Source organism: Macrotis lagotis, chromosome 8 (assembly GCF_037893015.1).
Source record: "Macrotis lagotis isolate mMagLag1 chromosome 8, bilby.v1.9.chrom.fasta, whole genome shotgun sequence".
Taxonomy (NCBI): domain Eukaryota; kingdom Metazoa; phylum Chordata; class Mammalia; order Peramelemorphia; family Peramelidae; genus Macrotis; species Macrotis lagotis.
In genome coordinates this window covers 141,947,305-142,019,393 of record NC_133665.1, presented here as the reverse complement: position 1 = coordinate 142,019,393, position 72,089 = coordinate 141,947,305, and the positions used below count along the sequence as shown (strand labels likewise).

Below are 72,089 nucleotides of genomic sequence, written 5' to 3'. Positions count from 1 at the left end.
GAAGAGAAAGAAGAAGAGAGGAAAGGAGGGAGGACACTGTGCTAAGCATTCTTTATAAATATTATACCATTTGTTCATCACAACAACCCTGGAAGGAAAATGCTATTATTATTATTTCATTTTCAGTTGACAAAACTGAGGCAGGCAGAGGTTAAATCACTTTCCCAGGGACCTACAATTACTAAGTGTTTGAAGCTGTATGTGGACTCAGTTTTTCCTGACTCCAGTCTAGCACTCTATTCATTTGAGCTGCTTGCTCTCAGAAGCAAAAATCATACTTTTTATTTTTAAGTGTGACTCTAGCTACAGATATACTATCTATTCTCCCTAATTCTACCAATACTTTCATTCCACCAACCAAAATCGTCAAAGTTCCTAGGCATGGCTCTGATTAAGAAACGCAGCTATTTTGGGAACATCCTCAGCCTTGAGGCTAATATCAGGAAGAAAAAAACATCTTTCCACAGCCCATCTCTAAAGGTCCTAGTCACTGAAAGACTTCTTGGCTGGGAGTTCCATGAGGCTACTCACAGGGATCATTCTTGCATTCTTTGAAGCTTATGGTCATTTTCATACTAGACCACAGTGCTGGGTGACAAGCATTCATGATTTCATTTTCTCAAGGAGGTTTGGTCAAATGACATTCCCCACATGTCTCTTGCAGAGAGGAAACCTTGGGAGGAAAGGGGATAAGGCCAGTTTCACATTGAGAGCAAAATATTTATTTTTTCCTTTAGAATTGTCTGTTTTCTCAGCTCTGGGGATGTTTCTAAAAATGTTCCAGACTGAGACAAGCAATAACATCCAATCAGGAATTTTACCTAGAAAACACACACACACACACACACACACAGAGAGAGAGAGAGAGAGAGAGAGAGAGAGAGAGTCAGAGACAAAGCTAGAGATAGAGATAGAGAAGAAGAGGGAGACAGAGGTAGAGGAGAGAAAATCTACATTAATCAAAAACAGAAGTTAGTCTGATTTTGAATCAGTCAGTAAGATACCTTGCAAAGCTCAAGCCAAGTCCTGACTCCCTTCCCCAAAGCCACACCTCTCTCCAGCCCTATAAACCATAACACAATATATTCATTGAGAAGGCAGAATAAATGTAGATTTCACTACTAATCTATTAATAAAACTATTAATTTGATCCCATCATTCTGAAAAACAGTTGGGAACTTTGTGAGAAAAGTCACAAAGTTATTCATTCCCTCAGACCCTGGGAAACTGCTCCAAGGTATATATATATATATATATATATATACATATATATATATATATATATGTATATATATATATATATATACACACACATATATATACATATACATATATATATACATATATATGTACACATATATATGTATATATATACATATATATATCCCAAAGAGGTCAAAGAAATGAAAAGGACCTATATATCCCAAAATGTTTATCAGTCTTTTTTGTAATAACAAAAAAAAACTGAAAGGAAGGTGGCTGCCCAATGACCTGATATGGCATAATAAATATGAATGAACTCAAATATTATCACATAATAAGAAACAATAGAATGAATTCAGAGGATCTTGGAAAGACTTATATGAACTCCAGAATGAAGAAAGTAAAATGAAGAAAAATTGCACATGCACAGTAGTGACCATTATAATAAGAAGACACTGCCTCACTTTCTGAGAACCTGGATCAATGTATTGGTTAATCTGGTATCCAGAAGCCTCTTGGTGATACCTCTCTCCTCTTGGTAGAGAGCTAGTCATCTTTAGGTTCAAAATAAGACACATTATGTCAGACATGGTCAGTGTGTTGGATTGTTGGAGGGAGGGAAATAGTGACCATGTTAAAAAGGAAGGTTTAAAATACCAGTTTTAAAATTTGTAGGTTAGGTAAAGAAGAAAAGACAGATCTGTGGCTTTAGGTTTAGGAACTAGACCTCTGAGTTCTTTAGGATGGAGCACTTTCCTATTATGTTTACTGTAACCAAGGGTCTTGGAAAGTCACCTCAGATTCCCTAGCTAGAGTCTGTCGGAAGTAGAACTTCAGACTCGCCCTCTGAGTCAACTCCAGTTTTGCCTTGAAATCATGTCAAGTCATTGAATTGGTCAGAATTCTGAAGTCTTTCACAGTGGTATAAGACCTCACATTCTATTGGAGGAAGCCAATGTGTAAAAGGGAAGCTGGTAAGGGAGGGTTTGGGGATTAGGAAAGCTGGCTGAGAAGGGAAGTGGAGCAAAAGCTCGCCAATCAGAGCCCCTTGTGATTGAATGAGTCCTCCTATCCTTCCCTGAAATGAACTTTAATAGTCAACCAAAGGAACAAGACAGTTAATCCTACCTCAACTGTGATTTAAATTCATGTAACAGGAGAACTCTTCTATGATATTTTAAATGGGGGGGGGGATGTGAGTAGTTCCATTCACCCTTGCCTTCCTATACACGGTGCCTAACTTTCTATCCAAAATAATATTACCTTAAAGCTTTAATCTGCTGAGAACAACATCTGTTGCTCTGAGTTCATTTGAACTCAGCCTGCGATCAATTAAAAAATTAAAAACTGTCGCAGGGCATTACTGAAAAAAAGGGAAAGTCAAGAGGGGTTCCCATTTTGAGCCATTCTCATAGACAGGCAGAATAGATAGTAGCTCAAGGATATGATTTGTTCGATGCTCTCTTCACCCTAAAGACTAACCAGCACCAATTTAAAAAAAAGAAAAGAAAAAAAGTTGAGTAAAATTCCATCACTAAAGAGTCATTCTTTGGGGATGACTATGCCCTTTTAGAAAATCCAAGGTCCTCAATAAGGTTGAGATGTCACATTGAGTCCCTCAAATTTCAGTATAAATGAATTTATCAGTAGTGATAACAAGAAATATATCATTTTTAATATGGCGGGGAAAGACCTATATTCTTTTTTTAACAATTGTATTAAGAACCCAGTCTATACACATGCAACTTATGTATCTATCTAAGATTTATAGATGCTATGATGGAAAGAACATTCTCCTAAGGAAAGTTCATGAACCAAGACCCAGAGACCCAGCAACTTGGTTTAATCCAAATAGGAATTATAAGGCAGAACTGAGGTTCAAGCTCAAGCCCTTTGGATTCCAAGGAAATATTTTTCCTTCTCTAGACATCTTAACCTTTTCTTTCCCCTTTACAAGTATAGTTGCCTAGATGTTCTAAATCCAAGTCAGCCTCCCTGACTAGCCACCAGCACTCACCCCACCTTGCCACACTCCACCAGTGTTCTGGACATCATCTCTTGCAAATGTGCCCTTCTCTCCACTTATACAGCCATAACCCTAGCCCAAGCCCCCATCACCTCTGACCCAGACTACTGGAAAGGACTCCTTTTGTTCTTCCTAACAACATGTCTCCAAGTAGGTAGTGTCAATTACCCTTGGATCATGCTAGTGAATTGATCTTTGTGATTCTATGTTACCCCCTTCCTTTTTTAGTCTTTACTTTACCCTGATAACAAATGTGAACAATAAGGCTAAGGGAGGAAGTAAGCTGCAGAGAATGAAAGAGATCTGGATTTGGAGCCAGAGGTTCTGGGCTTGAATCTTAACCCTTGAGATCCTATAAAAATCCCCTTTCAGTCATCCTGAATTCTGGCTTCTAACACTTTAATACTCTCCCAAGCCTTTGAGGTATTTACAATACCATACAATCTAAAGGTAGAAAGGATGCCAAAGGTCATCTTGTCCAATTCTTTCATTTTATTGATAATGGAAGCTGAGGATTATTCTGGGTGACACAGAGAGAGAGCAATAGAGTTGCCATCTAAACCTTGACATTTTCTTCAAATCTGCCAGGCACTCCTTACATCATTTTATTCAGGTACTACATCTGAACTCTCATCATTATCTATCCCAATGAATTGGGCATCCACAGTGTGTCAAATGGGTTAGGCAGCCATCACAGATGACTTGGCTTGAGTTTGAAGACCCAGAAAAAGATTTAAAAATCAGCCAACCCTCATCTGGTTTGGCTCCCCTAGCATATTTTGTTCCACTAGCAATCCAAACTTTCTGATGTCCTTTGAGTCAAAAGTAGAACAGGTGAGACTATGGGAAGCTCTCCAGATGTAGTCACTCAGTAGATAGGAGTTCACATTTCCCCAGTGTCTCTATTATCATAGCACAGATTGATTGTATCAGCTTGTATTGGCATGAAAGGAATTTGGCATCTGTTCTTCTACTGTCACCTTAGTCTTTCACTAAATCAAGGAATTCAATCATCTCAGAATAGAAGGAAATGTAGAGATTATTTGGTCCAACCCTCCTCATTTTTCAGATAAGGAAACAGTTTCAGAGAGATTAATGAACTTGCCCCATTTCATTCAGCAAATTATAATGGAGGAGATGGAACTAGAATCCAAGTTTCCTGACTCACCAACCAGTGCTCTTTGAACAACATTCTCTTTCCCCAGTTTGTTAAAACTTCACAATTATCCAAGTGTCTTCACAAGTGTTATCTAATGGGATATCTGTCACTATGACTGTGAAATATGTCATTATCCCCATTTTAAAGATAAGACTCACTGAGGTGAAGAGAATATCTCAGGTTCATGTTTGGCAAGTGGCAGACTTGTCTAGAACATGAAGCTTCTGACTCTGGTCAATGATTCTAGCAGGAAGTGGATAATGGGAAAATAAGAGGAAAGAATGAATGTGAGAGTTCTTTAGTTCCTTTTAAATATGCTAAATACATCTGGCTCTGAGGTTAGAAAGCAGTAAATGAAACCAAATTTCAAAATTAGAAATGGCAATGTTGAAAGAAAGAAAGAAAGAAAGAAAGAAAGAAAGAAAGAAAGAAAGAAAGAAAGAAAGAAAGAAAGGAAGGAAGGAAGGAAGGAAGGAAGGAAGGAAGGAAGGAAGGAAGGAAGGAAGGAAGGAAGGAAGGAAGGAAGGAAGAAGGAGGGAGGAAGGGAAGGAGTGAATAAACTGGAAAATGGCAACATTAGAAAAGAGACCTCAAGCAGTTGGGAGAGGAAAGCAGGAAAGAATAAAGGGAAGAAAGGAGGGAAGGAAGAAGGGAATGTCAGGGAGGAGGAAGGAAGGAAAGGGAGGGAAAGAAGGAAAGAGAGAGAGAGAGAGAGAGAGAGAGAGAGAGAGAGAGAGAGAGAGAGAGAGAGAGAGAGAGAGAAGGAAGACCTTCTAGTCTCTTCTCTAAACAATTCTTCACAATTCTGCTGGATTAATCTTTCTATGAGACCTAGGTTTCACCATGTCACTTCTGATAAAAAAAAAATCAATCTTTGCTTGAATCCTTATATTATCTATCTCCAAATAACCTTTCTAGACACTTCACATTTCTTCTTTCTACATATTCTGCTTCAGCTGAAGTGCCAGTTTCTTGTTCCCCAAGCTCAGTCTTTTCCTAGATTGCTCCTCATATTTAGAATGCACTCCTGACTCACCTCCTTTTTTTAGAATTCTTGGCTTCCTTTAAGTATATGTCAGGTGTCCATTCCTATTATATGAAACTTTTCCAAATTCCTTTAGCTGTCAGTAATAAAATAAGCATTCATATCATATCTATATCTACAAATGACATCTTTTTATTCTTCCCTGGAAACACTGCAAAATCTCAGAAGAAGGAAAGATCCTTGAGGACAAGAATTTTTTTCCCATTTGACTTTTAACCCCACTTTCTGTAAGTGCATTTGCAAAGAATAGTTGCTCATTAATTGCTTGTTGGATTGAATTGAATCTAATACAAGCTTCTCATTTTACAGGGGAAACTGAGACCCAGAAGGGAAGTGACTTGTCCAGAGTCATATGGCTTAAAAGGAGTAGAGGCAAGACTCAAATCCAGAACTTTTGATTTCAACTTCATTGTTCTCTTCTCTACAAAATATTGTCATTCATCTTTCATTTTAAAAGAAGACCAATAACATCATGGGATGTCTTGGCATGTGCATGAATTGAATTAAAGTGAGGCAGAGGGGAGGCTAGGTGGTGCAGTGGATAGAGTACTGGCCTTGGAGTCAGGAGTACCTGAGTTCAAATCCAGCCTCAGACAATAATTACCTAGCCATGTGGCCTTGGGCAAGCCACTTAACCCCACTGCCTTGAAAAAACTAAAAATAAAAAAAATAAAAAATAAAGTGAGGCGGAGTTGCAGACAGCCAAACTCTCTCTTCCAGAGTCATCAAAGTCCAATGGCAAGACAAAAATCCTATGGACTTGCAATGACCTGGGATATCCCTTCCCTCATGAAAGCCTAGCTAAATTTTCTGAGGGCCATGCCTGGTCAGCTAGTGGTAACCTTGGAATCTTAGATGTCTGACCAAGCTCTAAGGACTCCATATTTCCTATTTCACCTGCCTTCATGACACAAAATTGTTTTCATTGGTCCATTCCACTGGGGGAAGTCCTCACAGACTTGAGGTAGATATCTCCCTAATTCACCTATATTGAGTCCTGTTGGTTACCCTCAACCTGATTTAGCCCATCTGCTGAGAGAGTTTACCAGGGTACCTATTTTCTTTAAAATATAAGGTATTAACAAACTATAAGACCATTGATAGATTAGAACTGGAAAGTACCTTAGAAATCATCTTATGCAATCCCTTCATTTCACAGATCAGAAAACTGAAGATCAGAGAGTAGCTGACTTGCCCAAGGTCAGACAGGTGGTACATGGCAAGGTAAGGTTTGAGCCTAGGTCCAGTGACTCCAAGTTCAATGCTCCTTTCATGTTAGTAGGCTGGAGTGGGGGGTGAGGCAGGAGGGAACTCTGATCTTGAGATTTTAGTTCAAAACAAAGTCCCAAACCCCAGGCCCATGATGATGGCAAAATTAGGGAGTATGTGGTTCTCCAGATGTGCCTCAGCAGGACCCTGGACTGAGTCTGGAAGTCCCAGCATGAGAAGTATCTGACTGTATCTAATGACTTCACTTTGTTCTCATTCCAGCATCTGTGGACTGCAGTTTAAACTCATTGCCAGAGTGTCCTGAAGAGGTCTATTTGATCTAATGGATGAAAGACACCCCACACTGGGCTGGGGATAATTCTCAGCCCTGGTACAACTGTTTTCACTTAAGATATTTTGAAGCAGGCCGATGGACTGTTTGCTAACATCAGATCATCCCCTCCTGTTTAAACCTTCTTCTAGTCACTTTAGACTCTGCTTCCTCTCCAGCTGAACCATATCACATTCTAGAGCCAGAGGATAGGAAATTCTTAAAACAAAAACAAATCCAAAGAATTTCAGTCCTGGAGGGATGCTGGGAGTAGTTAGGTAATGGTTATATTCTTCATTGACCATGATACAAGATGGTCAAAGAAGTAGCTCCCTATGGGGTGACTACCCTATCCTCTCCCTACAAAAGCATCTCCTTGGCAATTCTTGAAAAGTGCAGGGGGCAGCTGTGGATAGGTGGTACAGTGGATAGAGCACCAGCCCTGGAGACAGGAGTACCTGAGTTCAAATCTGGCCTCAGACACTTAATAATTACTTAGCTGTGTGGCCTTGGGCAAGCCACTTAACCCCATTACCTTGCAAAAACCTAAAAAAAGTACAGATAGAGGCAGTGTGGTATGATGGAAAGCCCAATAAATTTAGATTCAAATCCTATTCTGTTGCTTCCTGTGTTTGTAGTCACTTTCCCCTTTCTCAGTCTCATCTGAGAAGCAGTATGATTCTAGATCCCTCCCAACTCAAGGATCTATGATCCATCATGACAAACCCCTCTCTTCAGGTTGAGAAAGATTCTCAATTTGAGTCCTCTTTCTAAATGTAATCTGTAGTTCCCTAGAAATGGGACATATTTCATCCATTACCATCGAAGCTTTCTTTGCTCTATAGGAAGGGTCCCAAGAATGTGAGGAAACTGGCAACAGGGGGTAAGGGACACTGAGTGGACAAGATAAACTCCTTCCCTTTTTTGCTGATGAGCAACTCTTCCTGATACCATATTATAATTGCAGTTTACCAGAATTGGAAGCAAATTTAAATTGACACTATTAAAACTAGGAGAGACCTTTGAACATAGATTATTCAAAACATAGAATGCTAAAGTCCAAAGTGACCTTAGAACAATATATTAAAACTGGAAGGGGCCTTAGGTTAGGAAATGTCAGTCCTGGAAAAATATTTAAAACATGAGAAGATTCTAAGAACAAACAGCAATATCAAGTTAAATTTAGGATGTAATTTTATTAATAAGAGCCTTGTCGTTCAGTCAATTTACTTGTACCTGACTCTCCATGATCCCATTTTAGGATGTTGTGGTTTGCCATTTCCTTGTCCAGCTCATCTTACAGTTAAGGAAACTGAGGCAAATTGGATGAAGTGACTTGCCTACTGTCACATAGCTGAGATCAGATATGAGCCCAGGTCTTCCTGATTCAAAGTCTGGAGTTCAACCCATTGTACTACCTAACTGTCTGATAAGAACCTTAGCATGCCTCTAATTCAAATATTCTTATTAGCAATGAGGAAACTGGAGTCCAGAGAGATTAGCACAATTATGACAAAGACAGCTAGTGTTAGATGCAAGGCAAAACACATGCCTTTCGATTCTCAGGTTACTCCTCCTTTCACGACTCCCATGAAAGTCTAGCAGAATTTTTCCAGGACCCTGCCTGGTCAGCCAGTGGTAACTGTTATAGGCAAGTTCAAGTCCGACTGGAATCCAGAGAAAGCTGATGGCTTAGTCTATTATGTTATAGACAAATCATATTGATCCCAGTTAATACAACAGGAACTCATTCAATTCACAAACTTTTAAGTCACATGTAGAGTACCATGCTAGACCCCGCAGGTGATTCAAAGTTTAGGTAATAAACAATTCCTACCTTCAAAAAACCTATAGTCCAGTAGATTATAACCAGAAGGCCTATATAAAAATCCCAGTTCTGCCACCTTATTCCTTACATATCCATGGGGAAGTTATTTAATCTCTCTAGGACTCAGTTTTCTCATGTATAAAATTCAGAAGTTGGGATAGATAGCTTCTAACTGAGACTCAGAGGACATGGTAGTGAGAAGCATCATCCAAACTTAAGCCTACATGTTTTGACTCCAACTTCAATTTTTTTCTGCCATTCTATGCTTGAACCTTCTGTAGATATGTTCCTGCCCCCCTGAGAAGACAGCCTCTTTCCCTAACTCCATCACTTTTCTCAGAGTGAATCTCTCCATCACCATAGGCATCAAGAACACTGTAAATCATCATCATTGCTATCCTGGCCTCTAAACTCTTTTCCAGTTCTCAGTGATTTTACCTTGATCTTGGTTCAATCTAATTTATTCCACAGACACCTGAAGAATAAGAGACAAAGTAGTCATTGCCACTATGCATAAAAATGCTCATTGTCACCATTTTACATGGCTTTCTACTGTTCAAAATATTTTAAAATTATAATTTAGCTGAGCCTTTTCCAACTCCAAGGTGATTTGGAGGTCATCTGGTCCAACGCACTCATTTTAGAGAAAAGTAAACTGAGGTCCTGAGAAGTGACTTGCTCAGCATCACACATCTAAATAAGGGTAGCTCTGAGCCTGGAACTCATGTTTTTTGTTTCTTCTTTTCACCAAACCATACTTAATATCCCAGAGTTCTGAAAGAAGAAGGTTCCCCCTTGGTAGTCAAATGCTATTGATGCTACTCTAAGCTCATGGCTCTTCCCACTACTTTTGAACAGTGTGATTCCAAGCACCAGGCAAAGTTTGGTTCTATGAAGTGGAGGAATAAGAAAGCATTGATATTTATACAGATTCTCAGAGGATGTTTAAAATCATTTCATTAATTAAGCCTCAGCACCCCCAAGAGGTTGGCGAATCTTGGCTTCTTAAAAATAAAATAACCTGAGGAATTTGCTGCTCAAAGAAATTAGCATGTGATGACTATAATGACTCAGATAAAGCTTGAGGATATCAATGATGCTCTTTCATGGGTGCAACCCAGAAATTTTAGGCACTAGGATTGAACCTTTACAAAATTTTAGAGTTGGATGGGATCCAAGAGGTCATCCAGTCCTGCTCCAGCATTTTTTTTTTGCAAGGTAATTGGGTTAAGTGGCTTGCCTAAGGCCACACAGCTAGGTAATTATTAAGTATCTGAGTCTGGATTTGAACTCAGGTACTCCTGACTCCAGGGCAGGTGCTCTATCCACTATGCCACCTAGCCGCCCCTGCTCCAGCATTTTGCAGAGAAGGAAACTGAGTTTAAGAGAGGGTAAGTGATTTCTATAAGATCACACAAGTAATGAATAGTAGAGCCTAGACTTGAACCTAGGTTTTCTGACTCCAAACTCAGGTACTTTTTGAGTATATTAGGCTTTGAATTCTCTTCAGACTTGCCTTAGTTTGTTACTGGCTCCCTGAGAAGGCTGCCTCTCCCTCATTCCTTCATTTCTCTTTCACTGAACCTTACAACCACCATCTCAGTTATTATCATTATTACCTGAATTACTTCCTCCTTCTCCACCTCCTCCTCCTATTACAACAGCAGCTACTACAATTACAATACGACTACTTTTCCCTATTTCTATTCTTCTTGTCCTCCCTCTTCTTTCATTTTCCTTTCTCCTCATACTTCCTCTCACTCTCATTCTTGTTCTTCTTATCATTATTATTTATATATTAGATATCCATACAAAGGTTTTACTCCTATTCTGAGTAAAATACTCATCTCAGGTCAATGGTCTAACACTTAGAAGCCTCTGGAGTCTATTTCTGGAAGATCTATAATCTCGTTCACTTTTGTAACTGGATCCTATCTTGATGTTGTGTAAAGGAATAGATTAATTATCATTGTCTAGCTATGTAAGCATAGACAAGCCGCCATACCTCTCATGCTCTTAGTTTCTGGAAAAATAATATATGATAGTTATCGTAAAAATGAAATTAGATGATGTTTATGAACTAAACTAAAACTAAGCATTCAATTTCCCCTGTACCTATTGATTTGTCCATTTGAAGAATTCTAATGAAGGAATCATTTTTATTATTGACATGATTATGGTTAATATTACTGTTATTATCTAGTTCTCATCTTTCCAATGGGTTCAGATAGAAATGGTTCACAAATAAGGCACTGTCCCGCCTTTATTTTTTATTATTTAATGTTCTTCAAAAAATTGAGCAGGTAAAGAAAATATCTATTTCTTATTTGTAATTGATTATTTGAATCTTCTATAAACTTCTATAAAGCTTCTAAAAGCATTCTCTCGATAATTATTGTAGAAAAACCAAACAATAAGTATGAAGCTTTCTTCCGATTCCAAGGTGGTTTGTATTTCTTCCACTAAGTCTCTATCTTGATGGTCTTCCCTTCCATTTACCTGGGAGGCTGAGTATTCTGTGGAGTGGTTGTTAAGTCATTTTCCCATCTCCCATCATGTCTGACTCTCCATGACCCTATTTGGGGTTTTCTTGATAGAGTTCTATATAGTAGTAGCTATTAAAATCTTTAGTCTTGAGATTTACTGGCCAGTGCTTTTCTAGAAAGTTGTGAGCAACAGTTAAGTCTATAATGATATTCTAGCCACAGAAAGTTTATATGTGGAATTTAGAGAATATTTTGAGGATTGTGTTTGTAGTACTGGGATTTGGCATCCATTAGTTTTTAAAGAATAATGAGTTTCTGGTGCATAATTCTAGTCATTTGATTGAGTCTTTCTTTTTATCTGAAAATTACTAGATCTTTGCTACATGGAATGATAAGCTCACGATTTTCACTTCTTCATTGCAGAATCTGAATCAATCAGTAAGTCTGGTTTCTTTAAGGATAGGGACAATGACCTAATCCTCAGATGCTATCAGAAAGTTTTCCATTTCTCTAAAGAAATCTGTATGTCTTTGTCATTTTTCCAACACTTCTTTGTTACTCTACTGTTGTTTGATTTCATGCAAATGTCTTCCATGTAATGGCTACCTATGGTTCCACTCTTGGTTCTTGGCCTTTTGATGAAGCTCTGTCTTAGATCACTTTCAGATATATTTAACAAGCCAAGTAGCATATAGCTATTGTCAACCTTTGCTACTTTTGTAAAGAGAGTTATGCTTGTTCCAGAAGTGTTTTAGTACATTTCAGACTTGTTTATCATGTCTAGCATGTTAGATTTCCAAGGACATTTATGAATAATTTCCATCTTTTTTTGGTGCAAGTGTTATTCTTTCATTATATAACAGCCTTGGAGGGGCAAGTCCTATGTTCATTAATATTTTTGTTTGAGAGCCTTGTATATCCATCATTGTCCATTTTATCATGTCAAAAGTCTGTGTTATTTATGATATGGCATAGAATTTAATTGTCAAATGGATTCTTTGATTTATACTTTGACTTTAGGATGCCAATCAGACTCTTAACATATGCAGTTACCAATTATTCTGATAGCCTTATGCTCACTTAGAGAACACCGAGGTATTTGTAAAAGCCATCTTCAATCTGACTTCTTGATTGAAGTATAAAACTCATCTGAGCTATTCCCTGACACTCATTAATAATTTCATACTCATTGAGTTCAAACATCATTTTGATGTCACTGGACAAAACTTTCACAATATGAGGTTTTAAAATTAAATGCATTTTTCATTGGGGTTATATAAATTTATGTCATCTGTTTCCATTGTTATTAATGAGATAATAATAATACAGGAGTGATGATAATAGATTTAAGTTTAGGTAGAACCATAGTGAGTTTAAAGTTTCTCCCCAGAAGATGCCATATTCTATATTAATTGTTCACAATATTAATGTGAAAGGAGATGTGTTTTTTTTTTTAAAAGAGTGACTAGTTTTCCATGTGGTCATCCAATACTCTGTTGTTCTTATTATGTTTTGGCCTACTTCATATATCTGTAGTACATGACTAGGTCATAAGCATAAAACTAAATCAAAGGTTGTCTGACAATAAAAAAAACAACATTCATGTTACAATGCTTTCTGGTGGCATGTACAAAGATCCTTGAGTTAATTGTGAGTGTTTCTGTATAACCCTGTGACTTTCCAGCACATACTTTTTGCTCTTCAATATTGTTCCTGTAAGTGTTTTTGAATTTTTTTGAACAATATTAGGTGAGAATTCTTCATTTGAAGAGTAAAAAATATTTAAAAGATCTAAATTTGAAGGAGTCACTGTTATTCTCATCTTTTGGCAATAAAGGTGTGATATTTTTTATTTTCAATTTTCAATTTCAATTTTTATTTTTCCACATCCTTGTCCAAGAAGCTGTCTCTCTCTCCTCTAATTTCTTTTGTTTGCTTATTGAGCCTCTAAAGTGTAATTTTATTAAAATTGAATCATTAATTTTTGAAATCATTAATTTAATGATTTTTAAAATCAGGGCCTTTTCTTCTTTTATATTTGCATCTCTAATACCTATCACAGTGCTTGGTACATGGGAGTTGTTTCAATAAATGCTTCAGCAAGGTCTTTTTTGGTCTGATTTTGGAATAATAGTGAGAGATCAAAGGGAAAAAAAGATGAATCTACTAGGAATACTCCTAAAAACAGGCTTCAGGAAGAAAATGAGAAAAAGTTTGTATAACTATAATGGGGCAGCTAGGTGGCACAGTGAATAGAGTACTGGCCTTGGAGTCAAGAGTACCTGGGTTCAAATCCAGTCTCAGGCACTAATAATTACCTAGCTGAGTGGCCTTGGGCAAGCCACTTAACCCCATTGCCTTGAAAAATCTTAAAAACAGTTTTCACCAAAATCATGCCTAAATTTGCCTTTTCCCCAAATTCCATCCCTTTGCTCTGCGTTCTTTTTTCAGAGTCTCACAACAACATTGTAAGGACAAATAACTTGAAAAGAATTATGAACTCTAATCAAAACAATGGCCATCCATGATTCCAAAGGATCAGTGAAGATAAACAAATCCTATCTATTTTTTCAAAAAAGAGGTGATGGACTCAGTGCAAATTTGAGACATAATTTTTTTAGACATAGTCACTGTAGGAATTTATTTTACTTCATTATGCATATTTGTTATAAAATATTTCTTTTTTTTTCAATTAAGTGGGCAGGTGGGGAGGAGAAAAAAATAGTTGGATTATTAAATTTTTTAAAAAAATAAAATAAAATAAGAAAAAATAGTCTCATGTAGGTTGTATAATCTGTCCAGGTTACCCCAAAGGAATGAAGAAAAACAGAAATCAGGACTGATTTTTTAAACCCTAAGATCCAATGGGTAATACTGATATAAGTAAAAGGTATCCTGACCTTTATTGGGAGATCAGAAGGAAGCAAAATGGACTAAACCACCATGAATGGGTGGAAGCAGAAAATAGAGAGTAATTGAAATTACTCAAGAACGGTGTTGTATTCTTAAACAATCTGTCAAGACCCTCTGGGTATAAGATGAAACTGTGAGACCTAGATGCAAAAGTGCAGAAGATTGGAAAGTAATGGAGGAATTCTACCACAGCTCCACAGCAACTGGGAAGAGATGAAGACGGAGAAGGCAAAGCACTTAAAACATCTGGTGGGAGCAAAAGACAGTAGTAGCAGAATGATAGAGAAGTGGAAGGAACCAGAATCTGAAGGAGAGCTACCAGTGAATGAATAAATGAATGAACAAAATATATTAAGGGCTTAATATGTGCAAAACACCATGAAACAGCAATTGCTTAATTAGTAAGCATTTATTGAAACAACTATCATGTACCAAGCACTGCGATAGGTATTAGAGATGCAAATACAAAAGAGGAAAAGGCCCTGATTTCAAAAATCTTGGACAAGAGCTCTAATGTAAAGGAGAAAACCCCCAGTTTTCTTCACTCTGGGATCCCACCCAGGGTAATACTGAAAGTTACAAGTCTATGCTAGACTCAGGAGGAAAAAGTACTACTGGGAGTCTCTTATCCCTTCTGAACTCAAAGATAAGGCAACTCCTTTCTGTACTGTTGTCAAAGGGAGGTGGTGGCTACTTTTATTAAAGTGCTAGAAGCTCAATTTGAGCATAAGAAACCAAAAAAAATGAGAGGGCCCCAAAATACTCCTTGACTCTTCATATAAGACAATATTCTCTGAAATATGAGTCATTTATACTTTCTTAATAATATTTTTATTCTGCTTCTTTCAAGCAAGTGATTGTTAGAAAAACCTACAATTATTAGCCATCATATGTAAAAACCATATATCTTTCCATTGTCCTTTGAGTTACCTATAATTTTGATCATTCTAAAACTAGTCCTATTGATAACGAATAATCTGTTTCAAATCATCTTAAATGAGGTACTATACAAAAGTCTATTTCAAAAATTAAGAAGTACGGATTTGGGAGAGCAATTTTGACATGAATAGTGAAAGTGATTTAGAAACAGTGAACAAAGTATGGGATAAAGAATTGCTTCTCTGGATAGCAAAAGATAGAAGATGGGGACTTGAGGGTCATCACTTAGACACCTCTTAATAAACATCTTTATAAAGGATCTGAGGGATGAGGGGAGAGAAGAAGATGGCATAATGTATTCTCCAAGTGACACCAAAGCCTCTAAGTAGCAAAAGGTCAAGCTGATAGAAATAAAATACAGGAAGAAGTTATGAATATCTTCAAATGGTCAAAAAGATATCAGGTCAGTTTTAGAGTGAATAAGGACAACAACCATTTTGGATAAAAAATCCATTCTTCCTGGGATGCTAAATAGCTATGAATCACAGAACACCTCAGTCTTTAAAGAATCACAGAATCAGAGAATTTCAGAGTTAAAAGGGACCACTGTGGCCATCTAATTGGGGAGCAACTAGAGTGGAAAGAGTGCTGGAATCTAGGATCAGAAGACAGTCCAAATCCAGTCTCAGATACTAGTCATGTGACCTTTCTCGAGTCAATTAAATTTGATATGTTTCAGTTTCTTCCATTTTAAAATAGAGATGATAATAATAGCACCTCTCTCCCAAGGTTGTTGTGAGGATCAAACGAGAGGATCTCATTTGTGCTTAGCACAATGTCTGGTTCTATAAACGCTAGCTATTATTCTTAACTTATGTAGTTTAAACCCATACCCCCAAACACTCCGATATAATATACTTGTCAAGTGGCCAGCTAGGTGGCTAAGTGGATAGAGTGTTGCTCTTGGAAGCTGAAAGACCTCTTCAGACACGTACTAGTTGGGCAAGTCACTTAACCTGTTCACTTCAGTTTCCTCATCTGTAAAATAATCTGGAGGGCAATCCACTCCATCATATTTGCCAAGAAAACCCCAAAGAGCTGAATATAACTGAAAATAAACTAAACAACAATTGGTCACCACTGCTTCAAGACCTCCTTGGCGGGGGAACTCACTATTTCCCCCCAAAAAGTTCATAATTCTAATAGTTAGGAAGTTTCTCCTGACAACCAGCCCAAGTTTATCTCTTCATAAATTCTTTCTATTGTTCCTCGTTCTTCTCTGAGACAAAATAGAGCAAGTCTTTTCATGACAACCCTTCAATACTTGAAAACATCTATCATGTCCTTCATTGAGTCTTCCCTTCTTTGAGGAAGGGAACTATCCCTATTTCTTTCAGCTGATTCTAATGAGGCACAGACACAAAGCCCTCCACCAATGAGGTTACTCTCTTTTATGTTGTCAATGCTCTTCCTAAATAAGACATCCAGCTCCGAATGGAGTGTTAAAGATGTGATCTGAACATGGCAGAATGCAACAGGAATATAACTTCCTTATTTCTGGAGGCTGTGCCTCTCTTAATGAAACCCAAACTTGGCTTAGATTTTTGAACAGATCACATCCCCCATCTGATTCATATTGAGCTTGTGGCGGATGAAAGTTCCCAATTTTTTTCAGACATACTTCTATTTAACTGTGCCTTATAGTTGGGAATTGATATTCTGTAGACCTAATTGTACGACCTGATGCTTATTCCTATTGAATTTTATCTTATTAGATTCAGTTCAATACTCCAGCCTTTTGAGATCTTTTTTTTAGATTCTATCCTTGCCACTCAACGTGCAAACTAGACCTCAGTTTTGAGTCATCTGACAATTTGATAAACTTACCATCTATGTCTTTATCCAAGGTACTAATAAAACTGTTAAATAACATAAGGCAAAACTGGAGATCTCTTCATGAAGTGACATTGAGCCATCAATGACTACGCTATTAGTGAATTTTTAGATTCATCTCATATTATCTAGTCCACATTTCTCTATCTGTTACACAAGAATAATATTAAATTGTCAAATCTTGCAAATACTTTGCAAGAAACCTAGGTAAACTAGATCTATAATATTTCCCTGACCTATCAGACTAATAAACATCTCAAAAAAAGTAAATCAGTTTAGTCTGGAATGATATGTCCTTAAGGATTCTCTGCTAGATCCTTACAAGAATCACTTCTTTTTCTAGATAATTACCAATTATTTTGTTAATGAGACATTCTGGAATTTCTTGGAAAAATTAAACTCAATGGCCTATACTTTGCAGATTTCCTTTCTCTGTCTCTCCACTTTCTCTCATAGGGATTGTTTCCCTCTGTTCTTTCAGAACTGCCTTCCTGAGAGCTTCCCATTCTTCTTGGCCTGATTTCTCCCTAAAAAGTTTTAGTTTGTGGGATTCTAAGTAGCCTTGCTCTGAACCCTATGAAATCTGATCTCCCAAAATCTAGAATGTGTTTTAGGCTCTGCTCTACCTCTCTCTCACAATCTCTGGAAAGAAGTGGTCACACGTGCCACCTCCCCCCACCCCTACCATCAAGATTCCTACCACTTCTACCTCAAAAGTCAAATTCTTCTAGTGAGAATTAAACCCAGAATAGAATTTCTCCTTTGTTGCTTTTGCTTTTTATAGGAAGAAAATTATTGTTATTTTATTAGAATGACAGGAAGAGAAAATGGAAGGGAGGAATAGAGGAAAGTAGAAAAGGAGATAGGGAAGAAAAGAGAGATAAAGGAGAGAGACAGATACCCAGAGAGAGAAGGGGGGGGGGGGGACAGAGACAGACAGACAGAGGAAGAGAGACAGAGAGAGTGAGAAAGAGGGAGGGAGGGAGGGAGGAAGAAGAGGGAACCACCAGGAGAAAAGGAAAATGAAGAGGGAGAAGGAAGATAATAAGGAAAGATGGAAAGGATAGAAGGGATCAGGGAAAAAAGGAGAAAGGACAAGAAGATGGGGAGAAAGATAAAGCAAAGGTAGAAGAAGAATGAGGGAAAGAGATGGAGAAAAGAGAGAGAAGACAAAAAAAAGAAAAAGTGGGATGGGGAAAGGGAAGAGAAAATGTTTTATTTGGGTTTCATTATCCATAGCTGAATGTCTTCTCTCCTATTGCTTTATTATCTGACTTTTCCAGGGCCAGTCTTGTCTTGACCACAATTTCATTGAGACATTTTACTCCTGAAAACAGAACAATCTCTACCCTGCACCGCCCCCCCATAATGCTTGATGAAACCTTTCGAATTATAGTAGAGTACACGGATTGAGAGTGTAAGCTAGTCAGGGAGAAGTGCCCTAGTTCCCACTTCCCACTAAAATCTCTCCAGATCACTGACCCACCAGTTCAGTGAGTGGTTCACCTACCCAGTCCGGGCCTGAGCCCATTTCTTCCTGAGAGAAAAACTAAGACTTTCAATTATGAAAGAACCTGGTCTCAACCTATTATTATAGTCTCATTATATCATTCCCTTTCCTGCATTCTTTTGGCCTGCCCAACCAAATTGTCCTTCCTCCTGTTCCTTGCACATCTATCTCCTTGTCTTTGTATTCCTAATCATCTTCGCTGTGTGAAATCCCCCCCAAAAAATTAATAAAATCCCTCTCTCCCTTCAGGACCCAGCTCAGCCAGCACCTTCCATATGAAGACTTCCTGATTCCAACTGTCATTGTCCTCTCTCCTTCCCTAACTACCTTATATTTATTTATTCTGTACTTATTAGTATTTATTTCATATATTGATATATGTATGTATAAGTATATATTCTTATGTTCATATACACATAACTATATTTTATGTCCTATATATTATGCTACTCTCATATATAGTCTTGTATATTATAAATACCTATATTCATATATAATATATAAATGCCTATATATAATATATATACCTATATTATATATAAATACCTAATTTCATATAATATATAAATACCTATATTCATATATAATATATATAAATACCTATATAATTATAAATACTTATATTCATATACAATATAATATAAATATATACTTATATTCTATAATAGTTATTTAGGTATATATAAGTATATACTCATACAGAATACAAACCAGTACACATATGTAAAGAAGATATTAAGTATTATGACCATACATGCCAAAGGTCTGTGAATTATCTATGCTCACATATAAACATGTTGCTTCTTCCCATGGAATGTGAACTCCTTGATAGATGGGATGATGAGAAAAGAATTCAAAGAGATTTTAAGATGATCCAGTATAGCTCCCTCACTTTACAGTATGGAGAAACTGAGACTCAGAGAGATGAAACCATTTGTCCAAGCTCATAAAAGATTCTGTAGGCCTTTGGAGGATGGGAACTACCTGCTAATGCACTCATACATCTTACTGCCTCTGATCTGATCAGTGCTCTTGATGGCAGAGGTCAGAGCTAAATGACTTTGTCCCAGAGCTCCTTAAAAGATGAGTTAGCAGCTGGAATATCATGGAAAAAGTCTTAACTTCTGAGTTGGCTCCGGAGAAGCTCCCTGGGTGATTCTGGGCAAATCAGAGGACCAGGACCATTCATTTCCTCACCTGTTTCTGCCTTGCCTACCTCACCATAATGTCTGAAGATCTATAATATGATAATCAATATAGAAGAAGTTTGAAAGCTGGCAGGTTTAAATATAATGAAGTTTATATATTCTTCCCTAAAAGAGCAGAAATGGGAGAAATGATGGGCATGGTGAAGAACCTGGAGATTTTGCCATATGAAATTTAACCATATTGGAAATTACTTGAGGGTGTTTACCCTAGAGAAAAGAAATAGACTTAGAGGAGAAATGCTTCAAGTGTTTGATGAGATGTCACCTGGAAAGGGGATTATATACAGATGACTGGGCATCAGGAAGAGCTGAGTTCATAAGCAGCCTCAGTCACTTGCCTCAGTTTCTGCCTCTGTAAAATGGGGGTAATAATAGCCAACTACCTTCCAGGATTGTTGCAAAGATCAAATAAGATATTTGTAAAGCACTTTGGAAACCTTAAAATGCTATCTAAACACTATCTATTCTTATACTTTTTTTAAAATTTGGCATTTAAGGAGGGAACTAGGAGTGATGGTTGGAGGTTGGAAATGAACTATGTAAGCATCATAGGATCCTACACCTCTTCCTCCAACAGTCCCAGCCTGAAAACCAACCCTTCCATATTCAAAGCTCATCAATAGGAGACTGAAAATCAAGTCCATCAGAATTACAGGGTGTTTTTCACCCAATGGTCTCATGCCCATCACTCAGTAAAGGAGGATGGAGCTCATCATGCTAATGATTCCCTGATTCCCTGCTTCCCAATCACCCAAAGTTCACCAGATTCTCTTTTTCCCAATAGTAGTGGACCAGATCTATCCAGGACCCTGACCTCCCATGAGCAGGTAGTAAATAACCAACTTCAGTCCTTCTGGTAAGACAGAAGGCCCTAATCTTAGCATCTGCCAGGATACTTTATTCTCAAAATCTCTCTTCCATGAAAACACCTTCCTTGCAGCGGAAGCTTCCTGCATGTGTTGCCTCCTCCAAATTAGAAAATGTATGGCCAGCACTAAGAACAGTGTTTGATTCACAGTGAGAACTTTAACAAGCACTTTTTCATTTCATTCCCCAGAGCTTGAAGAGACCTCAGAGACTATCTAGCTTGCCTTAATTTTGCAAATGTGAAAACTGAGGCTCAAGGAAAATTTTCCTAGCAATTAAAACTGTCTAAAACTAAGATTCAAGCCAATTCAACATTTATGAAACTATTATGATGTGTCACTGTGCTATGCAAAAGAAGTTAAAAACTAAAGAAAAAGAAAATAGCATTCCTGCTCTCAAGAAATTTGTAGAGGGAGATTCATTTATGTAACTAATAAAGACAAAAAAGAAATTATAAAGTTAATTAGGAAAAGTAGAAATGATTAAAACCTGGGAGGGGGGGAATAACAAGTTTCCTTCAAGTGAAAGCTAGGAGGGGACAGCTCAAATCCAGCTTCAGACACTTATAAATTGTGTGAGCTTGGGCAAGTCACTTCACCCTGCTTGTCTCACATCCAGGACCATTTCCAGTCATCCTGATTCATATCTAGCCACTGGACCCTGATGGCTTAGGAAGAGGAAGTGAGGCTGGTGATCCAATTTATGTGCTTGTCATGGCATTACTTCCCTGATGTCATGGTCTTCTTTGAAAATGAAGACTAAACATCAGGATGGGACAATTAAGTGGTACAGTGGATAGAGCAATGACCCTAGAGTCAGGAGGACCTGAGTTCAAATCCAGTTTCAATGATTTGATACTTATTAGCTGTGTAACTTTGGGCAAGTCACTTTACTCCATTGCCTTGCAAAACAAAAAAAAAATGTGAAATCCATTTGCATTTGTTGCAGAATTGATAGAGAGAATTTCCTTCCAGGTCTGGGCCAGGCCAGATGGAGCTCTGAAGTATATTTATTCATGAGAGAGCACACGTGCATTCATAAATCAACATAAGGTGGTTTCGAATGATAAGAGATCATCTGGTGCATCAAGAGGTGCATCCTCAACCCTGTCCAGACATTTTATAGGTGAGCAGATATGAGGCTGGGTTGGTAAATCTTTGCTCTGACATTTTGTAACTAATGCAGGCAGCACAGGCATTAGCCCTGAGTTCCAGGACCAGTTCTATTAGTGTAACTTTATGTGAGACCCTTTACATCTGGAACTCATCCTCCTCTGGGTTGGATGCTCTTCTTGTGCTTATATTCTATAAGGTATCCCATCCCCTCTCATTGTTCTAGGGTTCAGAGCTCAGGTCATCCCCAGGGCAGCCAGCGTGGCACCAGTCTTGGGCTCAGTACAAGGAACAGGGATGGAGCCCCTTGAATGCAGGTCCTTGACAACAACCAGCAAGTATTTCTTCTTAATCTGCCCTCATTCAGCTAAGGGGAAAGCATTATCATGGACTCCCAGCTCCAGATGCCACTAGGTGATCTAGATGAAGGACTACTCAGAGAAGGAAAGAGGGGAGGGCTACCCACATCCAGCTCCCCAATCCAGTATAATTTAGGTTCTAATTTTCTTAAATGTCATATCAGCAATCAAGATCGGTGTGTGGTTGCTGCCCCTCCCCCAGAGTCTGCTGTCCCCTTCCCCCTCCATCGCTCCCCTTCCTTGGGCACATGCTGACATGTCTGTCAGGTCTCCTCTCTAACAATTCAGAAGCTCCAGAGATTACATTCCAATCAATTTTTTAATGCTTAAGATAGACAAATACTAAACAGTCCTCAGTGTCAAAACTAGAGGGTCTTGGGCAAACCCTGGGATGATGGGATACAGGGGTGCATTAATTCCTTCCCAGAGAAAAGGAAGGCTTTTTCATCTATAAAACTGAACTAGCCTCTGACCCTTTACCACTGATACTGATCTTTATATAATTATTTGAGATTCACCAACCCATTTGCTCAGGATGATAGGTAAGGGTGACTTACAAGTCTAAGGAACTGGGTGCTAATCCCAGCCCTACTTCTTGGAACTTGGGGGTCCTTGGATTACTTCTGACACTCAATTTCTTCACCTATAAGATGTCTGGACAGGGTTGATGATGCACATGGGACCAGATAACCTCTTATCATTCTAAACCACTTCATGTTGATTTATGAATTCATGAATAAATCTCTCATGAATAAATATCACCTTCTTGAAGACAAGGACCTACCTTTAGTATTGGCACCACTTCTGTCATGGGTAATAAATGCTTGTTCAATGATTGATCCAATGACCAATATTCCAATCATAATAATAACTCACATTTACATAGCATTTTGAAATTTACAAAACCGTTTCACCCTAAAGACCTGAATGGCAAATTGTACAAATAATTTCTCTAATAGATGAAGAAACTGAGGCTCCTGGTGGTAAACATCATCTTTTTCCACTGCAGAGCACATGGTTTGAAACCTAAGTCTTCTACCAGTGTGACTCCCCCTAGGTAACGTACTTCTCTCTGGACCACACTATCCTCATCTATAAAAGAAAGGATAAGGACTGGAATACCTTCCAAGTGTCTCTTGAAGCTTTATTCTGTGAAACCAATATAAAGCCTAAGAAGCAAAGACAAAAAAAGTTTTTGTAGAATTTGCCAATTGATCAGATCCTTGAAGAAGGAAACTAGGAATTCTAAAAGGCAGCAGTGAGGAGGGGCATGCCAGGGAGATAGACAAGTCATACAGGTACAGGCTATGGTGCATTAAGACTGAAAAAAGTAGAAAGAAGTAGATGGTCAATGAATTTTAAATGCCCAGCAGGAACTGGATGCAAACTCAAAACCCACTTCTACCCCAGTCTTTTACATTTACACGAGGAATACTTGTTCAAAGAAAAACAAATAGAATTAGATTGTCAGATTTTGCATTAGATTATAAACTTCTTGAGGGCAGGGATTATCTTTTGCCTCTTTTTGAAACCCTGGTGCTTAGATCAATGCCACTGATAAGAGAATCTAATACTTGTGACCTTCTTCTAAAATCCTCCAAAATACACTGGAAGCAAACCTGGGTTCTCTAAGATTATGCTGATGAGTCTTTTCAAGTGGAGAAAGCAGGCCATGTGCATCTGCTGTTCAAGGACAAGCCAGATAGAGTTCAGAGAAGTCCATTGTCAGACTGGCCCATAGGGCTGATGAGTTTTCAGTCAAAGCAACTCCCATAGGGAGACTATAATTTGAGTTGGAAAAGAGAGGACCCATATTAAGAAAATAATGGATTCCTGTAGGATTTAAGTGCATCCATGCCTCATTCTTTGGAATTAGAGCCTTTTTGGATCCTTGATTCATCAGGATCTTTAAGAACCCTGTTGCAATATAGAAAGGACACTCAATTGACAGGTGAGGAAATAAAAACCCATATCATTGATCTACAACTGAAAGGACCCTCAGAGGCCAACTAGCCCAACTTCCTCATTACAGAATTGAAAACTGAGACCAAGATGGTAGCTCCAGAACCAGAAGATGCCTCAGACACCAACTGGTCCAATCATTCTCATCTTATAGCTAAGGAAACTGAGGCTCTGGTTTCCTGACTTGCCCAAATTCATGCAGGTAGTCAGTAGCAGGGGCAGAATTTGAACCTAGGTCCTGCTCTTCATTTCAGAATTAAAGAACATTCCATTGTAATACGTTACTTCCTCAGGGCAGACAAAAGATCTCAATCAAAGTCACACAGAGGAATAGTTGGCAAGGTCACTACTCACTTTCTCAATTATGCTTCACCATATCTCTTCCACTATGGTAGTCATGGGTGAATGCCACTAATGCACAAAGTAATGCAGATCCAAATTTCAGAAAAATCAGCAGAACCTGAATTCTATTATCCATAATAAAGTTCCTGTAAGAGCCTTGAAGACAGAGCTATTGAGTTTTCATCTTTATATTCCCAGTGTCTAGCCAAGGGTTTGGCACAGATGTTCAATAATTGGGTTTTTTTTTTTGGATTATTGAGCTAAATCTCTCTTTCCCACTGTGAGAAGTAAGAATCATTGTACAGAAAAATTGGGGGATGATTGCAGAGGACATTTTTTTCTCCTATTTCATTTACTTTAGGATTTTTGTCATACCTTTCCATTCCCTCTGTCTCCACTTCTCTGGGGATTTCTGCAGTCCTTTCACAACTGAAATCTGCCTAGGGTTCCAGTTTTGATTTTGTCCAGATTCATTGACCCTTGGATGATTTCTCATTTGCAAAAAAAAATAGGATTAAAAATATCTGAGCTACTTCCTTCACAGGGTTAAAGAGGAGACAGACAGAGGCAGAAGCAGAGAGAGAGAGAGAGAGAGAGAGAGAGAGAGAGAGAGAGAGAGAGAGAGAGAGGAGTGTTGTGCTGGAATCTGCTGAAACAAGGAGAGTAATCTTTGGCAAAGCATGGAGAATGGAGATGGATTATGTGTGAGAAGCAACTAGAAGACATACTGACTGAACCATAGATCTCATGGAGGCAAGAGCATATGAAGAGACCACAAAGGCAGGCCGGGATCAGGCTGTGGAGAGCTTTAAGTGTCCCACAGTGAAATTTATATCTGGCCTACAAGGTCCATTGAGTTTAAAGTGTGGGGGGAAGTGACACGATCAGACCTGTGCTTCAGAAGAATCACGGGTCAGCTGTATGGAAACAGGATTGGAGAGAGACTCGACATAGGCAGTATGATGTAATGCATCTCCCCTCCACAAACACATCTTAAGGGAAAGAATATAATATAAAATAAGTGAATTTTTTTTTAAAAAAAGGGGGAAATATCTCTTCCAAAAGCCAAGGTCTAGGTCAATGACAAGACTGCATTCAATCCTTAGGCAGGTGGCTATGAACACAATCTCCTTCCACCCCCACAATTCACAAAATCCTATAGATTGTTAAATTAGAAATGTTCTTGGAGATTACGTAATCCAAACTACAAAAGGATCCTTGCCAGATTCTTCTCTAATATATCCTTAAGAAATGCTCTTTCAGGCTTACATTAAATGTTTAACTCCTGGTCCAAGTATATTTAAACATTTGTATTTACATTAAGAATACTGACTCTAGTTGAAATAATGAGCAAGCTGAGGTTAAATGACATGGAACCTAATGGCCTTGCTACCTATCTTACTGATGAACCATTAGGATTATAGGATGTTCCCATCCACTCTACAACTGAATTTTATGTGTTGTCTCTTTCAATTAGAGTGTGGGGTTTTTGAGGGCAGAAACTATCTCAATTTTTCTATTTGTATTCCCAGAGCTTAGCATGGCATTTAGCAGGTACGTACTAACCACTTAATGAATGTTATTTTACTCATTTGTATATTTTTTCTATACTATATAAATTTCATTTCTCACCTTGATCTTGAACTTTGGTATTTCTCTGACTTTTCCACTCTGCCCTTCCCTAGAGTACCTTCTCCACTCCCCCCCCCATTTTGTAGCTTCCTTTTGAATGTGGTCACCCCCCCCCCATTAGATTGCAAGCTCCCTGGGACAGGGACTGTCTTTTTTCATATTTGTATATTTACATTTAAAAAATCTCTACTGATTGACTGTGCTCAGCAGTAGAGTCCTAATTCCAACACAAATCTTCTAACTCCGTACAGAATCCATATAGGACTCTTCTGCTTTTATTATTCTGTCTCTTGGTGACCTTAAGAAACATTTTGGCTTTAGATCTCCATCTGTTAAATGAGGGAGATGACCCTGAAGTTCCCTTCCAGGACTAACTAACACTCAGTGAACATAAAAACTCAGACTAGATTTCTGTCTCAATAGAGAATTTCTCCGGCTCTCACATCAGGTCCTTTGTGGACTTGCTGGAATTCAAATATTTGTATAGTTATCAGAAGTGAATAAGGAGTTAATGTTAGTTCTCTCTTAAGTGTCATAAATTCTTCTGGGTGACTTTAATTAGCATTTGCAGGCTGATCAAGTTCAGGATATTAATGAGTCACTGAGTCGCAGCCAGTTTTCCAGTGTGTTGGTTGATGATGAATTAATTGCCTCCGAGGGCTCAAAGCTCTGAGCTCCTTGTTTGCTCTAAGCGAGGCCTGGGAATAGATTTGGTATTTTTGTAAGGGGCTTTCGAACAGCCAATCTCTCAGCAGCTCCCCTTGCCTTCATTGGAGTGAATCAGACTCAACTGGGCATCCTGTGCCCTTCCTAAGATTGACTTTATCTAGCCTATTTAATCTCATCTCCCACTACTACTTAAAATACACCCTCCACTCTAGTCAATTAGATCTTTTTTTTAAATTTTATATATTTAAGGCAGTAGGGTTAAGTGACTTGCCCAAGTTCACACAGCTAGTTAATTATTAAATGTCTGAGGTCAGATTTGAAATCAGGTCCTCCTGACTCCAGGGTCAGTGCTCTATCCACTGCCACCTAGCTGCCCTGCCAATTAGATCTTGACTGTGCCTTGGAATTTCAGTAAGATGATAAAATTGAACCTTCTCAGCCCTAAATCTCATGATTTTATGCCCAGCTCCCTTCTGCCTTTATAGTTTTACTCATGCTGTTTCCCCTTAAACTGACCAAGTGGTTTTCCTAAAGCACAGGGCTGACCATGTCATTCTTCTACTCAACAAATATCAGCATCTTCCTATCATCTCTAGAATCAAATATGAGTTTTGTTTGATGCTTAGAGCTCTTCTCAACCTTGCCATAACCTTCCTTTTTTTTTGTTTCAGCTAAATTGACCTTGCTGTTCCTCATGGAATCTTGGGAGTAAGCTTAGGTAAATGCTCATTGACTTAACTTATATAGCACCCCCCCTGGCTCCTTCCTCAACTTCCACTTGGACTGGCACCCAGGTACCAATAGGGTTGTGGTTCCTACTCTTCTGATTGTAGATATAGCCCTAAGGAACTAAGCTTTTGGTACGATCAGTCATGAGCCTCCACTAACAAGCTTCTCACTTTCATTCACACATAATTTGCTTTTTTTGGCAAAGATGCTTTCAATGGTGTAGTAAGAACACTTGGTACAAAATATTTCCTCTAAAACTCTAAGACAGAATCATCCACAAATGTCCATAGGACCTATGAGGAAAGTGGGAGTATAGATATATAGATAAAACTATGGATAGGTATCTTTTGACTATATATAGATCTCTTTTGGATTCTGAACATCAGTGCCTTTGTATAGGTAATGTCCATGATTTCTCTCTGTAATGAGGGGCCATAATCCCTTAAACCCTTGAGTGATAATCACTCTTGGCTGGTTATGTTATGTTGTCTCCTATTGATCCAGTCTCTCTGATAACAGTAGGGATAAGGAAGGAAAAAAATCTCTCTCTCTCTCTCTCTCTCTCTCTCTCTCTCTCGCTCGCTCTTGCTCTCGCTCTCGCTCTCTCTCGCTCTCTCACACGCACATGCATATACATGCACATATACACATATATACATACACACATACACACAAATACACACATGCATATACACAATACACATATACACATGCACATACACATACAGCCACATATATACATACATACACATATAAACACACATATATACATGCATACACATATACAGACACATACACACATACACACATACACTCATTCAATGGCCCATTGTTTTTACCAAATCAACTACAAATTATCTTGCTATTTTCATATTTAGCCTATGAAGTATGACTTGATCTTTTCATTCAACCACAAGATGTTTTCTTTGCAGATTCATCTGCCTTTTGTCCAGTTGTCATATTGTAAAATCCTTTTATGTTAAGGACTAATTCATGCCTAGTTTACACTTTTGATAGATTGATTCAATCAAAATGTCTAGGTTTATGTGGTTTCATTGATTAGAAGGAGAGTAAAACCCTTCACTTATATGATACCTTTTCACTCCCCCACAGAAGGTAAGCTTATTGAGTTCAGATATTACTTCATTTTTTGTCTTTATATCTTCATTGCCTAGGACACTGCCTTTTCATTAAAAGAATTTAATACATTTCTTTTGGTTGACAGACTCTGAAGCAACTCTCTTACTTCCTCTCTACCTAATGTAAATTATCCTTGTCCTTCAACATTCAGATCAAATAGGGAAGAGAATAGAGAAAGGGAGGAAGAAGAGAGATATGCAAAGGAAGAGAGTTACACAATCAAACCAATTGTAAGAGTAGACTGTCATTTCCTGAAATCATTTCCAGATGTTGCATATTGGACCAAGGAAAGCTTGCCCAGCCCCCATACACCTCACTTCCTAGTGTTGTTGATTCTCCTAGAAAAGAACTCTCTAGGCAGAGTTGATAGGGTCTATGGATTTCCAACATGATCCATATTAAAGGGTGAAAAATAGCCTTTTCCCCCAGGTTATAGAAGATAAAGAGAAAACAATAAGATAGTTCTTTTAGTACATGGAGAGATCTGTAGAGCAGCAAGGTCTGAGAGACAGAGGCCCAGTGTCCCTGGACCTTGAAGCCAGACAGTTCTTGAAGTTGAAAAGTTCTATCTAAACACAATCAAACCGCCTCCGGGTAGGAAGCAGGGGTGGCAATCTCTCTATACCAGCTTCAGAGATCACAGCATTATATCCTTATACTTTCCTTTTACAGGTAAGGAAATTAAGGATTCAATAATGATTTGTTCAAAGTCATCTGGAGAGTAAATGGCAGAGCCAGGATGCACCACTTCACAGATCGTTCTCCATTCTCACATCACTGTATCTGAAATCATTGGCCCCCCTGGATAATCTCAGGCTACTCTCAATTTATTCAGGCAAAGCCTAATTTTCCCTGTGCCTATTCAGAAAGGTCAAGGTGAAGCTCACTGTCAGTGTTTCTCTAGGATCCAAAAGGGAAACTGGACCTCCCCAGCACAGTCAGTCATTGTACCTCAGTAATGTGGAACCCAGATGGAAGCTGGAGGGTGTTGCTCAGGGCAGCTTCTGTCAAACATTTGCACCCTCAAAACTTTGCCCTTGAAACCAAAAGTTGAATCTCCTTCTCCAATAGGAGCTCTTTTTTTCTTCCTATTGGAATGAGATGCTCAGATCTGTGGAAAAGGCCAGTTGCTATGGCAACCCTGTGACAGAATCAGTCTGTTTCAAAGGGTTTTGCTTTCTAGCAAGGAGAGAGGAGGTGTGCACCTGTTCTCTTATGAAAATCACATTATGAAAATATAACTCACCATTCAGTCTGAAGCTCTGACATTGGGAAAATAAGGCAGGACATCCCCTAGAGAAGGCTGGTCAACCTAAGAAAATGGTAGCAGGGTCATTTCAAAAGGCTCATCACCTCTCAAACTCTGAATTCAGCAGATCAGTCCCATGTTCGTAAATATTCAATGAATCCGTTGCGCCCAGGGCCAAACAAGGCAGAAGAAAGAATATTGGCTTTGGAGGCAGCTTTACCACTCACTTACTACAAATGTGACCTTGGGCAAGCCAAATTCTAAGGACTTTTCCAGTTCTAGATATATGTTCTCCATGCTGGTATCTACCTTTTCTAGGCTTCTATAACTCCAAATTAAGATTTTATCATCTTCTACATCGAATTATTATTTCAGAGAACCATGAAGATAATGGTTAAATCACTGAACCCTGAGTCAAGCAGTGCTGTATTAAAATTAAAGTTCTACCTCTAGAATTTAATAACTGATTAACCATGGGCAGGTTACTTGACCTCAGTCTTGCTCATTTGTACAATGGGGCTATAATTATGCCTGCAGGAACTATTTCACAAAATTGCTGTGAGACTTGGATAAGATTATGTAGAGGGACATAGGGACCAGACTTGTGATCTCATTAGTAACAGAAAACTTCTAAGTGGAGAAACTCCCTCCACTCATGGAAGTCGGCATCTTTTCCACAGCTTAAGTCTTAGTGATTTACCTAGAGGACCAAAACGCTAAATAACCCAGAATTACACAGTTAAGTGTCTAAGGTGGAATTTGAACACCAGTCTTCCTGTATTCGATACTAGTCTACATTGCCTCTCAAGATCATGTATATAAAGCTTAGAGAGCCTAAAATGTCTTATTATTGTTATTACTCTTAAATCATTTCATCATCTCTCTCCCCAATTAGAGTACAACATAAGAATTTGCAGCATGTGCCACATTCATAATCTATCCTTTTCAGGAGCCTATTCATGGCAGAACCCAGAGAAACTGAGATAGCATGCTTGCCCTCTTTAATGTCAGCCTACAAAGGAAGTTATATCTCAACTTTTCTCAGGTGCCTTTTTGGCTTTGTCATCAATAAATTTTCCCAAACTCCTTTCTACATCTGCTTATATTTTCTCCTTTGGGCACCTTTTAGGGCTAACAGACAACATCCTTTATTTGTTCAAGAAGGAATGATTCCTATGATTTTTCATAAATTAACCCTCCTCAAATATCACCAACCATCAACTATCACCACCACATCCTAGAAGCTAAGACTTCCTCATTCTAGTCTCTGTCCACCTACCCCCAAATGATCATTTGATTGATTTACATCACACTAAAATCATGGAAAGTGAAAGCTGGAAGGAAGTTTAGAAATCACCTGGTCCAATCCCTTCAGCTGACAGATATGGATGCTGAGGTCCAGCAAAGTGGAACTGAAATCACCCCATGGGTCAATGGCAGAAGTAGGTTGCCTTAATGATAAAGACAGTGTTGTATAGTAGGAAATATATGTGAGTATTAATGGTGGCTAAATTTCAGGATCTTCCACTGACTCACTTTATGACCTTGCACAGATCATACTTCCTCTCTAAGCCTCAGTTTCCTCATTCATAAAAATGAGAGAGCTCAACTAGATAATTTCTCAGCTTTTATCCAAGTCTAAAATTCTCAACCTATGAACTCTATTTAAATATATGGGTGTAGTGTATATATGCATATATGTGTTTCTAAAGGCATATAGTATGTCTGTATCTCAGTCAACCTCATTGATTAAGTGCTTATTTCAAGACAGGCATTGTGCTAAGCACCAAGGGATACAAAGAAAGGCAAAAACTATTCCTTTAGTCTTAGACATTTATAGGAATAGAAGTCAATCAAGCTCATTTGCAATTTCTTCCCTTTTTTTGAAATAATAGCATTAGCTCTCACCTAGGTATTTCCTAGGTGATCAAAGATCACCAACACCACCATCATACTAATCTACCAATTCTTTCAGAAACTGAAAAGGTAGTTCTCTTGGGCCTGGGGACTTGTACTCATCAAGGATCATCATTATTATTTTTGTTGTTTGTCCTTTGTTTTCGAAGAAGACCATAACATCAGGGAAGTGATGCCATGACATGCAAGTGGAGTGAATTTCAATGAAGAACAGCTGTGCAAAGTCACCAGTCTCATTTTCTCTTCTGGATTTAGGAGTCAGATAATGATCAGGATGACTTGAAGTGACCCTGCATACAATGGAAGACCTTGGTCTTTTAAGGCTAAGGTCTTTCTCAGGTCTCAGTTTGGTTATGGCAATACCCCTCAAGGGCCACTCAATATTGCTTGACTCTAACCCTAACCCAGTCCCCATTTATCTAGGGTTTTCACTCCCTGCTATATATTTTTTCCTATGCTTGAGAGCACTTTTGATATTAGGGAAAAGGGAAGAAATATGTAAAATTGAATGATTTGATGTACTATTATCTGTTGGTATGATACCAGCCAACTCAAATAATAGTTCTTTCCCTCCCTTGACCCTCCTATTGTCCCCAACAGGGCTTTTAACATTTTTTTATTTGTTGTCTTTAGTATTCATCCTTGGTTTCAGATCATTCTAGGTCCTAACTTCTCTGACACCATTTCAACATAATCTTGTTCATCCTTGTGTGCTCATTTTCCATTACTCACCCTTACTTCCATATTCTGTACAAGTCTTTTTGAAATAGCAGTTGATTAATGAGTTCTCTGCACATTATTATCAGTCTCTTCCACCATCTCTCTTCTCCTTTTCTTCCTCATTAGAAACATTTCTAGTTGCATTTTCAGAATTTCATTCTTGAGAGTTTCGTACTTATGTGGGCAGACTTCCCCTGTAAAATATTATGTCACCAAACCCTTCCAAATCTCTTTTTATAATTTTTCAAAATATGCTATATTCCAGCCTAGTAAGAATGTTAGACTATGCCCAGTTCTCTTCTCACATTAAACTCAATGATGGCAAGATATCTTGCTCCCAAATTTTCCATCATTTTTACTTCAGTAACTTCTGGAAAAATTAGAACCGCAAAGAATAGTGACTCTCCTTGTTAATTTTTTCATTACTTGAAGGATGAAATTATTATTGAGGCAAGTCATAATTGAATTAATCTACTTTGGCATTGGCAAGAAGAGTTCTAAGCAAGCAACTACCATTTATTATGCTCTTAATATTTTCTAGCCCAATACTAAGCACAAAGGAAGAGCTCACACTCTAATGAAGAAAACAGCAGGCAAACAACCATGAATAGACCAAATCCATATCCATGTCCATATCCATATCATATCTAGATAGAGAGAGAGATAGATAGATAGATAGATAGATAGATAGATAGATAGATAGATAGATAGATAGATGAAAAACTATGGGTAGTCTCCAAGGGAAGGCAGTAAAACTGAGGAGAAATAGGAAAGGTTACTTGCAAAAGATTTTAGGTGGAACTTCCAGGAAGCTAAGAAACAAAGAAAGGGGGGAGAGAGAGAGAGAGAGAGAGAGAGAGAGAGAGAGAGAGAGAGAGAGAGAGAGAGAGAGATGATTGGAGCAGGGAGATGACTGTTGCGTGTGAGCAGATATCTGGAGAGTAGGAATCCCATTTCTCTAATTCATCTAATTCCTCCTTCAATTCAGATGACCTATAATATACCCTCAATAACATTATCATTACTCTATCCTTTTATTTGTCCTCACCTGCATATTCTCCATCCTATTTTCCTTGCCAAGTTCCTAAATTTCCTCACATGAATATTGTATATTTTCTTGATATCCATACTACTCTACCTCACATCCCTTTATCTATGTTTTTTTCTTCTTGCAGTTTCCTTCCCAATTGTTTCCATATCCCAGGCAGGATTCTAAGTTTGTCATATCTTTGAGATCAGATTTACTTCCTTATCTTAGAGCTTTTCACCTTATTTACTAACTACACTTTGTTTATTTAAACATCGATTTCAGGGGCTATGGGTTTTTATTGCCAGCTTTCTTCTTAGTAATTGTATCCCTAACTTTATCTCCAGCAATCATAAATCCCTGAGCACATGGTAACTATTTCTTTTGTGTTCATTTTATTACTGATCTTAGATGGATGAGTATCCAGCATTGGAATAAAACAAGTCACAACCCTGTGAACTTCAAAAGGTCAGATTTCATAGAAGTCCCCCACAATACTCTTTAGACAGTAGCTGGTATATCTGTTAGCAGCAGTAATTGAATCAAGTAATGAATGAGGAGTAATTTGTCTGACCCAGCCTAGCAGGGGACTGACCCATTCTCAGAGACACTGGATCAAACAAAGAGTTAACCTAGCTGGGCAAAGGAGCTTCTCATCCATCAACGAAGTCACACATCGAATCACACTTGATTGGTACTCCAGAAGGAGTAGAAAAGAATTCTCTAGGCTTGCTCACAGGATCGTTATGAGAAATATTATTCATAAAGCTTCAAGGTATTATATAAATGTGAATTATTACTATTAAGTCTCAATTTCCCCTTAAGAGGTCGGGCTATATGGTTTTGAGAATTAGCTTGAATAGGTCTAGAATTCCAACTTCCCTATTGCTATCTGCCATTTCTGTTCACCTCAATCCCCATTATAGTTACAGCTTCTGGCTCCCTGAGTTTTAAAACCCAAGGATCTTTAGAAGTTTATATTCTTAACCAATGGGAAGTGACTGTCACCTGAAAGAAGTTGAGGCGATCTGTCCATCATCGCTCTTTACTCATCCCGCTAGGGCAAGAGATCTGTTTGATGATAGACCTGAAAGAGACAGCAAAAACCAATCCCTTCATGTTACAGTTGAGAAAGCAGATCCGGGCAGCTTAAGTAACAACCAGTATTCATAGAGGTACACATCAGAGTCAGCACTTGAACTCAGGCCCCTGGACTCCAGAACCAGCCACTTTTCTCTATATTACAGTGATAACCACTTACTACCTTACCTATATTCTTCCTATCTTGTTCATCCAAAAGAGAATGCTAACAGAGATCATAGATTTTGGGTTGGCATGGACCTTTTCCAATCATGTCAAACTCTGTAATCCCAATTGGGTTTTTCTTGGCAAAGATACTGGGGTAATTTGCCATTTCCTTCTCCAGCTCATTTGACAGAAAAGGAAACTGAGGCAAACAGGGTTAAGTGCCTTGTCCAGGACCACACTCTAGTAAGTGTCTGAGGTTGGATTTGAACTCAGGCCTTTCTAACTCCTTTCTAACTTTCTACTGTGCTACCTAGTTCCCTAGCCAAGGACCTCAGTGATTCTCTTGTCTACTTCCCTCTTTTAGAGACAAGGAAGCTAAGACCCAGAGAAGATAAAAGGGTATCTAAGGTGACACAGGCAATGACAGAATATGTAACCATATAGAACATATATACATATATAGAGAGATCTACATACACACACATCTACATATCTATACAAGTATATAGACACATGTGTTTGTTCATATTGCATACATGTAATGTGTATCTTTGACTATGAAATCATACATGTATATGTTCATATATATTTCATCTTCATGGTAGGTACTTGATCTTCTATCAAGGCTAATGCCAACTGATCCAAGTTTTCTCATCCTATAATTGTTTGAATGTTGTCTCTCCCATTCAACTGTAAGTTCCCTGAGGACAGGGGCTGAGTTTAACTTTTATTTGTATTTCTACCATTCAGCACATAGCAAGCACACAATGAATGTTTATTAATCAGTCAACCAATCCTTGTCTCTGTTCTATGAATCCTTCCTAGGTGCTCTACAGACTTTGTGTAGGTCTTTCCATATTTCTTGGGTAGCAACATAAACTTGGACTTCAGTTCTCCTTTGCTCTTGCTAAGCATATATATCAGAACAGGATTTCCCATCACCAAAAAGCCTCCAAATGTGACCAAAGTTATCCATGGGAAGCTTAGAGATTACTTAGTTTAAATCTATGCCCATTTTATAGATGAGAAAACCAAGACTCAGAGAGATAACATGTCTGAAATCATTATAGGTAGTAAATAGCAGAGTTGGAATTCAAACTTAGGCCATCTGATTCCAGAGCTAATCATAATCAAATATGATTAATTAAAATAATAATAAAACACCAGTATTATATTCAATTTAATTTAATAAACATTTATTAAATATCTTCCTATGTTCAGACACCATGCTAAGGTCTGGGGGTACAAAAAGAGGCAAAAGATAGCCCCTGCCCTCATGACGAAATACTTAACAGAGGGAGAATACTGGAATTAAGAAGGATTGGGGAAGGCTCCTGTAAAAGCAGGGTTTTTAACTAGGACTCAAAGAAAACTGGGAAGGTCAGTTTGCAAAGGACTTTATTGATGTTAACACTTATATCTGTGAGGTAAGTGATATTATTAACCCCACTTGATGCATATGTATGTGAGAATGTGTCTGTGTATTGTGTTGGTAGGTGTATGTAGGTATAAGGGCATGCCAGCAGGTGTAATCTTGGAACAAGACTCAAATCCAAATACCAATTCTCACCCTTGCTGGTGGCTGAGCCAGCCTTCCCTCCTTGTAGCCCCCTACACACACTCAGCAAAGCAAGGTTGGGAAGGAAAGGAGGACCTAGGAGAGGGTCCAGATGGGCCTTGAGATGCTCAATTTCCTATCCTATGATTTAGCAGGTTTACTCACCCCTCATTTATTGACCATCTGTCGTCTGCGCCGGGAGCTTCCAAAGAACAGGATCTGTTCCTTTCACACAGGAGAGACCTGCTTCCCCAACAAAGGTTGAAGCTTTCAGATTGGTGCCCTTTCGCCTGCATCCCCTAAGATCCTGTGTCCTCTGGGCCTTGCTCAGCCCCTGATTCCTGGCTACATGTTCCCAAGTTACCCATCCCTTGAACCTCTCAGTCTATGCCCCTGACATTAATTTAAAAAATAAATAAATAAGTCCTGGAGAACTCAGGAGGACCTAAGTTCAAATCTGGCCTCAGGTACAGGTCACTAACTCTATGATCATGGGCAAGTCACTTATTCCCAACTGCCTCCCTCCCAAAAAAAGAGATGATAGAATATAAAAAGTGTGAAGTAGAAGACTTTCAGGGAAACCCCCAGATTATCAGCTTCATAAAAACACTGTCCTCAGCAACTAGGTGGCATAGTGAAAGAGTACCTGGCCTAGAGTCAAGAAGACTCTTCCTGAGTTCAAATCCCAGCCCTGTCACTTCCCAGCGACAAGACGTTGGCCAAAGCATTTAGCTTCTCTGGGCCTCAGTTTCCTTAGCTGTAAAATGAGATAATTAAACTAAATGATGACCTGTAAGGCCCCTTCTGGCTCTAAAGTCGCTGATTATGATCAATAAAGGATTTAATAAGCTCTCAAAACCTAGAGTCCTAACTCCCAGTCTATGGAACTGAACTTTCTTGAAATCTCATTAATTAAAAATTGATTGATAAACATTAATTAAACAATTGAGCATCAGGAGTTTTTCAACATAAAATATGAAACAGAAGATAAGACTGAAGGAGGAAGCAACAGTTTCACCCTCTTCATTAATCTTGTAGGACCTCTACTCTTCAAGCCCATCAACGATTAGATGGCAGGAATTTATTTCCACTGCCATTCACCGAATCTCCCAATTCTTTTTGGTCTCAAGAACTATTGGCTATCTCTCCTTGACCAGGTCTGACTCAGGTGATCGTGAGGTTCTGACTCATTATTGGAAAGAAAAAAGACAAGAAGGTGCTTCAATGAATAGAGCTCCAGACCTGGAGTCAGGAAGACCTGAGTTCTAATCCAGCCTCAGACACTTATTAGGTGTGAACCTTGGGCCTGGCATTTTACTCCAGTGTCCTCATTTGCATATTAGGATAATAATACTCACCTCCTAGAGTTGATGTGAAGAACAAATGAGATAATAACTGAAAAGCATTTAACACGTGCCTAAAATATCACTAAGAATTATATAAATGGGGGCGGCTAGGTGGTGCAGTGGATAAAGCACCGGCCCTGGAGTCAGGAGTACCTGGGTTCAAATCCGGTTTCAGACACTTAATGATTACCTAGCTGTGTGGCCTTGGGCAAGCCACTTAACCCCATTTGCCTTGCAAAAAAAACTAAAAAAAAAAGAATTATATGAATGTTAGCTATTTATCACCATCATCAACATTACTATAAATATTAGTATTATTGATTGAAAGACCTGATTAAGGTTTAACTTGAAGGAGAGAAACTATTAGAGGATACAATCCCAGTTTCTAAGCATTTGAAGGGTTGGCATGTCAAAGAAGGATTCAATTTGTTATGCTTGACTCCTGAGATCAGAAAAGGGGAACAATGAAAAAATCATCATAAAAAGACAAATGATGCTTCGATATAAGGGAAAGTGTCTTAGCAACTAAATATTTGTTTTAAAAATCAACAAAGTTCTATCTCAAAAGACAGTGAGCTGCCCAGCACTGAAGGTACTCCAATGGCACTTGAATAGCTCCTTCTCAGGGAAAGTGTAGAGATTCATGCTCAAATACAGGTTGTCCTAGATCTTGGATTTTTAACTTGAGCCCCCAAGGGGTCCCTGGATAAATATTAAGGCGTCTGTGGGCTTGAATGGGGAAGATAATTATGTCTTTAGTTTTACTAACCTATACCTGAAAATTAGCATTTCTTTTTATTATGAATATTACCAACAAACCATTATCCTGAGAAGGGATCCATAGGCTTTATCAATCTGCTAAAAAGGCTCTGTGACAGAAAAGGGTTAAGAACTAAATTAATTCTGAAATCTTTTCTATTTCTGTCTCTAATATCTCTATCTCATTCTGAAAATTTTCCTGTGATTTTTCTAGTCCAAGTCTCTTCATTTGAAGAAACTGAGGTTCAGAGAATTTAAATCTTTTGCCAGAGTTCACCTAGCTAACCAAAACTGGAGCTAGAAGCTGGCGTTTGGGCCTCAAGTCTTGTGCTTGAATCTCCTACATTTGTCTAGTCTAACCTTACTTCTCCATTTAAAATATAAGATATAAGAAAACTGAAGCAAAGTGACTTGAATAAAGCCATACATGGAAAGGGAATTCAGCTCTTCTCATTTCTGGTCCAGGGCTCTTCCATTGTGCATCTCTGTCTCTTTAAAGTCATAGAAAGAGTGCCCAATGTCCTCTCTATCCTCTTCTTCCTATAACATGTATTATGCCAAGATTCCTATAGTAGCTATCAAGTCCCTGTTTTCCAATACTGGAAACAAACTAAATCCTGGCTGATGCTCTTCTTCCCTTCCTTTGTTGGGGCAACTACAGAAGGTCTCTTTATCGAGAGAGATTTCTACTTCTCTCTTCCCTTTGGGACCTCCAATTGAGCTATTTCCTTTATCAGCACTAACCAGAAACTCCTTCCAGATTGGCTCAAGCTTCCCCTGTCCCTTGATTGCCAATTGTTTCACAAAGCAACATTTCAATATGGGGGTGTTTTTTCCCTCCACTAAGCCTATTCTTGTCAACATCAATAATTCTTTTTAAAATAAAATGCTGAACCCAAAAATTTTTAAAAGACCATATTGCAATTAGTTGCCACTCTAATAAGAATCAGAGCCAAATGAGCATATTTTGACACTTTCCACTTTTGATTTCTTTCTCTAGGGACATGAAAATAGCCCCTGTCCCCTTAATAACTGGAAAACAGGCACTGAGGGAAAAGGGAACAATCCAAAAGGAGTCTTAGGGTAGAGTTCTTGGGTTCTACCTCACCAGGGTCAGCATCCTCCTTGGAGTGGCAGGTTTCTGACCTATTTAATTCAGAACCGCAGGAAATTAGAGCTGGAATGCATCTTCAAAACTATGTAATCTAAAGGTGGAAGGATCTGGGTACATTAAAAGAAGTACAGGGCAGTGGGGGAAAGCATGGGATTGGGAGTTAAGGAAACTGAATTCAAATCCCTGTTTTGCCACATCCCACTTGTGTGACTTGGGCAAGTAATTGAACCTTTCCTGACCTTGGTTTCATTGAAAGGGCTTTAGAGATCATCTAATCAAATTTCTTCATTTCACAGATGAGGAAACTGAGATCCAGAGATGCTGTAATTTGCTCACATTCATCTTACTAGAAATGTTGGAGGCAGGACTCAACTAACATCTTCCTAGCTCCAGTGCTCTGGATTTCCAAAATATCAAACTGCCTCTACTGACATGACTACCCTAAAATTCATAAGTCATAAAGTTCAAGTTAAAACTTCAATCACTTAATAGTCATGTGGCCTTAAGAGAAATATTTCCCTTCTCTTAGATTTATTCTCTATATCTAGGAAGATAGAATAATTGCAATAGTAGGATTTATTAAATATCTACTTGTAAAAGGTAAGAGATAGTGTAGTATAGTGAAGAAGGAGCTAGCCTTAGAATGGAAGCCACCCCCAATTTATAACTATTATTAAGTATATCAGGGTTTAAGGTTTCTGTCCCTGAGTCCATGAATTGACCATGTTAGTTTATTAGTTACTATTTTTTTTAGGATTTTTCAAGGCAAATGGGGCTAAGTGGTTTGCCCAAGGCCACACAGCTAGGTAATTATCAAGTGTCTGAGACCAGATTTGAACCCAGGTATTCCTGACTCCAGGGCTGGTGCTCTATCCACTGTGTCACCTAGCCACCCCTATTAGTTACTATTTTTAAATAAACTGGAGAAACCTCTTTTCCCAATATCTTTTACTCATTGCTCTATCTAAAAAATAAATCTCCAGTCTCCTAGACTTGAATAATCATCAATTATTGGCTGTTAACTTATTAACTTATTAACACAAGCCATTTATTGATGTCAATGTGGAAAAGCTCACTGCTTACAGGTTCCTCTAATCATCATTATTTCTCCAATTTCTCTTCAATTCTGGAGACACAAGTACCACCAGTCATCATTCTTATGACAGCAGACAAAGCCTCTCAGGAGTTCTCCTAATAATGTTGCTGTACAAGAGAGTAAGTTCAATTTAATCTTTCAGGAAAGAATTTATATTAATCCTATCTTTCCGTAAGTCAGTTAGTCTCTTCCTAGCCAGCAGAAGTTAATTCTACAGACCTACTACTATATTCTCTTCTCTCAAGATTGTTGAGGTTTTGTTAACAGTATTCATAGTGTCTGTGAAAGGGACTTTTGAAACAGGTGTCACAAATATTATATATATATATATATATATATATATATATCTCATATCTTTCTCATTTTACATATCAATGTTCTGTGTATATATATGCCTGCTTATATAATTAAAAAGAAAATTCAAGAAGAATATTTCTCATTATGAAAAATTCTCAGGGAAAAGGAGAGTAGGGTAGAATAGTATAGAGGAGGCTCAAGATGAAAGAATCAAATCTTGCCAGAAGTATGGGGGTAGTAAAATGGGTTGGGTTGAATAGACAATGCATTGGATGATAGTTAAGACTTGATTTAGCAAGTTAAAACACTTAGCTTAAACTAATCATATAAATTTGATAGAGATAAATGTAAACTTTTGTACTTAGGTTCAAAAAATCAGCTTCTCAAATGCAAGATAAGTCTTGACCATAAACCAATTCTGAAAAATATGTAAGGGTTTTATTCAGTTGTAAGCTCAAAATTAATTAACATTGTATTATGATAGAGAAGAATAACAATATGAACTCAGTCAATATTAAGAGAATCCTAGCATACAGGACTGGGGAATTAATAGCTCCACTTTCCTTTGCCCACTAAGTCAGACAACATATTTAATAAAGACATAATTCATTAAGGAGCATCTAATAAAGTCCTACTATGCATCATCCATTGTACAAAGATACAAAGATACAAAGAAAGTCAAAAAACAGTCTCTGCCATCAAGGAACTTACAATCTAATGGGAGAGAGAGTTATAATAAAATAATGTACAAGCAAGATATAGAAAAGATGGATTGAGGATCATCTAGGGAAAGCACTAAGATTAAGAAGAATTGGGAAAGGATTCTTGTTAAGAAAAAGGACTTTAGCTGGTACTTGAAAGAAGTCAGGAAGCAAAAATGGGGATGGAAAGCATTCTAAGAAAAGATGATAATGAATGAAAATGACTGGACTCAACAGATGAAATGTCTTGCGCAAGTAAAAGCATGGAGTCCAAGTGTCATTGGCTTGCAAAGTATCATCTAGATCTTAAAGAAGTCTTGAGAGAGTCTATTGCAACCTTTGGTTTATTTATAACAGTGTCCAAAGTAGGACTTGAACCCAAGACATCCTTTCTTTGTTAAATCAACTCTGCATAGGAGGCATCATTTAGTTCTAGGTGCGTCCTTAAGGCAACCATCATGGGGAAGGAACTTGAGATTCTTCCATAAGACGATCATTTGAAGGAATATAGAACGTTCAGCCCAGAGAAAAGAAGACTTAGGTGGGGTATATCTTCAAGAGCTAGAAGAGTTGTCCTATAAAAGAAGGATTGAACTTGTTCCATCTGTCCCCAGAGAACATCCCTAGGAAGAATAGACAGAAATTTCCAAGGGACAGATTTAAGCAGAATATAAGTGGAAATTTCCTAAAAATTGAAATTGTCCAAGAGTGGAAGGAGGAGCCATGAAATATTGTGAGTTCTCCTTCACTTGAAATCTTCACACAAAAACTGAATGAGCTTGTGAGGCATGTGGCAGCAGGAATGTTCATAGATGTGTTACTTTAGATAACTCCTGCCATCTCTGTTATTTTGTGAATTACAAGACTTGGAGTCCTGAGACTTGGGTTTGAATCTGGCTTCAACACTTCCTGGTGCATGACCATAAGCAAATCACTTTTTCTCATTTGCAAAATGGAGATAATAGCATTCCCACTGTTTGTCTCTCACGGTTGTTAAGAAAAAAAAATTTTTGAAAACCTTGAAGCATTGGAAACCTGGAAGTTATTACCATTATCACTGACTGGAATCTGAGAAATTGATTGTGGGCCTTACCATCAGGGGCTCTGAGGTGGGAAGCCATTTCCCAGCCCATAATTGAGAGCATGGCCCAGCAAACCTATGATTTAAAGCAATTTCATGGTTTCCTTTTGCATCTGAGTCTGAAGAAATAGGTTTGAATCGGGCTGGTTGCCGGCTCAAACAGAGCAAGCAGACACCTCCTATTTAAGACTCGGCAGGCACAGAACAGCCAAATCATGGGCAGGGAACTAGAGCAGCCAATGCAAAGCCGGGAGAGCTTATTAAGGAAACTGTTGGGTTGTGTTCCATGTGGAACTAAATGGCAGGCCTGGGTTGGAGAACAAGGCATCCATTAGCATTCAGACCAGCTCCAAGATTGGACAGAGCCAAACCCATTAGCACCTCACAGTTTTAGTCTCACCCAGGGTGGTAACTGAGCCTGTTAGAAGTGCCCTTGCCTAGACAGTCTCCCTAGAATCTAGGTTATGATTTTTCTCCCTAGTACCATCTCCCTTGGAAGGGCAGGTTCCTCAGCTTTTTTTTCTCCCAGGTTTGGCATTCATTTCAAAGATCACCAATGATTCTCCTGGGGCTGTAGGGTCATAAATCTAAAGCAGAAAGGGATCCCAACCATCTCATTTTAGACTGAAGACTGAGATCCAAAACCTACTGACACCAAGCCATTATGTATTTATTTAAGCACCAACTGTGAGTCAGGGAAGAGAAGGAAATGGTAAGCCACTCCAGTAACTTTGCCAAGAAAGCCTCATGGACAGTATGATCTATAGCAACACAAAGAATTGGACCTGACTGAACAACCATTGTGCCAGGGCACTGGGCACTGTACCAAGTGATGGTTCAGAAGTAGAATCTGAATCCAGTTCCTGAAGAAATTGAGCTGAATGTCAGGCTCCAATTTCATCAGTTTTATAGCTGATGCTAGAAAGGAACCTTTAGAATCAAACGTTTTATGGTTAATGATAGAAGAAAATGTAGATACCATCTCATTTAATGCTTTTTTTTAAGATGATGAAGCTGAAATTAAGGGTCACAGTTGTGCAGCTATTTAGGTGACACGGTCAGAATTTGAACAAAGCCCTCTAGAATCCAAGTGCAATGCAATTCTCACTTACAGCAGGCTGTGACATATGATCCTGCCCACACAAGATTCCTACCATTTCCTAAGGGGAAGGGCCAGCCATATGGACAGATCCTAGCTTCAACAGAGTGGGTTGAAGATCTGCTGGGCAGTTGGTGTGGATGGATGGCTGATTGCTCAGCTGTAGCCTTCTATGTCACCTCCCAAGAAAGCAGGGTTCTCCTGGTAGTAACCGAATTGGAAATGTGGGCTTCCCCCTTTGTATCTCTTTTAGTGCTCCTCATCAAAATTCATTAGGACAGCCAGCTACTCTCAGGGCAACAAATACTCTTTGCCTATAGACATCTAACTATTCATGACCCCATTTGGGGTTTTCATAACAGAGATACTGCAGTGGTTTGCCATTTCCTTCTCCAGTTCATTTCACAGATAAGGAAACTGAGGCAAACAGGGTTTTGAATTAACCAGGGTCACATAGTGTCTGAAAACAGATTTGAATTTAGGTCCTCCTGATTCCTAGCCCAGAACTCTATCCACTAGACAACCTACTTGCATGTCCAGACAGCATAGTATAGGTATTAGCTCTCTCCGTTAAAGCTGATCATAGGTATCCCAGAGTAGATGCAGAGATAAACTTGAAATAACCATGGAGACAGTTCACAATGAATCCCCACAGTAAGGATACTTCCTTCTGGTCCCAAAGTACAGTTTGTACTTTGTCTAGAATCCTTTAATTTGACTCTTGAATCTGTTTTTAATCTCTTTCCTTTATACCACATTGCCCCTCCTCATCTCTCTAGTAAGTCACATTCTCTCACTGTCTCCTGTTCAGCCAAGAATGATTTTTGAAAATACTTAGAATCAGCTTCTGAATTTGGGTTCACTTCCCTTTATCACCATCTGTGTATCCATGGCAAGTCACCTTTCCCCTCTGGGACTCAGTTTCTTGTCCTGAAAAATTTTAGCAACATATCCAGTGGTGGGATTCAAATAAATTAACAACCAGTTCATCAAACTCAACATAAAATTAGGTATCGGTTCTGTCGAACTGGTGTAAACGAGCTAAATGCCACCATTGTACATATCTATAACTTAATCAGAGGACCTGAAAGGTTAAGTAACTTGCCCAATGTTCCATATTGTAGATTATTTATGTCAGAAGAACTTGAATTCTCACACCAAATCTTTCACTCTCTCCATTGTTGCAGGTAATCTTTCTGCAAACTCAGAGGTTTCAAGTCCCTGGGGAGCCAGAGAGGCCTCTCTGGATGACCCACAAACAGTTAACTGCTGGAATCATTAACACTCATCCACAGAAGATGGCCCAAATTCAAGCACATTCAGTGGGGTGCAATTCACCACAGCAAGACGCCTGTGATCTATGCCAGCAGGTCCCCCAGTGACTGTACAGCCCTCTTCCTGTCTCTGGCAGAACTCAGAATAAGAGAAAAAGGAAAGTTTTCATAAGTCTAGGAACCACTTACTTGTCCAGAATGCAGTGGAAGCTCATGATTCAGGTGAGAATTCTTAGATTTCTCCCTCTCTGAGGTCCTGGGATTCTCTTGGGTCACATCTGGAAAATTAAGTCAACTCAGTCATTAACTCAAAATTTATGGACCATGTAGACAAGTCAAGGCACCAAACATTTATTGAACCCTTGTGATTTGACAGGGGTGTTTGGGGTATTCAGAATGGTGCTGCTGCTGAATCCTTTCCAGGGCTTCTCATGCAATTTTGGTGTCAATTTTCACCTAACTCTTACCTGTGGTTCTAAGAATCTGTAGTATACTAAATGATCAAACCCCAGTAAATTGGCTCAACAAATGGGCCAACTCAGGTTGAGGATAACCAATAGGCTTCAAATAACTCATCAGGGGATTAGTGTTGTATCTAGCATATGGAGTGTCAAACGTGTGAAGACTTCCTCTGTGGAATAGATGAATGAGAACAATTTGTTCCAATGGTCATGGAGGTGGCAAAAGCAGATGCTGTGGAGCTCTTAGAGCTTGGTCAGATACCAAAGATGCCAGTCTATCACCAGCTATCTTAACTTTTACCTTACCACTGGACATCTATGTCTCAGGAAGAGAGGCTAATGACTTTGCACAACCCTAACTCACTTATACCCAGTTCATTGGCAATTCAAGATAATGTCTCGTAGTGTGATTGGTATTCTACAAAAGCAAAGGGCAAATAACAACAATACTATGTGCCAGTCACTATACTATGTTGTAGGGATTCAAAAAAGGTTTGTAAAAAAGCTCTTTTCTCAAGTAACCCTTAGGCTAATGGGATTTGAGGGATGAATGTGGTTGGCAATGAAAGTCAGATGGCTGGTTATTTCAGAGGACAATCCTAACTCCTGTGTAGTACTCAAAGCCTTATTTATTCAATACCAAATCAATTCAATTTTTAAAAAAGTATTAAGTATAAACTATACACAAAAAAAACTGTGCTAGGTGTTAGGGATTCAAAGACCAAAAATGGCAGCCTCTGCCATCAAGGACCTTTCATTTCTAGTTAGAGTATACATGTGAAAACTTATTAGCTATTTCACCAGGTCTTTGATTTCACAGGTGTGAGGAACTCATCTCCACCAAAATAGATCAAAATTCATTTGCATTTTTTTAGGCTTAGAAGGTTGTCTGAGGATACTGAGAGAGTTAGGAGAATTGATTGGTCAGACCAGTATTAAATATCATAGCTAGGATTTGAACACACTAAAATAAACTTCCTCCAAATTAGAAAGGAATATTTGTGGAAATTAAGTGAATGTCCTTCAATTGTGGAATGGCTTAGCAAACTGTGGTATATGTATGTCATGGAATGCTATTGTTCTATTAGAAACCAGGAGGGATGGGAATTCAGGGAAGCCTGGAGGGATTTGCATGAATTGAGGTTGAGCGAGATGAACAGAATCAGAAAAATATTGTATACCCTAACAGCAACATGGGGGTGATGATCAACCTTGATGGACTTGCTCAATCCATCAGTGCAACAACCAGGGACAATTTGGGGGGTATCTGTGATGGAGAATACCATCTGTATCCAGAGAAAGAATTGTGGACTTTGCACAAAAACCAAAGACTATTACCTTCAATTTAGGAAAAAAAGCCATTAACTTATTATGTAATTTTGCTATCTCATACTTTATTTGCTATCTCATACTTCCTTAAGGATATGATTTCTCTTCGTCACATACAACTGAGATCAGTGTATACCATGGAAGCAATGTAAAGACTAACAGATTGCCTTCTGTGAGCGGTGGGGAGAGGGAAGCAAGAATGGGGGGGGGGGGGATTGTAAAACTCAAAATAAATAAAATCTTTCTTAAAAAAAAAAGAAAGCATTGGGGTGGCTAGGTGGCACAGTATATAAAGCACCGGCCCTGGAGTCAGGAGTACCTGGGTTCAAATCCGGTCTCAGACACTTAATAATTACCTAGCTGTGTGGCCTTGGGCAAACCACTTAACCCCATTTGCCTTGCAAAAACCTAAAAAAAGCATTAATATGAAAAAAAAGAAAGGAATATTTGATTTCATTTAAGGTCAGCTCATTTGTTGTAAATGTTAATGTTTTTTCTTGAACCTCATACATGAAAGTGTTTTCTCTTTTCCTCTTCAAATTAAAATAAACAGTGTATATATAGCAAATTTTAAAGAAAGTAAATCAAGGATAAGTGATAAATACAGACACACATACATTTTGCACATTTATTAATTTGAAGAAAATATAAATAGTATATACACAATATGCCTGCTTTCCTTACACTTAACATTCAGTCCCCAGGTCTTTCATTAGTCATCCTTCAATAAGGTTTTAAAAAATTCTTTACATACCCATATGGAAAGAAGATACATGAAACCACTAAGAACATTAATATTATTGGGGTCATTAGAAGGGGTCTGCATAAACAGGGCAGGGTTATAAGTCTATTTTGTTGAGATGATCTCAAAAAAATAATAAAGGGCTAGAGCAGGCTATGTTTATACCTCACTCTCAATAGAGTAGGTTCGAAAAGGGAAGAATATATATTTACTTAATTGAGTATAGACATCTCTTTTATGCAATAATGAATTAAGAAGGGAAGAGGACAAAGAAAAAGCTGAGCAGATAGAAAGGAGGGTGGATCAAGTGAGGCAGTGGTCAGAAACTTTTGTGGAGAGTCAGGATAAAAAGAGAAAGAGGTCAAACAAAAGAAAATGACACAGAGGAAAATACACAAACAGTAATCACAACTAGGAAGGGTAAATGAGATGACCTCACCCATAAAATGGAGGTGAACAGCTGAATGGATTAGAAACCAGAACCTAACAATATGTTGTTTATAAGAAACATACTTGAAAAAAGAAAAACATTCAGAGTTGAAACAAGGGACTAGAGAAGACTCTATTATGTTTCAGCTGTTTTAAAAAAAAGTCAAGAGTAACAATCACAATCTTATACAAAGCAAAAGTAAAAAATAGCTTTTGATAAAAATTGAAAAAAAATGAAAATTGAAAATCTTTCAACAAATTGAAAGAGATAATTATGGAAACTACTTTTCACTAAAAGGTACACAGCCAATGAAGTAATATCAAAAAATATTTACAGTATGTTTCTCTGATGAAAGCTTCACTTCTCAAACAAATAGGGAACTAAGTAAAATTTATACAAACAAATATTAATTGATAAATGGTCAAAATATATGAAAAGACACTTTTCAGAGGAAGAAATTAAAGCTATCTATAGTCATATGGAAAAAATATTTGAATCACTATTGATTTGAGAAATGCAAATTAAAACAAGTCTAAGCGACCACTTCACATCTATCAGATTAAATAACATGACAGAAAAGAAAGATGAGGCAAAATTGTGAAATGGTCCAATCATTCTGAAGAACAGTTTGAAACTATGGTCAACAGACCATAAAACTATGGATATCCTTTGCCCAGAAATATCTCTACATAGGTCGATATCCTAAAGAGATAAAAAAAAAAGGATAAGGACATGTATGTGTAAAAATATTTATAGTAGCTCGCTTTTGTGGGGACAAAGAGTTGGAAATTGAGGGAATGCCCATCAATGGGGGAATAATTGCAAAAATTGTGATATATGGCTGTGATGGAAAACTCATTGTGCTAGAAGTAATGATAAGCAGGTTGGTTTCAGAAAAATCTGGAAAGACTTGTATGAATTGATCAAAGTGAAGTGAGTGGAAGCAGATGGTTGTATGCAATTACACCAATATTATTGTAATAATGATTGATTATGAAAGGCAGCCACTCTGATCAATTGACTGATCTGTAATAATTCCAAAGCATTCATATTATAAAATATAAAAAGAACTGATGAACTCTGAGTGCAAACTGAAGTATAATTTTTAACTTTATTTTTCTTGCTTTTTTGGCAACATGGTTAATATAGAAATATGTTTTGCATATTCACATGTTAAATCAATATCATATTTGCTTGCCTTCTCAATGGGTAGGAGGAAGGGCTAGAAGGAAGGAAAGAATTTGGAATTCAATTTTTGAGTATGTTAAAAAAATAAATAAATTATACATTTTTAAAAAAAGAAGAATCAGACTATATAGGAGTTGTAAGAGACCTTGGAGTTGAGATACTCCAAGTCATATTCTAAAGCATGAATTCCCTCTACAATATCCTTGAAAAGGGATCATTTGGTTTTGGAGTCCATACTCCCCTGTCAATGTCTTCTTTTTTTAAATGTTGACTACCTCTAGCTCCAGAAAGTAGATTTAGAGATACAAGAGATCTTAAAAAACAATATAGTCTATTTACCTGAGTTTTCAGCTAGGGAAACTGAGGTCTAGAGAAATCAATTTGCTTTTCCGAGGTGACACAGATAGCAAATTCCAGAGCCAAGATTTGAACTCAAGTTCTCTGACTTTGAGTGCAGTGTTCTTTCTGCTATACAATGACATTTTCTTCTTCTATGACATTATTTCTGATTCTCTTTACCATCCTAGGTGCCTTTTCCTGGACACTTTCCATATTATCAATGTCTTTGCCACATTGCTATCTGGAGCACCAAATTAATTGTTGCCCCTGAACTATGTGTTTCAGAAAGTCACCAAAATTCAATATGGCTGTCCAGTAGGCATCTTAAATTCTCCATGTATAAGACAAAATTAATTATCTTTTCCTGAAAATCCTCCTCCCTTTTGAATTCCCCAAACTGTCGAGGGTACCTAGTCATTCAGTCTCACAACCTCAGTGACATACTTATTCACCCTCATCCATATATCCATTCCATTATCAAACCTTGTCATTTCTCTTTGCAAACTACTTCTGAGCATTTTCATCGGCTGTCCCCATGCCTAGAATTCTCTGCCTCTTCATTTCTACTTCATGACTTCTCTGACTTCCTTCAAATCATAGTCAAAATCCCACCTTCTACCAAGAAGTCTTTCTTCAAATCCCTCAAAGCTAGGGTCTTATCTTTGATGCTTATCTCTTCATACTGTATTTATCTTTTTTCACCTTAGTTGTTTACATTTTGTCTTCCCCATTGGACTGTGAGCTCTTTGCCAACAGGAATTGTCTTTTGCTTTTTTCCCCAGTACTTATTACTATGTCTTGCACAAAGTAGGTATTTAATAAATGTTTATTGACTAACACTTCTCATATATGACCATCCCTCTCCAGTCATACAACTATAGTCCTGGTTTAGACTTTCAGCATTTCTCAACCAGATTATCACAATAGCCTGTTAACTGACCTCCTTGCCTCAAGTCACTTCCCACTCCAATTTATTTTCTATTTAACTGATGATGATGATGATGATTGTTCTATGGTGTACCTGACCATCTTACCTCTCTGCTCAATGTCTCCCTATTATTTCCAAGATCAGATATAAAGATCTGACCCATTTCTACCTTTCCAGCTTTCATGCACCTTACTCCTCCATTCAGGAACTCTATAATATAGCTACACAGACCTCTGTCATGACATTCTATCTCATTTCTATACTTTTGCATCTCTATGCCTGCCCCCTCAACTCCACTACAGTTTCTTTAGCTTCCTTGAAGATTCAACTCAAATCTCATCTTCTATTGGGGGGGGGGGGGGGGGGGGGGTAGTCCCTGGTTAATGTTCAATGCCTTTGTATTTCAAATTACTTTCATCTACACTTATATAAGTTTATTTAACTTGTTGGCTCACCCATTGGTATATATTCTTTACATCTTGAGGTCAAGTCTCCAGTGGTTAGCATAAGGATTGGTACACAGACATTTAATAATTATTTCATCCATTTATATTCTTGAATTCTATGGGAATAGAAAGAGATAATGAGAGAATTCTTGAAAAGAATTGGACAAGCTTGATGACTGATTCAACATGGGATTTGAAAGAGAACCTGCTGTTCTGAACCTTGGAATCTGGAAGAATATCTGTTCATCATTGAAAAAGAAAATGGGGGATGTCTAGATGGCACAGTGGATAAAGCACTGGCCCTGAAGTCAGGAGTACCTGGGTTCAAATCCGGTCTCAGACACTTAATAATTACCTAGCTGTGTGGCCTTGGGCAAGCCACTTAACCCCATTTGCCTTGCAAAAACCTAAAACAAAAAAGAAAAAATGGGAAAAATAGAAAAGGGAACAAGTTTGAACAAGATTATGGCAACCCTGGTTTTAGACATGAGGCCACTAGGTGGTGCAATGAATGATGCATTTAACCTAGAGTCATAAAGACCTAGGTCCAAATCTAACCTCAGATTAAGCTGTGACATTGGTCAAATTACTTAAATCTCTGCCTCAGTTTTGCCATTTGTAAAATGGAGGTAATCATAGCACCTTCCTTCTAGAGCTACTGTGAAGATCAAATGAGATCATATTTTAAAGTACTTAGCAATGCCTAAATAAATGATATCTCTGTTTGGACTTGCAATGGTATATACAGCTATTCTGAAAATTCTTGTAGACTTCTGAAAAGAAAGAATTGACATTCTGTGGAGAAGTTAAACATAGATTTGAGGATTGACACATGAGGCAGAGTGTAGTGGAATTCACAGATGGATGAGCTCTCCATGGGAGTAAATAGAGAGAAGGAAGAACAGAAGGCTGAGAATTGAGGGATACCCACTTGGAGGGTAAAGGCAGAAGATAAAAAGAGAGCAAGGAAGAGAACTCAGAAAGGTAGTTACTGTAATTCAAATCCACGAGCATTTATTAAATGCTTACTAATTTCAAGACCATGCAGGGGATATAGGAAAGAAAAAGAAAAAGAAATTGATCTCTGCCTTCATGGAGTTTGCATCCCATGGGAACAGGAGGATCCAACAGGTTCACAAGTTAATAATGATACAACATAAAGAAGGGGGCAAATGAGAGATTCAGACAAAGAGTTTAAGGAAAATATGCAGAAGGAGAGGTTATTTAATAGCTAGAATCAGGATACACTTTCTAAAACAGGGATGGGGAACCTTTTTTTCCTGCCAAGGACTATTTGGATATTTATAACATCACTCACAAGCCATACAAAATTATCAGGATAGGGGCAGCTGGGTGGCACAGTGGATAGAGCAATGGCCCTGGAGTCAGGAGTACCTGAGTTCAAATCCGGTCTCAGACACTTAATAATTACCTAGCTGTGGGGTGGCTAGGTGGCGCAGTGGATAAAGCATTGGCCCTGGAGTCAGGAGTGCCTGGGTTCAAATCCATTCTCAGACACTTACCTAGCCATGTGGCCTTGGGCAAGCCACTTAACCCCATTTGCCTTGCAAAAAAAAAAAAACCTAAAAAAAATAATTACCTAGCTGTGTGGCCTTGAGCAAGCCACTTAACCCCATTGCCTTGCAAAAATAAATTATCAGGATAATAAATTAGCCTGCTATAGTTGGTCAAACACTTAATTCACCCCTAAAAATTTCCCAATTTTATTAAATTTCAAATCCTGCCTGTGATTGCCTTGGCAACACTCGAGCAAGGTTCCCCATCCCTGTAGCTAAAGGAAGGAACAACTGAACTGAATTGACCTTGAAGGAAGATAAGGGATCTGAAAGACAAGGTGAAAAGAAAGTACATTTCAGGCATCAGGAATGACTTGGACAAATGTACAAAAATGGGAAAAGAGAGCATAAGTTCCAGCAACATCTAGCAGTGAAGTTTTGAACATAGAGGACATGAAGGAAAAATGTGAAAGATTGGAGTCAGATGATGGAGGGTGTTAAATGCCAAATGGGTATTTTGAATGTTGTACTTGAGACAAAAGGGAGCTTTTGATTGTTTTTGAGTGAGGAAGTGACATAGTCAAATCTGTACTTGAGAAATACTATTTGACAACTGAGGAGAAAGAGAAAATAGATTGGAGAAGAAAGAGTTCAGAATCAGAGACTCAAGTTAGGAGTCTATTGCAATATTCTAGGAAACTTCCCATGGGAAAGGAAAGGAGATAAAAAAGCAAGATATCATATAGGGGAAAAACCAAGAGGATTTAACAACTGAGTATGTAACAGAATGATGAAGAGTCAATGGCTCCAAAAGCATATCACCATCCTCCTAGTAATATGCTCAACAGAAATAGAGAAGTTCAGAGAATAGAGAAGAGTAGGGTCAAAGATGATGAGTTCCATTTTCAAGATATTGAAATTAAGATACAAGAGATGTTGAGCAGAAAGTGAGAGATTTTGTAAGGCTCAAATGAGATAATGAATGTAACCCACTTTACAAAAGCTAAAGGACAATATGAATGCTATTCATTGTCATCATCATCATCATCATCATCATTATTATCATCATCATTAGCCTATGGTCACTAAACCTTCATTCTGGTGATAATTTCATTTCCTGAGCTTTCCACTGCAGTTCTGTGGATCTTAATCAATATTTATAGAGCAACACAGGAGTGTGTTGGGAAATACTAAACAAGCTCTCAAAAACAGTATACACACAAATTTAAGTTTATTACTATTTTACTAAGTCCAGACAATCAAAAACCAATAAATTAAGATCTGAATTGTAGTGACTGCTGAAAATTTAATAACTGTATCTCACAAACCGGTTCAAGCTGTCCCCATTACAACCTGGAGATTTACATACATCAGTTCAGGAGGGAGAGATTATGAGAATACAGTCCTGGGAAACAACTACTAAATGATAATTTAACTCATGGAAGCTTTGAGATCAACAAGGGAAAAAATGGGGAGAGAGAGAGAGAAGAAAATTCAGCAGAGTTTTGGAAGAAAGGGACTGCTGATGAAGCAACAAAGCAGAAGTAGTCAAAGAGGAAGAAGGAGAACCAGGAGAAAAGTGTCAAACAAATCCAGGTAAGTGGAATATCTAAGCACAATTCAAATAAACAGAAAATACTAAAAGAGGATAAAATAATATTAAATAATAGCAAGTTAAATCCATAAGGAGAAATCCATAAACTGGTAAATATGACATTAAATATTTGGGTGAAAATTTTTCTACATGAGCCACCATTAAAATCTATGGAAATTCCTTTTCTGTTCTGTCCTTCCTTCATTTACAAAACAAATAGCAGTCTAGAAAATAGAAAAATTCTTCTTCCTATCATGGTTTATTGAAGGAGTTTTTAAACTCTCTGTGAACCAACATGAACCAGAATTAATATCTACAAAAACTGTAATAACCCCATCCTCCTTTCTTCTTGCTGCCAAGAAGACCCAAAGTAATCTGGCCAAGATTGAAGTCATCTAGACTGGGCCTAGGCTAGGAACTCAAGGGAGGAGATGGAGTATCCATATGGAGGAGGAGGGGCTCAACAGTGTCAAAACTGCAGAAAGGTCAATGGGAAGAAGAATTAAGAAAAGGCCACTGAATTTAGCAATTAAGAAATTACCGGTAACCTTTGAGACAGTGATTTCTGTAAAATGATGGAGTTGGAAACTTGATTGCAAGGAACCAGAGAGTGAATGAGACTCTGAGGAAGTAAAGGCAATAATGGCAAGTTAAAACTCTAGAGATTAAAGGATGATAATAGAGGAGACAAAGAGAACGATCAGTCATTTGAGGAGATGTCAGGGTCCATGGAAGGTTTTTAAAGGTGGAAGAGCGTGAGGTGTTCATGGGTGGCCAGGAAGGAGCCAGAACATAGGGACCATTTAAAGATGAGGTGGAAAGAGATGATCAATATGACAATAGTGTAGAAAAGAAAGAGACAGAATTCAGACTACAAGTACAAGAGATAGTCTTGGCAAAGACAGGGGTCCCCTTCTTCTCTGAGACTGAAGCATCCCTTAAGTTAATGAAGATACAGAGATATCGTGATGTAGTGAGTGATATACAGAAAGTGCTCACTACATATGTGGTGTCTCACTGATTGAATGGTTTAAGAGACATAGGAGATTTTGCCATGGCTGAACTCAATTTTTTTCAGTAAAGAAGGAGATTAGGTCATTTGCTAAATAATAGGAATGGGACTGGCATTGGGTTTATGAGAAAAAAAGATCTGACAGAGTCCCTGTGGATTGGATTAAGAATCAGTCAGATTTGGCTAAAGAATTTGCCACAGAGCAGTGAAGGATCAGTTGTATTTAGGAAACTTAAATAATTATAATGAACTTGGCACAGTTATATGATTTCCTTTAGCAGTGTTTAGCAGCATGGGGGGTAGGAGAAGAGAAGGTAGAAAGGGCTAGAGGGCCTGGAGTTGAAAAGTTGCCAGACATAAATGACAGAATGAAAGAGCAACAGACACGAATGTAAAGTACAGTTGAATTGGTTAATGATGCCATCAAGATTATGAAAGTGAGGAAAATGAGACCAGACCAATGCTGATGGACCAGAACTTCATAGAAATAATGAAAAAGATTGAGGACTGAGAACAATGGGGTGGAATCATAGAAGGGAATTTCAGGGTTCAAGATTATGCGACCACTCCCATGGGTGACTAAGATAGGGTTGAGGTGTTGGTCACAGAAGAGAAGAAGGTCAGAGAACTGGGAAGGCAAATTGTTTGAAGTTCATCAGTGTCAATACCCATTTGGCCCAAGATAAGGAATCAGGTTGGGATGGAGAAGACTGCAAAGAGATGAGAGCTGATAGGTAACAGTAACAATAATCTAAGCAGAGTTTCTAGATGAATGGAATGAACCAGAATGAGAGAGAAATTCCCAAGATGGGGCAACCAGGTGGCACTGTGGATAGGGCACCAACCCTGGAGTCAGAAGAATCTGAGATCAAATTCAGCCTCAGACAATTACCTAGCTGGGTAACCTTGGGCAAGTCACTTAACCTCATTGCCTTGCAAAAAAACAAAAGAAGAAAAAAAGAAAGAAATTTCCAAGAGATGGCAACAGGGAGAGTCAAATAGAGACATGGAAAGCCAGTTTCTCTCACTGGAATGAGAAAATGCCTAATTGATTGTTAAGGTATTAAGGTTTTCTGGAGAATGTCAAATTTTTGTGAACACTGGATGGAAATAGTATGAAAGAAAGTTTAAAGATGGAGACATCTTTAATTATAGAGAAGAACGTACAGAAGTCACAGTAGAAGGTAAGAGCAGAAGAGAATAGGGATTGAGTGGGTTGGAAATATTCTAAAGAAGGCTAAGGGCTTAAGGAAAGGTCACAAGGGGGAAAAGGGGTTTTTTCCTATAGAAAATATAGTGAGTTTGAATCATAGAGGTGAGAGGAATAGTAACTAAGAATTTGCCAGGTCAGAAGAAATAATTATCAGAGTATTCACAATTGATTGGAGTTAGGGGATTGGAGGAGGGATTAAGAAAAATAGAGGTCTCTAATGTTGTACAGTGTAAGGAAGGGGCAATTTGATGGCAAAAGCCAACATATCCTAAATATAAACTCTTCTGTTGGGCACTTAAAATCCTTCACAGATTAGTTCCAGTCTTCTTTTCCAGGGTAATAATACATATCACCCGTCATAAGTCAAGATGCATATTTTCTAGAAGAGTTTTGTTTTACTTTGGGGGGCTGTACATTTATTCACTGGAAAAAAATTAATAAATAGCTAGCATTTATATTATTATAGTTCTTACTATGTGCCAAGCTTTTTATAAAAACTTAAAAAATTTTATTTATGGCATTGGGGTTAAATGATTTGCCCAAGATCACACAGCTAAGTAATTATTAAGTGTCTGAGGGCAGAGTTGAACTCAAGTCGTCCTGACTCCGGAGCTCTATCCACTGCGCCACCTAGTTGCCCTGTGCTAAGCTCTTGTCAAATATTATCTCATTCGATCCTCACCACAACCCTGAAAGGTAAGTACTATTCGATTTCAGAAAAGCCTAGAAACACTTGCATGAACTGATGCTGAGTAAAGGAAAGTGAGCAGAACCAAAAGAAGTTTTTAAACATTAATAGCAATTCTGTGTGATCATCAACTATAATGGACTTACTCTTCTCAGCAATGCAATGATCAAAGACAATAATAAAGGACTTGTGATGGGAAAAAACCTCCACATCTGGAGAAGGAACTATGGAGTCTGAATGCAGACCAAAGCTTACTTTTTTCAATTTTTGAAATTTGTTTTCCCTTTTTCCCTTTTATGGTTTTTCTTTCTTTTTGTTCTGATTCTTTTTTCACAACATGATTAATATGGAATATGCTTAACGTAGTTATACATATATAATTTATACTAGATTATTCCATGCCAAGGGGATAGGGGAAGGAAATGGAGGAAAAAGTAAGAAATTCAAAACCTTACTAAAAATAATTGTTAAAAACTACCTTTGCATGTAGTTGGAAAAATAAATAAATTTAATGTTTTAAAAGATAGGTCCTATCCTTATCCCTGAAGAAAATGAGGCAGAAAACACTTGACGCAGCTTGACAAATCGGTGTCAGAGGCTGAATTTAAACTCAGTTCCTTTTTGACTGCAGATTCAGTATTATATCTACTGCACCACCTAGCTGCCAATTAAAAAATAGTTTAAATGATCTAGTGGATGCTACCCTGTGTATGGTGTACTACCTCCCTCTTATTCTCCCTTCGTACAGACTGCCCCGCCCCCATACCTGGAATACTCTCTGTTCTCACCTTTGCCTCTTGCAAGGCCTAACTCCCTTCAAGATTCAGCTCAAATAGTACTTTTGAAATGAGTCCCTTCCTGATTGCCCTCCCTAATTATTTGTCGCCAGCCTCAGACACTTAATATTTACGTAGCTAGGTGACCTTGAGCAAGTCATTTAACCCCATTGCTATTCATTTTGTATTGCTTTAGGTCTACTTATCTATGTACCTACTATATCTGCACCTCCCCTATCCTTGTAAGGATGGAGGATGCCATCTCCTTGCAGACAGGGACTGTCTGTATCCTCCGAGTCTGTCTGATATACAGTAAGCAACCAATAAATGTGGGTTGTTTGCTTGTATGATATTGAGCATGTTTGCTACGTCTTTCTTGGAAGCTCAGTTGGACCGGATAATCTCCAAGATCTCGTTGAACTCAATTTGCTTGATTTGGGTAATTAAAAAATTATTGGTATCTTTTAGTCAGACCTAGCAATAGACGAGGGAGACAGATGTTTTGAAGGGAAGGGGGGGAGACTCAAAATGGAATGCATAAAAATGATTGCTTTTTATAAATATGCATTTTATTGCCAGAAAATCCTGTTCTCCACAGCTCCTCTGTGTTTATTTTGTGACATGCTCAAAGCATCAGATGGGCAGATACAAATACAATCAGGAGGCCAAGTTATTCAATATTCTCACTTGGAGAGGGAATGGAGGAATTAGGGCGATGAGGAGTGAAAGGATAGATCAGAAATTAGAGGGTTGAGTTTTTCTTCCAAAGGTCAAGCTGTGAAAGGAAAGGCACTGCCAAGACCCTGCTGGGACTGGGCAATGGAACCTGATGAAGTTGAGATACAAATTTACCTTGGGTAGACTGAGAACTCAAAGGTCTCTGGGGGCAGAACGATCACAAAGCCACCCCTTCTGCTGACTAATCATTACTTACGATCTAATTTGTAATGCAAAATGGCTTTTTGGGTGATGGGCAAAGTGTTCAGCTTGCCCATTCCATTGACCCTATTCTTTTACAATACTCTCTACCTTCGTCCTGTCTGCATTTGGTTCAGGATGTTAGGGAACCTGGGGGGGGGGGGATCTTTAAGCTACAATTTGCAAGCTACAAGAGACCATGGGGGTCGTTTCATTCAGCTGCTTGCCTCTAGGCAGTGCTGCTACTAAAACCTTTCCCGAGAGTACATGCTATCTATTTTTTTTTACTAAAATGAATACATCTCTGGTTCCGAGAGTGGTCTTTAGAAGAGACCTTGAGCAGAACCTCCGGGATAAAAGGAGCCCTGCAGCTTCAGACAATCGCCTCACACAGATACGAGTCCACGCACCCCTTCCTCTGTGGCCCGTCACTTCATTCTGCCTCCCTCTGCAGCTAGGAGGGAAAGGATTCCTCTCTGGGGATGGCTGCCCCCCCTCCAATTTAGTTACACAGGAATCTACGTCTCCCTTCATTTCTTTCCCTGCCTCTATCTCTCCCCTGGCCCCTCAAGGCCATATTCCTAAAGGTGTGTTTTGGGCTGTCCGAATGTACAGGCCCTGCCTCAGCTTCCAGGTTCATGAAGACCCCAGGTACTTGGAGAGCTGCAGGCGAGCCCCCGGGCTAGGGAAAGATTAAGGCAGGCCAAAGGGGAAAGGGAAAGAGGGAATAAGGGAAAGGGAAACTCACAAGAGGGAGGAGAGGGAAAGAGAGAAGAGAGAAGAGCGGAAGTGAAGCCAAGAGGAAGGAGAAAACGGTAAAGGAGAAAGGGAAGAGGTCCTATCGGCCAGGGAAATGGGAGGAGAGTAAAGCTGGAGCAGAGGGGAGGGGGAGATGGTGAAGAGGAGAACGAGAAAAGGATCGGGAGGAAAGGAAAGAAGAGATAGAAGGACAGGAGAAAACGAGAGGGAAAGCCATCAAAGAAGTGGGGCAAAGAAGAAAGCAGCGAGCAAAGAAAAGAGATGGGAGAGGAATAGAGGGGGGGGGGAGAGGGAATGGGGAGGGGAGGGGGAAAGGAGACAGAAATTGAGGGAGCAGAAAAAAGGGAGGGAGAAGAGAAAAGAAAGAGAAAAGGAGAGAAAGGAAGAGAGATACAGAGAAGTGGGGCAAAGAAGGAAAAAGATGAGAGAGGATTGGAGAGTGGGAGAAGAGGAAGAAGGAAGACAGAGACGTGGAGGGAGTGGAAAGGAAGGGCGAGGGAGAGAGAAGAAAAAGGGGAGAGAAGAGAAAAGAGATGGAGAAGTTAGTGGGCAAAAATAGAGGAGAGAAAAAAGAGGGGAGAGGGGGGTAGAGAGTGGGAGGGGAGAGGGAGACAGAAGTCGAGGGAGCAGGAAAGAGGGGAGGGAGGGAGAAGAGAAAAGAGAAAGAGGCAAGGGAGAAAGGAAAGGAGGGCTGGGCTGCCGGGGAGGGGAGGGGCCGGTGGGCTGGCTCGGGCCCGGCCCCGCCCCCGGGTGCCCACTCGGGGCTCGGAGAGGGCTGGCGCCCCTCCTCTGGCGACTGGCGAGGCCGGCGAGGAGAGCGAGCCCGCGAGCCAGCGAGTGCGGAGCGCCGAGCGGAGCGGAGGCGAGCCCGGCCCGGCCCGGCCCGGCCCAGCCCAGCCCAGCCCAGCCCCGCGCCGCGGCCGAGCCCAAGGTCCCGGCGGCTCCGGGAGGCGCGGAGCGGCCGAGCCCAGCGCGGCGGCCAGAGCGCAGCGGCCGGAGCCGAGCCTCAGGCGGCCCATGCGCCTCCTCCAGCTGCCCCAGGAGCGCAGCCCCGGCCCCGGCCCCGGTCCCGGCCGCAGGTAGGGGGGCTGGCTGGCTGCTCCGGGAGAGGGTGCGGGGGGACCGCGGGGGGCTGCCCGGGACCGCAGGGCAGTGCCCGGGCAGCCCCCGCTGGAGCTGAGCCTTGCGCCTTCTTCTTCCAAAGAATTCGGGGCTGAGGGGGGTCTGCCAAGGACAAGGCGAGGAAGACGTGAGAGTTGGAAAAGCGGGGCTCGCCCCCCCATCATGAGCAGGGATCAGTTCTCCCTAGAGACTTGCAGAATTCTCACCCCCCTCAGAAAAACTGGGGGAAAGAGGCTGGAGCTCCTCAAGGCTTCCGACTTCATGTTCCCTCCTACCGAGGGTTTGGGGGCTCTCTGCCCCCCCTCCCCACCCCAAGCCCCAACTCTGCTGGAGCTGGGCTCCCTGCGATCCTCTTGAGCGCCCCCCAGTCTGCCTCCCCCCATTCCCATGCTCCCTCCCTCCCCTGTCAAAGTCCCCCCCATCCCACTCCAGGGGTCTGGAATCTGAACCCCAGATCGCGGTGGTCAGTTTGGGGCTCTCCCCCCCCCGGAGTCCGGCTGTTGTATTACCTGTAGGTCACCGCTGTGTGCCACAGCTGCCTTCAGCTCGGACTACAGGTGTAGCCCGGAGGTGTTGAGATGAGTTTAAGCTTTGGGAAAGGGGGGAAGATGTACCAAGTCCAAAAGCCGATTTGCTTTCTCGTGTCGCCGATGCCTCCGCCGCCCCCGGCCCCCCTTCCCCGCGCCCCCCTCCATCTCTACCCTTTGTCGGGCCCGAAGGGGAATACCAAGGACAGGGCTTCGATCTGGCGACCTTTTCAGGGGAAGTGAAAGGCGGATTTTGCCTCCCCTCCACAGTCCTGCCCCGCAAGGAGAGCCCCCCTTTGCCAGCCTTTTCCTCCCAAACCAGAAAGCTCCCGGTCTTTTGTCTGGGAGAATTACAGAGCAGCGAAGCCTCGTAAGGGAACCTCCGGTTCTTGTTTTGAATCTCCCTCTTGGCCTGGCACTGCTTTCACAAAATGAAGGGGGGGGCGGGTAGAGAGAGAGGGCGCAGGGAAAAGGGATCCAATGTACCCACTAATTATGCATTGAGAACAGTTTCTTTTGATGGGAACTTTTTTCAAAAATAAATGTTCAAATGATTTTTTATGGAGAGTCCACCCCCCACCCCCAAGGAGCGGGGGGGGGGGGGGCTCAAACCAGGGACTTTTAGGTAAATGATCCCATAGGGAGTCTTTCAAGAACAAGAATCATTTTCTTTCTTCTGAGCAATGGGGGGGGGGGGGGGGAGGCAACCTCTGCTGCCTCTAGCCATGGGAGCCAAGAAAACGGTCCATTTCCATCTCATTTTTTCCCTCATCAGAGGTGAGTCTGACCATTCTGCATTTCCCAGGTTTGGGGCAGTGAGATGACTTTGACCCCAGAAGTTGAAGACTGGGAGGTGTGTTCTGACATTTCTAGTAACCAACAGGGTTAAATGATTGAGGCGATGACAAGCGTGTGGAAATACGGAGAGGAAAACAAAGGGAGCTTTTGAGCCAAGAGCTCAATTCATGATGGGTGCGAGGACAAACAGCAGGTCCAGAGGCAGTGGGGAAGACAAAGAATAGAGCTGAGCTTGTTTCCAGAGAGCAACAGCAGTCCCGGCTGGGGCTTCTCAGGTGGATTGAAAGAGCACCCTGCTAAGAGCCGCTAGAAGGGGGAGAGAACTTCTCCCCACCCCGGAGGTGTAGATCCTACAATTTCGAGAGCTTTGTCTGCTCCCTACTGGACAGATGGTTAGCAAGATGCAAGGACTTCCCCAAAATCTGGATGAAAAAAATGCTGTTCCCCTAGCTTCAGGGAGCACTTGCTAGATTCTGATCAGGAAATGAACAAATTGAGGCTACAAATGGCAAGCAGGAGTATCCAACAACAAATGCATCAAGCAATTGTTCTGGGGGGGCCTCCAGTTTGAACTTCGGGGAAACTATGCAATGATAAGCACCCAGTGGGTCCTCAGTCAGAGAAGCTGTAAAATACTCACGACTGTCTCCTTGGTGTAACAAAACTCAATTTCCCAAAAGCTACTGAAAGAAATGAGTATAAATTCAAATTGGTTTTGGCAGCTACCTCTGATACAAGATTAAGGGAATGTGTTTTCAGAGGGTTTTGTTTGGAATGGAAAGAGCACTGGTTCTAATCCCAACTCTGCTACGTCCTAGCTGTGTGACCTTGAACAAGTCAATATATCTTTCTGAGCCATCCCTCTGTAATAAGGGACTTGAACCAAATGATCCTCAGCCCTTCCAGCCCTGAAGTCATTTCTTGGGAATAAAAAACAACCTTCTTGTTTGCTGTTTATGAAGGTCTCATAGGCATCTCAAGTTTATCATAAAATATAGTCTAGAACAAAGGTCAGCCTATTTAGTGGGTTTTGCATAAAGAAGGGATTCTTTTTCTTCTGGGTAGTGTATCTCCTTTAGCTGTAGCACAGACATCCTGAGCCAGTCAGAATTAAGAGATGTCTTTCTCTGCTTTCTTCTTGCTTGCAAATGGATTATGAGCTGAATGTCAAATCCTTTGGAACTCCAGCTGCCTCTTTGGGTCTATGCAGCCAACCAACAAACCCATATCCATTATTACTTCCATAGTTAAGGTAGCTGAAAATAGCCCAGCTGAAGATAGAATGGGATCACCATTCAGCAGCAGCCAAAGATGAAATCAACAAGTCACCAAACAAAGGCATTTATTAAACATCTATTATATGCAAGGAATGATGCTAATCGCTGGTTATACAAAGAAAGGCAAAAATAAAAACAGGCAAAAAAATAATCCCCAAAGAACCCTAGTTCCTGCACTCAAGGAGCTTGGTCTAATGGGGGGGGGGGGAGTCCTATTTGAGAAATGCCAAAGACAAAATGAAATCCCCTTTCTTTCCATTCATCCTTGAATGATCATATATTGCTGATTAGTTTTGCTGACCCCAGAGATGGCAGGTGGCTGAAATTCAAAATTGGCCTTGACCCAATGACTATCCTCCTGTTCCATGATCCTTCAAGATGGTAAATGAACTCTGATGCCTCAATGAAGGAGAAAGAGTGACCTAATCACTATGGACATTCACTTATCAGCTGCAGCCCTGGTGTTGAATTGAATTGGTACCACTTAACTCCCTTATAAACCTCAAATGAAGAGAGAAATGTTCTCCAAGTCGACCTCTCTAACTGGTTTTATGGTACCTAAACTACCCTCCCAATTCTACCATGTAGGATATCCCAAACCTTTCTCTATCCATAATACAGTGTAGATAGCCACATTTCCTGTAGAGATGAAAGAGCCCAGCATTGACTGTGATTAGAATGAACAGCAGTCCCCTTTTTCGCTAGTTTGAATGTCTTGTTAATCACAATCCATGACAGTGCCTCCATGGATTTGGCTCCTATTCCCTGGTCCTTTAGGCTTTTGCCCACATTTCCCTTTTTCCAGAGGTAATTTGAATGAATTGATGCATTATTCGGGGGGGGGGGGGGAAGAGCTGAAAGCACCAAGTGCAAAAATGAAGCCAAAAAAAGAGGGTTTCTTAGAGTCAGTAGCCAACATAGTTTTCAGGCAGACCCCACACCATTTTCAACCTCTTCCATGCTGTCTCCCTGGGAAACCAATAAAGGATTAGGGTGGCTATTGGGTTCACCTATGAGATCTAGAAGGTGACTGCCTTGCTATGAGCCAGGACTAAGGGAATATGGTACGGGGTTGTCAACAGAAACATTTCAGCTAGTTGGTTGAAGAGCCATTTTGTGGATGAATTAATTGAGAAGATGAGAGATAGGGATGACAGGTACGTTTCAAAGGAGAGCTATTATGATAAACAGGGTGTAGTTTGGCATTATATAACCAATCATTGAGTCACAAAGCAAGTTTGGATGTTATAGGAGAGCTCCCATTCTCATGATATACAACAAACCCATATCAAGAATGGTTTTGGGGTGGGTAGGTGGTGCAATGGATAGAGCTCTGGCCCTGGAGTTAGGAATACCTGAATTCAAATCCGGCCTCAGACACTTAAGAATTACCTAGCTGTGTGGCCTTGGGCAAGCCACTTAACTCCATTGCCTTGCAAAAACAAACCTAAACAAGAACCACAACAACAACAAAGAATGATTCTATGATATAGTGGGGAAAGACTGCATTTAAAATCAGAAAACCTAAGTTCAAATTCCAGCTGTGCAACTTTCTACCCCTTAAACCTAAACCAAGTCACAACTCTTCCTTGGTTTCAATTTCTTCACTTGCCAAAATAGGGCATTAGATTAGGTGATCTCTAAATATGACATCTAACTTTAATTCCTATGGTCATGTGATTCTCAGTGCTATCATCAATTCAATACTGTATATGTAATCTTAAAAATGAACCATACAGTGGTCCCTTTTACTCACAGAAAATTTGAATTTGATGTGGACAGAACCCAAGAAGTCATTTATTCTCCATTCCCCTATCCCTATCCCCCTACCTGATTCATAACCCCCTTCTATAGGTTCTCAGAGGTCTGTTTCCAAATTTTGTATGTACATATGAGCAACCCAACCCAAAGCATCTACTATATAAGAGACATTGTCTTAAAATCTAAAACTATAAGACCAAAAGGAAACAGTCTCTGCCCCCAAGTAAACTTAATCATCCCAATCTTGTTTCTCACTGCATAGCAGGAAATCAATATGGTAAAAAAAAATTATCAGGAGATGCAGGTTCAAATTCTGACAGACAATTATTAACTTTTATGAACAGAGCAATTTATTTGACTTTGCCAATGCTCCATTTTCTGAACTGCTAAATGGAAAGATAAGATTTGCACAATCTACCTCACAGAGTTCTGGTGGCGAAATTGAGTTATAAGCTTCAAACCTAAATCTGAGTTCTTGCTGTTTATCTTCTCCAAAGAAGACATAATCTGCTACTTAAGGGTCGCACCCTTCTATGATTTTCTAAATAGTCCTGCTATCTTTGGGAACCAATTGCGTATGGAAGGGATAGACAGAAGGGAATGGAGCGGTCAGTTCAGTTTTACTTGATCGGATATGACAACAAAATGGCATCCAATTCGATCTGAGCTGCCCACAGTGAACACTTGTCTATTTTTATATTTCTTGCAAATTAGAAATTACAAGGTGGTCAGACCTTGCCATATGATTGGTTGTGGCATTCTCAAAGGGAGGTAGAATGCCATCTGAGTGGAACAGGCTGCCTTGGGGTTCCAGAGAATCATCCATGCCAGGAAGGGACAAATCCATGTTTGCTATCATGACCTTGGGACAGGCTATGTGCTTCTTTAAATATAAATGCCTATGTGTTGTCTTAATAATAGTAGGAACAAGAGCAGCTAGATGGCACAGTGGATAGAGCACCGGCCCTGGAGTCAGGAGGACCTGAGTTCAAGTCTGACCTCAGACACTTAAGAATTGCCTAGCTGTGTGACCTTGGGCAAGTCACTCAACCCATTGCCTTACAAAAAAACTCAACAATAGTAGGAACAATAGCTCACAGAAGATCATAGAAGGTACCTCAGAGACCACCAATCTGAATCCCTTTATTTTGCCTAAGAGGAAACAGATACCCAGTAAGGGTAAATGACTTGTCTAAAGTCACACTTGCATAGGTAGTAAGCATCAGATTCTCTAACAAGAGTGGGATGAAGGGGAAAATAAGCCCACTGTGATAAGCAAGTTTGAGTTTTTATTACTGTGATTTGAAATATCTCATTTTATCTTCCTAATTATTATTATTAGCATTATTAGTTGAGGCAATCGAGGCAGACAACAGTTAAGTGACTTCTTCAGGGTCATAAAATTAAGTTAGTAAGGGTCTGAGACTGGATATGTACTCGAGTCTTCCTGATGCCAGGCCCAGGGCTCTATCCACTGCACCACCTCACTAGCCACTATACTTTTGGATCTACAAAGAATTTTATATAGAGATTCATAGATGTGGAGTTGGAGGGGCACATTTAATCCAATTTCTTCCCTTTACAGAGAAGAAACTGAATCATGGTAAGCTTAAGTGATTTACCTGAAGTCATATAACTAGTAAGTGTCTGAAGAGGAGTTTGAATCCAGGTCTGCCCTGACTCTGCCTCCATTTTCTATTTCCTATCCCTTGCATTTTAACCTGAAAGAAAAGATCTTGGTGCTTGTCATAAGAGGTCAGAGTATGTGTGGAGGGTAGAAATGCTGGATTTGAAGGCAGTAAATTTGTCTCTGAGTCCCAGCTGTTATTTAGGAGTTTCCTGACCTTGGGAAAATCAAGACACTTCCCTCCATCTCACTCTGTTCATCTGCAAAATAAGGGAGTTGGGAAAAGATAATTGTGAAGATGCCATCCAACTCTAAATGCTCTAGTCATGTTATGACTTCCCAAACAGTGGGGCTCCGTGGTGCTAGTGATAGAGAAAACAAAACTCTGCTGCCAGCTTTGTCTCTAATGAGTTGTGTAGCCTTGGATAAGTCACTTGTTCTTTCTAGGTTTCCTCATTGATTAAAAAGAGGGCTATAGGGGTGGCTAGGTGGCACAGGGGATAAGAGCACTGGCCTTGGAGTCCAGAGTACCTGGGTTCAAATCCTGTCTCAGACACTTAATAATGACCTAGCTGTGTGGCCTTGGGCAAGCCACTTAACCCCATTTGCCTTGCAAAAAAACTAAAAAAAAGGAGGGCTATGGACTACTTCTGGGGTTCATGATCTGGAGTCTTTGAACTGGTTTTATTTGGGAAATTACTTTGATAACTATTTCCATAAAATTGGCTTTCTTTGTAATCCTATGTAATTTATTTTATACTTTTAAAAACATTATGAGAATATTTAGATTGACATTTAAAAATATATTTCAGTTCTACCATTCTGTAACTAGATGTCATTTCATTCTGCAAGAGAAGTGCCCGATGCCGTCACTTCTTTTCCTGAAGGGTCAATTAATGACAATCTCTTTGAATCTCACAGACATTCAGCTCTCCTGTCTGCAGTCTCACTCATTTATAAAATCATTTTTTGGTCAAACAGTGCTGGGAGAGTGAACAGAGGGAACTGGATTTCTTCTCTCAGTTTCTAAGTGTGCTAGCATAGAATCGATTCCAAGTCTATCTCTTCATCCACTTGTAGCTATGCCCTGTTTTCCTTCCGTGCAGAATAACCCCTAACCCTATCCAGTCATCTCAGGTGTTTATGGATCAATAGAAAGGGAAGCAAATAAGAAGGTACAAGTGATTCATCTCCACTCTCCAGAATAAAAGTGAAGGAAAGCATCCTCATCCAGTTGCAGTCATTAAGGGCACATCCTCTTCTGGCAGAAAAGGTGGCATTCTGTTTTGAGCTTTGGCGACCCATTTCTGGGCTTTCACATTCAAATTTGGAGCCAACAAGAAGGGAATTAATTGTTCACCTATTGAATAGCCTTCCCACGAAGATGTTTCAACGACTCCAAAAGGGTTGAAAAATCAGCCTGAAGTTGTAGAAAGAATACTCAATATATTGTGCTGTATGCAGTCACCCTGGGTTTGAATTCTGGATTGACCAGGACAGCCCATGTGACCTTGGACAAGTATCTCTGGAGTCTTCCCACCTGTAAATTGAGAGAATTGGCCTAGGTAACCCTTATGTTCCTTCCAATTTCATATTTATTTATTTTATTTCATTTTATTTTATTTTATTTCATGTGCTGGTGTTGGAATGATATAATAGCTAGGAATTTCATATTATCCTTATCAACACTTGTTCAAAAAGGACTAATCCAGGGACTTTGGATCATAGAAATAGGTAGGTGGCGTAAATGTGGAGTCTGAAAGCTCTGCATTTAAATCTGACCTCAGTCACTAACCAGTCTCAGTTTTCCTCATCTGCCTCTAACCCTAATAGCACTTACCTCATAGGATCACATGAAATAGTATTATATAAAATGCTCTGCCAACCTAAAGCACTATTTAAATGGTAGCTACTATTACAGGATCGTAGATCCAGCTAAGAGGGACCTTAGAGCTCATATAGGCTAATTCCCTCATTTTTCAAATAAAACAAAAGTCAAAACCCTGGAAGCTAGTGTTGAGCAATTACTTATCCAAGATCATGTGTGTAAGATCCTCTGATAATAAAGATGGCATTCTCCCCATTACAGAGACTTTTACTCAAGTCATTTGATGGGATGGACAGAGTAGTGTAAACCAAGACAAATATGACTGCCTATGATGTTCTCCCAATCCCAATGTGCTTGTCCAGGTGGAATTGGGTTAACAGGAATACTGAAAATTAAAACAAGCAATGGCATTCAGCTTGAGACGGGATGCAGGTAAAGAATCTTTATTTGGATTACGTAGTTAAGACAAACTTTTTGTATCCAAATGTAAGGTTTCTTAGGACCTAGAATGGAAGGGGTTAAGAGATCATTTAATCTACTCTAATCTTTGTAGATGAGATCACTGAAGCCAAGAAAAGTTAAATGACTTGTCCAAGGTCATACTGGTAGGGAGAGGCAAAAATAGGATGCAAACCTATGGCTTCTGACAACAAACAGCATTCTAAGCACTGCTACTTCTGACCCCAGATCCAATGAGCTTTTCACTCCACCAGATTACTTCTTCTTAGAACTGACAGTTCTTTCAGGTTGAATGTTAGTGGTATCAGATGATACACGTCTGGCATTTGTCTGGCCATATGTCTCCAGGTCAAACCATCACAAGTTGATTTTTCCCTTCCCTTTGGGAGTGACGCTTTCCATTAGGTCACTCCTCCTGCACTGTCCAGGCCTGAAGTCCTGAGTCCCCACTCTGGGGGCAGAAGGTGGCAACTTCCTATAGAGAAGAAAACCCTACTTCTTTTAGCATCCAGGCTCCCTATGCTCCTCCTTACTGCCCGAACAACCTTGGGCAAGTCACCAATCCTGAGATTCATCAGTAAAATAATAGAGTTGGCCAAGATCTCTAAGGTGCCTACTCTTCTTGTCAATAGCACTGCCTATGATTTATTTTTCTTTTTAAATCCACTTTCATCCTAAACCAGAGGTTTTCTCTCTGATACTCCTTTGGCAATGTGGCTCAGTGGACCCCATGGGACTAGGGTATTTGAGCCCATCAGGACAGGTCACAACAGGCTGAACAAGATCTTTGAATCCTAGCAAGAAGGCATCGTGGACCTCTTCCTCTTGACAAAGTTCTCTTAAAAGAATCAGAATAAATTTTGAACAGAAGCAGCTACCATCAACCTAGTTCCATTCTTCCAGAAATGATCCCTATAGCAGAGAAGCCCACAGGGCTTGGGGTTGAAATTTGGACACAACCTTATTTATATTTTAACATCATCTTTCTTAGGACTTAGGTTTGTGAGGGGGTTTTACAAAATATCAAACCGAATCTCCTCAGTTTACAGATAAGGAAACTGAAGCCCATAGAGAGTATATGGCTTGTCCAATGCTGCATTGAATATTTACATGAAATAGGTCTAGAAAGATATATTTAATTTTTAAGTTGTTTGGTACATCTTGTAGAGTGAAAGGACTTTTGGGCTAGGAGGAAGTTGGAAGGCCTAGATTATAATGCCAGTTCTAGATTAACTCTATAACCTTAGGTAAATTGATCTCTCTTTATGAGCCTCAGTTTCCTTATTTGTTAGCTGTACTGGCTGTTCCTTTTTCAGTCCTCATATTCTGTGATTCTCCAAAGAGCGGAAGGAAATCAGCATGCATGGCTTCCTCCTCCATTTTCCCCCTTTCTAATAGCTTCCCCCAAATTAATGACTTGAGTGGAAGATAATGGCTTTTTCTCTGAATGGCATTGAATGCCATTAATGATATGGTACAGATGTAGCAGTGTTAATTATACGGTGGGTATTAAGTGAAAATCTCAACCCCAGAGGAGTTAAAAGGCGCCACTGGAATTGTGACGGGGGAGTTTAAAAGGCGATGTCACTGTCATAAGCAATGAAAAGTGCGCCACGCTCTGACCCTGCAACCATCATCCAAAAACATCTATTGTCACTGAGGCTCATTGTCTACCTTGGGTGAAGATACCAGGTGTTGACTCCTTTGAGGAGAGAAAAGTCCACGCCTCAGAACCCCTGGTTTAGAAGAAGGAGGCAGCTTGATAGGACCCTCTCTATGGATTGAAGATGGCATCTACATGAGGAGATATGGAAAAGCAAGTCAGACTGGACTCCCTAAAAACAGGCTGATGATTTGAAACCCAGCTCTTTCTAAGTTATATGGACATGCTTCCAGGTCAACCAATCAGTATTGATTGACAGACATTGAGCATGCAAAGACAAAAATCCCTGCTCTCAAGGGATCACATTTCAACATGAATGTATGCCTATGTATCTAAATATATGCACATGTGTATCTACATATATACACACATCTGTGTGTCTACACTCACACTACAGTTTTCTCTGGACCCCAGGTATCTTTCTTTCTAAAATGGGTTTATTGGCTCAAATGGGGTATCTTTAAGTTTCCTTCCAGTTTGAACATTCTTTTATTCTAACGCCCCTAAGCCCTCTGCATGTGTATCCTCATCCATGCAATGAGAGTTATAATACTCTGCCTAGCTGTCACTGGGGTTTTAAATTTGGAGCGAGAAGGAACCCCCAAACCATCTAGTTTGACTCCCTCATTTTACAAAGTAACTGAGGTTCAGGAAGCTAAAATGGAGGGTTGAGTGCTACCAGCACCTGTAGGCAATGCAAAATGTTTATTAAATCAATTATTCCAGCTCAACAAAGACCATTTGTTGGCTGTTACCCATACCTCTCTGCTCACCTGATTTCTGTCCCTTCCTCCTGCTTTCCTCCCACTTAGCCCACTCCTGGCAGGTTTCTCTACCCTTGTCCTTACTCCGGGACCATTAGCACCTGGCAGACTGAAGGGAAGGAGCCCAATGTGCCTGGAATAATAGAGCTGGTGGAAGGATTCTGGTTGCCATGACAACAGAACATGTGCCCTTCGAAGATAATGGGGGAGCTGGAGCCCAGAGCTCGATGCTCTGTGTATGGAATGTTGATTTAGGCAGCTCTGAAGAATTTGTTTGTGGGGGCTCATCTGTTCTCCCTGTTCTCTTCCCTTCCCCACAGGGAAAGTGTTCATACTGACAGGAAAATGGTCATGCCCTCCTTTCTGGTGGAAAGACAATATTGAAGGAGTATTTGCAACCAAGTGGAGAGAGAGGCTGTCAGGTCCCAATTTCTCCAACCTGCAGGTTGGACACTGGAAATGGATGTGTGCATGTCCACATGATATGAGGAGGCAGCTCTATTTGATTTTTACTTGTTTTCAATCAACAAGCAGTTTTCTTTCTTCTTATTCCCCCATCCAAAACATTCTTTCTTACTTTCTTTTTTTTTTTTGCAAGACAGTAGAGTGACTTGCCCAAGGCCACACAACTAGATAATTATTTAGTGTCTGAGGACAGATTTGAATTCTGTTCCTCCTATTTCTAGGACTGGTGCTTTATCCATTGCACCACCTAACTGTTCCCCAAAACATTCTTTTGTAAAGAAAAAACAAGACCCTTGTTTAAAAAAAGTTAAACAAAACAAATTCTTTTATTGACCCAGTCCAAACTGATGTCTCATTTTGCATCTTAAGTCCATTATCTCTCTGTCAGAAAAGGAGTCATATGCTACACCATAGCTCCCTGGTATTTTACCAGTCACTTTATCAATCAGATTTCTTAAATCTTTTAAATT

At 39.5% G+C, this 72,089-nt stretch overlaps 1 long non-coding RNA gene across 1 annotated transcript; it reads right to left on the bottom strand.

The window, feature by feature from the left end:
- Window positions 1-45,187: 45,187 nt before the first annotated feature.
- On the bottom strand, window positions 45,188-71,284 carry LOC141494981 (uncharacterized). The gene is made up of 3 exons (XR_012470607.1): window positions 71,164-71,284; window positions 70,402-70,521; window positions 45,188-45,266 (listed from the first exon to the last, which is right to left on the bottom strand). It is a non-coding gene; the product is annotated as an uncharacterized LOC141494981 (long non-coding RNA).
- Between the last annotated feature and the right edge of the window lie 805 nt (window positions 71,285-72,089).